The sequence below is a fragment of the Myodes glareolus genome, chromosome 8 (assembly GCF_982192425.1).
Source record: "Myodes glareolus chromosome 8, mMyoGla1.1, whole genome shotgun sequence".
NCBI lineage: Eukaryota > Metazoa > Chordata > Mammalia > Rodentia > Cricetidae > Myodes > Myodes glareolus.
Window position 1 is genome coordinate 86,343,610 of NC_142033.1, and position 72,089 is coordinate 86,415,698.

Consider the following 72,089-nt stretch of genomic DNA (forward strand, 5'->3'; position numbering starts at 1 on the left):
TCCCTATGTAACACAACTCAGAGAGCTCAGAGAGCGTCACAGAAGACGGAGCAGAAAGAATGCAAGAGCTGGAAGACAAGGGGGAGTGAAATGCTATCTTCTGGACACGATGTGGCTGTCGCATCATGAAGTCACAGTAGCTAGAGTTACCTACACAAAATCTGCACAGGATTGGACCCATCACGGATAGGATGCTCTTAAGACTCTACCCCTCCCTGAGGAGTCATGGCAAGTTAATTATTGCTGGTGGAGAAGGAGTAATGCTTTTCGGTGGCACATCCTCTGGTAACTTGCATATGCTCTGGTAAATAATCCCCAACTTGTAGTCATGCAGCACCCCTAGTTAAACCCAGCAGGTCACAGAAAAAGATACAGAAATAGGAGGGGAACCGGGACAGGGGAGTAGGAAGTAGAAGGAAAAGCAATGGATATGCATGATGACAACATAGCCTACAAATGTATGAAGTTCTCAGAGAACAATTTGAAGAAGAAAGAAATAAAAACAAGGTAAAATTGAATGGGAATACATGTTAGCCAGAAATTGAGACCTATTGTAGTTGGATAATGAATACATACATCCTACCTTTTCTTATTTGAAAATTTTCTTAAATCGTGCTTTAGGAATCCTCGTGTTTAACACACGTTAAATTATGGCTATGTCTAGATAGTAAGAATTAATAGCCTAGGCACAGATGTTTGCTGGTAGGAAGGAGCAGAACAGAAGGAAAGACACGGAGTGTAAAAAGAATCCAAAGAGAAAGAAACACCACAGTTGATGGCATGCTTTTGACTTATTACCCACACAACTGTTCCCTGATAAACCTGGAAACCCACAATCTGGCAGCATGCCTGACTAACCATGGTTTTTCTGATTCTGGGTCGCTGCAAGATGGCAAAAATTCTACCCATCCTCCCATTGTCAGTACTGCTGTGACTTTCTAGTCCTTATTTTTAGAGTGTGAGATTTCACAATCCTTAAGACCAATCTGTCCTGTCACTCCTAAAATGAACCTGGATCACCATGGTAACAGCAAAGGCAGTTGGTGAGGTGCTCATGTTTTAACACTGCACAAAAAAAAGAAAGAAAGAAAGAAAAAAGGAAAGAAAAGAACAGGTAAAAAGTAAAAATCAGAGAAAGCTTCCTCTGTGTCCTTCAGGATCCATTCCATAGATGCCAGTAAGGCGCAGATATTGTTTCCCAGTGGCCCCATAAGTGCCCGTTCCGAGTGCTCTGTTTATAGAACTCAGACTGAGCATCCAAGGAAACCACCATCGTCTAGATTTTGCAGAAGGGTAAAGTGAGGCATGACATGACAAGAACCTCTCTAAAGTCTACCCACTGCCAAAACGGGACTGAAGCTTTGATCCACCTAGTGCCAAGGCCCAAAATCTCTCTGATGGTGCTGCATTAGGGTGCTCATTCAAAAAGTAGGCTGTATTCTTTGTGTGTGTGACCCTTTATATCAAAAAGTGAACATAGTGCATGTTCTAACAAAGACAAATGGTGCGGGAGGTCCTTCTGTCTATGTGTTGCTCTTATTGGTTAATGAATAAAGAAACTGCCTTGGTCTGTTGATGGGGCAAAACTTAGGTAGGCGAAGAAAACTGGACTGATGCTTGGAGGAAGAAGGCAGAGTCAGGGATGCCATGGATCTGCCACCAGAGATAGACATGCTGAAATTTTGTTGGTAGGCCGCGACCTTGTGATGATATACAGATTACTAGAAATGGGTTGAACTAAGATGTAAGAGTTAGCCAATAAGAAGTTAGAGCTAATGGGCCACACAGTGATTTAATGAATACAGTTTCTGTGTGATTATTTCAGGGTTAAACTCGCCTGGCAGCTGGGGCAAACAAGTAGTCCCTCCCTCCAACAGGAAAAGATGATCGCAAGTGTGAACTGTAGGCATTTACAGCTCCAGAGTGAATTCACGCTTAATTCCTTTCCTCTATCAACATTCTACCAAAAAGATTATAATATTAATAAACAATAAGGGGGAAATCTTTCATTTACAGAAACCTATGAAGAGATAAACAAAGAACTTCATGAAAGTATGGGTCATACAATCAATACTCTGGGATAAAAATTATACCACTCAGTTTAGACTTTTTCACATAACACCTTAAAGAAGCAGACCAATGCCTATAATAAATATGTTATTGATAATTGTGGGTGTGGACTGGAGAAAGGGATCCAGCTCACTTGGATGCTCTTCCAGAGGACCCAAGTGTACTCCAAGTGCCCAAATTAGGTGCTCACAGTGCCTGTAACTCCATCTTCAGGGGAATCTGATACTCTTTTCTGGTCTCCACAGGCATTCACACACACATACATGTGCACACATGTGCACACATCATATATTTGTGCAAAGGTATACCCCTACATATAAAATAAATTTTAAAAGATGTAGGTGGCACTTTGATAAAAACAGGCCCCTCAGGCTAGCATAATTTCTTAAGCACAGTGTTGGAAGCATAGTCCTGGGTTTCTAACACCTCTCTCTAAATTCTCTGAAGACAAGAACCACAGTCAGCTATAAATGAAAAATATAGGTTGACTCTGTGTCAGAAGAGTCAGATTGGTTGTCCATAAAATAATGGGTAAAACAACCACTTCCCTACAAGAGTTATCACAAATAACCATATAATAATATGATAATAAGGCATATCAAAAGAAAAACATCACATCACAAACCAGCTCAGACACACCACGCTTGTCTGGGGTCAGCTTCTTCCACAGCTTTGGCAAATCCTGTGTTCCTTATGTCTTGTCCCCCCACCTCATCTTCAAGTCCAGTCCACATCAGTCTGACCCACAGCCAACTTCAGCCTGATTGCTGTTCTTGGTGTGTTATTTAAGACGTGATCACTGAAAGTACCCACCGTGTTCCAGTACCAACGAAACACACCAACAGATCTCTATGAGGAAAAAAATACAGTGAATAATAGCAGATAGAAAAGAAATTCACACCCAGTTTACTCATTCCACATTCTTCAGTTGTGCATGCGTGGTCACATACAGAAAATGTATATCTGCATTCTATAAGCTTAAGAGGCTTAAGAGCAGTAAAATTTTATTTATTTTTGCTTAAATATTCTTCTAGAGAGGTAACAGAATTGGGAAAGGTTTTTACTTGCTCTCATTGAATAGTTGGTCATCTGATTTTCAAAAGGTCGTTATTGGGGTCTAAAGATATGCCACGAGAGTCCAGTGCTTCTTTAGGGATGACTGCAAGAGACAATCATGGCTGAGTAACCTCAGCATCCCACTTCCCACTTCTGAATCTCAATTCTATCTCCTGCTAACTGTAATTATGGACTATTGTTAGTCTTTAAACCTCCGGCTCTTCCTCTGTCTCAGCAGATTCCTGCTGAGGGTTTTATGAGGACTAGAGAGAAGATCTGATATTAAAAAAAAAAGAAAGAAAGAAAGAAAGAAAAACCTCTGTGGGAGAGAAATGTGTACTGGACATCATGTCGTAGCTTTGAAGAATGTGTTTCTTCTTTCTGATTTTTGGGGCTTCTGATTATTTAGATTTTTTTAAATTGTGTTACTGAACATAAACAAAGGGTTTTCCTTCAATATAATAAATTGTGATCAGGAAAAAAAAGTTCAATTATACAGTCCAGTTCTGCCCATGAAAACGATGGGGGAGTTGTCTCCTAGAGCAAGTGACAATTCAGTGAATGCCAGCTATCTGATCTCTAATCCAATTCAGTTCTGACAGTCTCTACCTGGCATTTGAGTCAGACCCCACAAGTTACCACCTCAGGCCCACAAAAAATGACTCCCATTTGAAAGTCTGGTTTCCCACAACTTCAGTCCAACTTGGCTACAATTTGAAGGCTCCCACACCTCACTTTGAACTCTATTAATTTTCTAAGGCAGCTTAGAGAGTACAGAGAAAGGGCCAGATGTGGTGGCACACACCTTTAATCCCAGCACTTGGGAGACAGAGGCAGGGGGATCTCTGTGAGTTTGAGGCCAGCCTGGTCTGCATGGTGTGTTCCAGGACAGTCGGAGCTATGTAACAAGACCCTGTCTCAAAAACTCATACAAAAACAGTACCTGGAATTTTTTATATTTATTGACTTATTACTGAATGCATAACAAGGCATATAATAAGGTGTCAAACGGAAGAGACAAACAGGAGAACAAGAAACAAAGCTTCCAGACCCTCTCCAGGCTTAACAATCTCCAAGTCATTCCCTTGTTGAGCAATCCAAAAAAGAATTACAAACTTCCTGGGCAGTGGTGACACATGCCTTTAATCCCAGCACTCGGGAGGCAGATGTAGGTGGATCTCTGTGAGTTCGAGGCTAGCCTGATCTACAAGAGAGAGTTCCAGAACAACCTCTAAAGCTATAGAGAAACCCTGTCTCGAAAAACCAAAAAAAAAAATTACAAACTTTACATTTTGGAGATTTTTATTAGGGCTTCATCATGAAGACATAACCAATGGTTAATGGTTGCTGGTACAATGTATATGGATAAAGGACTGAAATTGAAATTGTAAGCTTTAATCTTAGATGAATCCTTCTGATAGCCAGGAATCATTTAAAAACTCACATCTCTTTAGGTGGAAAAACTTTATCACTGAAGAAATTCTAAGAGAGTTGAGGTTTCTGTGTTAGACACAACTGTCCCTGTACACCTCAGAAAGACCTTAGGAGTCCATTCCTAATAAGGAATGAGAGACAATCAAAGGAAAGACATGGACATGGAGAAGCTTTACGATTCCATATGGCCACGGCCAGAGCAGAACTTCCCTGACACACATTGTGGTCGAAAGGTCCAAAATGCAAAGCAAATACTTCTGAAAACTGCCTGTCTATACTTTAGTATTTTATTTCCCAGCTTAAGAATTTCCAAACTGGTACTATAGTTTCTAGAGATCTGTTCTCAACTCTTCCATTTCAAAGGTACCCAGGACTCATTGGATTTGTTTCGTTTCATTACTTTAGAAAATCCCCCAATGTCCTGTGGCAGATGCAATACGATAAAAATTGTGCTTTGTGTAGGCTTGAGTGTTTTGGACAACATTAAAGGTCTTTTAAAACTATATAATCGAGCATGATTTCCATAGCGGGAGTTCTCAAGGCGTAGTGCCTTAGATTGACGTACTTGGTAGTTTTTGTCTTCTTGACACAAACTAGAGTCAAGAGGGACCTCAACTGAGGAGTTACCTCTATCACATTTCTCTCTCTCTCTCTCTCTCTCTCTCTCTCTGTGTGTGTGTGTGTGTGTGTGTGTGTGTGTGAGAGAGAGAGAGAGAGAGAGAGAGAGAGAGAGAGAGAGAGAGAGAGAGAGAGAGAGAGATCAGTGATTGATGTGGGAAATTCTGGTTCCCTGATGTGGGTGGTACCACTGGAATCCATAGAGGGCAAGCTGAGCAAGCCAATAATCACCATTCCTCTGTAGTTTCTGTTTCAGTTCCTTCCTCCGGGATTCTGTCTTCAGTTCCTGCTTTGGTTCTTAAACCCTTTCTTCTCCAAGATGATTTTGCTCCTGGTGTTTATCATGGCCTCAGAAAAACAACCAAAGACAGAAAGAAAAGCCTGGGGAATGGGAGGGAAATGGGAGGAGGGGAGGAGGTGGAAATTTTTAATAAATAAATAAATTTTAAAAAAGAAAAGAAAAGCATGAAGGTCTTTAAAAGTTGTTTCTTGGCAAGTATGGCACCTCTGAGGGAGTATGCCAAAGCCAGAGTTCTTCAGGAGCAAGCCCAAGCCAGGAACCTCTGCAGGAGTGGGCCCAGACCAGAGACATCTACAGAAACATGTCTGAGCCAGCAACCTCGCCAGGATCAAGCCTGAGGCAGCAAACTCCAAAGGAGCAGGTACAAGGAAGCAACTGCCAAGGGAGCAGGCCCAAGTCAGAGACTTCTGCAGGACAAGTAGTACCTACAAGGGAGCCACCATGAAGGGAGCAGGACCGAACCAGGGACTTCTGCCAGACTGGGCAAATTAATTTGCTACCATTGATATAGCAGGCTTGAGCCAGCAACATCTGCGGGAGCAGGCTTGATCCAGCTACCTCCACTGGAGCAGGCCTTTGCCAGCGACTTCTGTGTAAGCAGACCCAAACAATCCCTGGTATTGCAGAGCGACCCCCTTCCCAGGAGTGCTGAGCAACCTCTGGGAACACAGAGTGACCCAAAGGGTGACTGAAACCATGGCCCTGACTGTACCACAAGGAGCAACCATCTAAGCCTTGGATCCACTGGCACCTGGAAGGTTGATGGTCAGAGACACAGACAGTCCCAACTACCGCAATCAGAGGAAAAAATGGGTAGACAATGTAAGAACACACTCAACACCACAAAGCGCAACACAGCACCAATAAAACCTAGTGGTTTGTCTTTCTGAGTCTGGGTTACTTCGCTCAGAGTGGTTTTTTCTAGTTCTGTCCATTTACTTGCAAATTTCATCAAGTCATTGTTTTTACAGCTGAGTACTACACCATTGTGTAAATGCTGCTATGAACATTGTTGAGCAAGTGTCCTTGTGGCATGATTGAGTATTGTTTCGGTATATGCCCAGAAGTGGTATCTCTAGGTCTTGAGGTAGATTGATTCCCAATTTTCTGAGAAATCATCATATTGATTTCCAAACGGGCAGTATAAGTTTGCACTCCCACCAGCAGTGAAGAAATGATCCCCTGATTCCACATTCTCTCCAACAAAAGTTGTCCACAGTACTTTCAATCATAGGTATTCTAACAGGTATAAGATGGTATCTCAGAGTCGTTTTGATTTGTATTTCCCTGATGATTAAGGAAGGAAGCAGTTTATTAAATGTCTTTTGGCCATTTCAGATTCTTCTGTTGAAAATTCTCTGTTTAGCTCTGTACTCCATTTTTTGATTGAATTCTTTTGTATTTTGATGTCAAGTTTCTGGAGTTTTTTGTATATTTTTGAGATCAGTTTATCATATGTGGGGTTGGTGAAGATCTTTTCACATTCTGTAGGCTGTCTCATTTACTGTGTCCTTTGCCTTAAAGAAGCTTCTCAGTTTCGGGAGGCCCCATTTATTGATTGTTGCTCTCAGTGTCTACGCTACTGGTGTTATACTTAGGAAGTGGTCTTCTGTGCTGATGCATTCAAGGCTACTTCCCACTCTCTCTTCTATCATGCTCAGTGTAACTGGATTTATGTTGAGGTGTTTTTTTTTATCCATTTGGACTTGTGCTTTGTGCATGAAGATAAATATGGCTCTATTTGCACTCTTCTACATGTTGACATCCAGTTATGCCAGCCCCATTTGTTTAAAGATGCTTTCCTTTTCCATTGTACACTTTGGATTCTTTTTCAAAAGCCAGGTGTTCATAGGTCATCTAGTCATTGGTCCAGATGTCTGTTTTTATACCAATACCAAGATGCTTTTCTATTATTATAGCTTTGTAGTAGAGTTTGTAGTCAGGGATGGTGATGCTTGTACAGGATTTTACAGGATTCTTTTAGCTATTCTGTAATTTTTGCTTTTCCATATGAAGTTGAGTAATGTTTTTTCAAGGTCTGTGAATATTTGTGTTGGTATTTTGATGGGGATTGCATTGAATCTGTAGATTGCTTTTGGTGAGATTACCATTTTTATTATGTTGCTCCTACCTATCCAAGAGCATAGGAGATCTTTCCGTTTTCTAATATCTCCTTCAATTTCTTTCTTTAGAAGCTTAAAGTTTTTGTCATACAGGTTTTTTGCTTATTTGGTTAGAGTTACCCTAGAATACATTATATTTGTGGTTATTGTGAAGGGTGATATTTCGCTGATTTCTTTCTCAGCCCTTTTTAGCATTTGTAAATAGGAGGGCTACTGATTTTTTTTAGTTAATCTTGTATCCTGCCACATTACTGAAGAGGTGTTTATGAGCTGTGGTGTAGCATGAAAATGCCGGGCCTGCTTGTTGGGGGTTTTTCTGTCCTCCCACCAGGTCCCCACAATTGTTTAGTTCCAGAGAAAATCACCCACACAGAGGACTCCGTAAGTTATAATGCTGATTGGCCCATTAGGTCAGGCTTCTTACTGACTAATTCTCACATCTTGATTAACCCATTTTTCTGATCTATGTTAGCCATGTGGCTCAGTACCTTTTCCAGCTGGGGCAGATCACATCCTGCTGCTTCGGTGATCTGGACAGGAGTGGGAGGAATCAGCTTCCTCCTCCCCAAAATTCTCCTGCTCCCCTTGCATCATTTCCACTTCCTGTCTGGTTTTCCCGCCTACACCTCCTGCCTGGCCAATCAGCGTTTATTTAAAAACATGATTGACAGAATACAGACAATTCTCCCGCACCACTTCCCCCTCTTTTTTTAAAAAAAAAAAAAACAAAGGAAAATATCCATAGTTCATTTTTTGGAATGTGGGCATAGTATTCCAGGCTACTTCCAGCTGGTTGGGGGTGCTGATAATCTTATGGGGACCTAAAGGAAATTTAGAATTATGATCAAGTCCTGACTGAAGTATCCTGTGAGTCTTGATCATCTCAGGCAGCAGTCTTGAACCTGTTCCAGATGAAGAACTCAGACATCTGGGCCATTTGTTCCTACGGGAGATTTCTCAGGTGGTCTCCCTTGGTCAAAGATGATTTTTCTTAACTCTGAATAAATCCAGAGCCTCTCGTTTTCTGTGGAAACAAAAGCAAAATCTCTTCTCCAAAGTAACATACCTTTTGATTTCAATTTAGAAGTCAAGGTATTTTCAAAATACCTATCTTGGATTAATTCTGCAGTGCGGGGGGCCATCCTGACCGGCAGGAATGAACGCCACCAAAAACGAGAATTCCTTCTCTGGTCACATCTTTATTTGGAGCATTCCCTTGAGGAAAATTGGGGGAAGGGAAGATAGAGCAGGGACGAGAGAAAGCTTAGAGAGAGAGCATTGGGCCCAGAGGCAGCTGCTTTTAAGCGGTGGAGAGGCTTGAACGCTGTCCTGATTGGTTAATGCCATTCTGCTGTTCTGAGCATGTGCAAGCAAGGGTGCAGGCAAGGGTGCTCAGCCCCACATGGCTACCTCCAAACTGCAGGACCACCTGTGCCTCCAGGTGGCTCCCTACACTGCAGCATTTATAAGCAACTATCTTTTAGCAGCTGTTGCTCCTTCCTCAGCATTTAAACAATTCAAAGAGAGCATAATAGCATACAGTATCAAGATTCTCTGTGTATTTTCCATCTTTACGTGGCTTTATTTTAACCTCTATTTCTTTTATTTTTACTTTTAACTTTTGGCTTTTTGAGACAGGTTCTCTGTATATCTTTGTCCTGGAACTCCCTCTGTAGACCAGGCTATCCTTGAACTCCCAGAGATCCATCTGTCTCTGCCTCCCCAGTGCTGGGATTAAAGGTGTATGCTACCACACCTTGAATTTACAGAGGCCTCTGCCTCCCAAGCCTTGGGATTAAAGGTGTGTACCACCACACCCAACTACTCTTTTTCTTTCTTTTTTTATTTCTAAGGCTTTAACCCTTTTTTTTTCAAGCCTGCATATATTTTTAACACGCTATAAACCATTTAGAGGTTTTCTTACTCTTTGAATCTCTCTTTACTGTATATCTCTCTTTTTCTGACCACATGGGTCTTTAATTTGCTAAGGAATATGGAGAAGACAACACTCAAAAGCTCCTATGGCATTTCAAGGCACTTGCCAGGAAGCAAACTGCAACATTGTGTCCATAGCTCCCTAGTCGGGACCTCCTGCTTGAAAGAGTCAGAGATTTTCCCCTGACAGGACAGCCCAGAAAGCTGGCATTTTAAAACAGCGCAGCTTTTTTCCTGCTATGGCTGAAAACCAAAATGTTTTTCTCTAGTCTTTCCCAAGCTTTTTCAGGCTTTCTGTGGATTCAGTTATCCACATGGGCACCATTCTGTAACATGAAGGGCCGGCTTGTTTGTGTTTCTGTCTGGTACCCAGTTCCCCCAGCTATTTAGCCCCAAAGAAAAATCAATCACACAGGAGATCTCTTTAAGTTATAAAGCTAATTGGCCCATTAGGTCAGGCTTCTTACTGACTAATTCTCACATCTTGATTAACCCATTTTTCTGATCTATGTTAGCCATGTGGCTCAGTACCTTTTCCAGCTGGGGCAGATCACATCCTGCTGCTTCGGTGATCTGGACAGGAGTGGGAGGAATCAGCTTCCTCCTCCCCAGAATTCTCCTGTTCCCCTTGCATCATTTCCACTTCCTGTCTGGTTTTCCCGCCTACACCTCCTGCCTGGCCAATCAGCGTTTATTTAAAACATGATTGACAGAATACAGACAATTCTCCCACACCACTGTGGGAATCCCCTGGTAGAATTTTTCGGGTCACTTGTGTATACCATCATATCATCTGTAAATAGTGAAAGTTTGACATCATCCTTTCTAATTTGTATCCACTTGATCTCTTTTTGTTGTCTTATTACTGTAGGTAGAACTTTGAGTACTATATTGAAGAGGTATGGAGATAGTGGACAGCCTTTTCTTGTTCCTGATTTTAATGGAATCGCTTTGAGTTTCTCTCTGTTTAATTTGATGTTGGCTGTCAGCTTGTTGTAAATTGCTTTTGTAATGTTTAGGTGTTTTCCTGTATTTCTGATCTCTCCAAGAACTTTATCATGAAGGGGTGTTGGATTTGGTAGAATGAATTCCCTTTTTAAAAAATAATACTTTGAGGTGAGTGGGAGGATAGGGGGAATTGATTTACATTTGCATGGTGTTTAAAGAATGAAACTTACCTTGATCTCATTCTGATCTCTCATAATACCTTTACTATATTAAGACTTAATGTTAGTCTCTTAGTTTTATATACATTAATATTAACAATGAATGTTGAAAGGCTGTAGAGATGGTCGAGTGGTTAATAACACTGGATGCTCCTCCAGAGGATCCATGTTCCAATCCTATCATCCATATGTCAGCTCATAATCATCTGTAACTCCACTTCCAGAGGATCTGACACCTTCTTCTGACTTTGCAGACACTGCACACACATGTATACATATGGGCAAAACACTCATACACATAAGATAAAGAAATAAATAACATTTAAATGCTTTGAAGAATATTCATCTACAAAATCATATTTCAAGATATCTATTGAATCATTCAGGGTACTTTATTCAAGTACCTCCTTGTGCTTGTTAGTTCTTTGTTATTTTTTCAACTTCACATAGACTAGGTCTTCTGGGAAGAGGAAGCCTCAATTGACAAAGGGCCCTGTGGGCAAAGCTACCAGGTATTTTATTGATTTATGATTGGTGTGGAAGGACCCAGCCCATTGTAGGAAACACCATCTCTTGCCAGAGCAGCACAATAGTGCCAGGCCTGTTAGCGCAAGTGTGGATGAGCCAGCCCCGAAGTTGTGAGCATGAGAGACCTGTCCCCATCACTCATCTGTCTTGTGGTGGCATGGGCAGGGGAGAGATGCCCTCCTCTCCCCAACCACCCATCAACAGCTGAGGCAGCTGGGAGAGCTGGCCCTGTGGTCATAAGAACGGGAGATCTATCTCTGACACTCAACCTGCTACAACAGTCGAGAGAGCAAGCCCTGCAGCTTGCCTGGACAGCACAAGGGAGCCAGCTCCATTGGTACAGGTATGGGTGAGCCAATCCTGAAGTAGTAAGCAAGGGAGAATTGCCCCTGTCGCCCATCTGTCTTTTGATGGCATGGGCAGGGAAGAGTTGTACCCATCACCCACCACCCACACCTATCAGTGCCTGAGGCAGGTGTGAGAACTGGCACCGAGGTCACAAGAGCAAGAGAGCTGTCCCTGCCCCCCACCAGCTGCAACACTTAGGAGAGCAGGCCTTGTACCTTGCCTGGGGAACAACACAACAGTACCAACCTTGCTGGCGGAGGTGTGGGCGAAACAGCCCCGAAGTTGAAAGTGTGGGAGAACCGAGAACCGTCCCAATTACTGGTCTGTAATGTGGTCGTGTGGGAGGTTGAGAGATGCTGTACCTTACCCTTTGCCTCTCTACCCCCCCCCCCCCCCCGCAATAGATGAGAGAGGCGACTCTGCTCCTTACCAGCTGCAGCACTCGGGAAACGGGTCCTGACCCTCGCCTAGGAATCACAGCAGAGCTGCCCAGTGGTCGGAGGTGAGCAGAGGACAAGTGTCCCCATTGCTCATCAGACATGTGGTAGCGTGGGCAGAGGAGAGATGCCCTCCCACCTCCTGCCTGCCAGTGCTGAGACAGGTAGCGGAGCTGGTCCTGTGGTCATAAGAGTGGGAGTGCTGTCCTTACCCCTCACCAGCTGCAGCACTCAGGAGAGTGGCCCCGGTGCCTCACCTGGGCAACACATTAGAGCTGACCATGATGATATAAATGTGAGAGCACTGACCCTGTGAACATGAAAGCCATGAAACCGATCCTACATCGCTACAAGAGATAAATTAGCCCGGGCAATGCTGGAGAGCGCACCCTGGTGGTGAGGACAGGGGAGAACTGGAGGGCAGACCAATCCTACAGCGGCCAGGCCCAGAACTAGGGTTATGACTTGGACTGCCCCAACATTCACCCCAGCTATGACCTGCTGGAATATGTAAAGGGACCTGACTCACATATCCAAAGCTGCGGGATCTCTACAACACAGGATATCAAAAAGAGTCTCAGTGAGGGCCCAGCATCAACAGTGTAGTAGAAACCAGAGACCTTGAACCAAACTAATGGCTTTTTGCAATGCACACTTGTAAGTAAAGATATTGGACAAAAGAGTTCATTGTGTGACTCACTGTACCACACTACAGCTTCCATAATGAGATTTTTAAATCCCCCTTTTTTCTCTTAAATTTTGCTTTATTGGGGGGCATGCAAAGGGTGGAGGGCAGATGTGAAGGAGTGGAAGATGAGTGGGATCAAGATGCATGATGTAAACGATGCGTAGAATAAATAAAGAGAAAGGTCAAAAGCATTTTAAATAGTGATGTGGTAGACAATAGAATGGATTCATACAAAGAATGCATTTTTACTTAACTCTGAATTCTTAAGTAAGCATCCTTGTGAAGAGAAAAAATGAATATACAAGTACTTAACATAGTGAATTGCAGCACCTGTACACTCGGCCTTTTTTTGCCTTATTAGACTCAGGGACTTGAACTCATTCTTTGCCTTCACATTATTCTTACTCTGGTATTGGTTCTACTCATGTCTGAACTACTTTCAAATATCAGTTTAAGACTTGCAAAATTCTTCTATTCTAAATTTTACGTCATACTGTAATACATTTCTTGTTGTTGTTGTTGTTGTTTCAAGATAGGGTTTCTGTGAATAACAGCCCTGGCTGTCCTGGAACCTACTTTGTAGACCAGGCTGGCCTCAAACTCACTGAGATCCACCTGCCTCTGCCTCTTGAGTGCTGGGATTAACAGCATGTGCCACTACTGCCTGGCTGTAATACATCTATTGTATATTGTAATTGGACACCAAAAGAAAGAAAGAAAGTGGTTTGGACAGCTGAAAAACATGGAAAACAGCACCTGCTGCATTTGGTTTTGGCAATGGGAGAGTCATGGTATCAGACTACCAGCTCTGAAACACTCAACGGTTTTGTGAGTGCTGTGTATATATATGCACGAAAATATATCCCAGGATTTTTTTAATTACAATTTGTCCTTAGTCAATCAAGAAAAATTTTCACCCAATAGCCAATCATTATTATGGAACTTGTATCCCACTTAAATACATGAAATAGTACTTTCATATTTTAGAGAAACTTAACATCCACAAAAGTAGCATCATTAAATGTGACTTTTAACTAAAAGGTTGACATAGAACTAAGAATCAAGATTATGAGAAGTTCATGTGCACATTTTTATTGGCTAGTATTCAATACTTTCTCAGAAATAATGCAGACGTCGCATATAAACTGTTAACACCATACACAAGTTTTTAGCCTCCACAAGTCATTTCCTTCCTCTTTCTTGCCCAGCCCAGACCATTCTGCCCCTTCAGCTACAATGCATGGTAAGCATTAGATGATCCTTTATAAATTCATGCTCATTGAATAATTCAAAAGGTAAAAAAGATCATCTTTTGCCCCATACTAATTTTAACACTTAAAAAGAAGAATAATCAGTATTATGACAATGCCAAGATGTGTCAAAGGTGTTACAGTGTTTATGGTGGAGTAGTTTGACGTGAAAGAGCTCTTGAAACAACTCATCTAAACCTCAAAGGGCAGGAAATATCTTCAATTGTCCTTTACTCTGGCTTCTCCTGGTTCTCTGCCTCTTGCTTGCAATGCTAATAACTCTTGGCTTTATTCTCCCTCTCATGGTTCTTTCCAGACACTAGTCAAGGACTTGTCTTCCTCACAACACTTGACTGCTATACAAATGGAACTATCTAAATACTTTTCTTGTCCCTTAGAAAGTCCCATGGAAGGAAGATCTCAGCTGCCACAGCCAATGACCCCACTCAGCTGATGGAGGAGGGAGGACCTTGGACTTCCCACAGGACAGGGTACCCTGACTTCTCTTAGAACTGGAGACAGAGAGAGGAGGGGAAGTGGGGGGGGGAGGAGGGAAATGGGAGGAGGGGAGGAGGTGGAAACTTTTAATAAATAAAAAAAAGAAAAGAAAAAGAAAGCTCAATAAACTCATTGGTTTCCTAGTGAAAGAAGAAGGAGGAGGAGGAGAAGGAGGAGGAGGAGAGGAGGAAGAGGAAGAAGAAGAAGAAGAAGAAGAAGAAGAAGAAGAAGAAGAAGAAGAAGAAGAAGAAGAAGAAAGAAAGAAAGAAAGAAAGAAAGAAAGAAAGGAAGGAAGAAAGAAAGAAAGAAAGAAAGAAGCTAAAGAAAGATTGATGTCTCAATTTCCTAGATAGCAGTTAGGGTTACCTCTTGGTGGGGGGGGGGCGGTGTATAAGAATGGGAGGTAGAAAATAATTTAACCTTACTTGGAAAAAGACGCTCCAAAATCAGTAGTTCCAAAAGTGTCCTTGTTTCTCTGGCCAAGAACATCAGATCTCGGGTTTCTTATCTCTTCCTAAATGAACAGCCCCCAGCTATAGGCTAAATTCAGTGGTGAGGACAAGGATTGCCATCCAAACTTAGAACCCTTCTGGCAAACAGTTTTGGGACAGAATCTCTACATTTTTTGATGAATATGGGTTGTACCCCAATTCCAGTATATTGCCTGAGTTTAGAGTTACTGCTTCAGAGGGAATATGTGGCAGTAAAGAATGGACTCTAGACTACAGCTCCCAGAATTCCAGTGGGCGGAGACTGCCAGAGTAGAGCACCCACCAGTGCAAAGAAAGGTTGGGAAAGCTGATGAAGAGCTTTTCTGAGTCTTTCATTGGTGAGATCTCCCATCTACGTAGCTGCTTGTCCACCATGTGGCCGACCTCCACAGCAGCTTAACTGGAACAACATAGCTTTTTTTTTTTTCTCTTCCCCACCTTCCTCATCCAGACAACTGCCAGGATTAGGGTGTTTCTTTTGAATGAATAAAGTGGTTCCTGAGCTTCAGGATAAATAATAAAATTATATGCATAATGTTTACAGTTGAACTTGTATGTCTTTGCCCTCATCCTAGGTAAATAACTATGAATCTAATTACTTTTAGGTGTGGAAGAATTTACATATGACCGTGGTTACAGCACAACAATAATTCAAATCACACAACATTTGGGGGACTTGTAAAATGTGCCAGGTATTGTTTTGTGCATGCTGAGTATTCACTAATAAGTAAAACAGAGAAAAATTGTATCCTTGTGTTTCAAATCCCACCCTCACACTTCCACGGCGTATCACCCATCCATTCTTGTAATTAAGTTTTAGCAAGTACGTGTTAACCAATGTAACCTATGACACATCTTTTAAATAGTTTATAGAAATATGTAGTCTATATACATATATATGTGAAAACTTATTCAACCATTCGTTAATGTCGTTGGGTCTTTTTCCAGCCACCCTTTATGGACTGACCGTCCATTTAGGTTTTGTTTTGATTTTTGCAATCATAGTACAATAAACACCAACACGTCAAAATCATAACTCTATCACTTATATACATAGATATAGCTTGTTATTTATAACACGCCCATCTTTCCCAATTGGATGCGCTGATTGGATCCTGCGTTTCTCAGGTAGGCGGCTATGGTACTATCCACCTGTGTGGTGCTGAAGAAGGAACTCCTTTTCAGATTCCAAACACCTGGTCTCCTTTCGCTGCTCGGAATCTCCAGCGGTCCAACCAATGTCTACGAGAAAGCAGTTCAGAATAACATCTAGCCTGCAAGTGCAAACTCTTCAGTGTCGTATGGAGTGCTCTGCGGTAGTCTTGTGGCTCGTCCTTCCTCTAGGACGGGGTCGCGACCTACACCTTAAGTGCCCTACTAGCTTACCTTTTACAGAACTGATTAGCTCGCCCCTACAGATATAAATACGTGTTAACTGATTACGGTGTCTTTTTGAGACAAGATCCGTATAATGGAAATAAACATATAGGACTCGTTCAGCCCCTCCCCCACCCTTTTCTCCCTAACCCGCATCTGTCTTTCTACCCGCACCGAATCTAGTGTAGCTTCCAGGCCACATGATAAGGAACGCTGCCTTCCCGGGTCATTTGCCCTAAGCTCTCGACAGGATACACTCATTTCCTGAAATTTAAATCACTAGCTGGCAGATTTCGACTCCGTTTCCCGTCACTTGCCTCCATTTCCCCTCTCAGCGTCTTCTCACCAAACCGCAGCTCAGACTCTCTAGAAAGGGAATCCACCCCTTGGTGCCTAGACTCTGGGGTCTCCGCTCCTTGGTGTAACAATTAATCTTCTCCCAGTGCCTGCCCGTCCCATCCTCCTAGCATCCGGTGCTGTTCTAGGAGGAGCCTAAACGTCCGCCCTGCTGAAGGGGATTGTGGTGCGTAAACAGGATTAACTCTCTAGCCCCCAGCTGTGCTGATTTGCGGGGCAGCCTGCCAGTCCAGTCCCCGCGAGCCCTCGCGTGCGTACAGGGCCCAGCGCGTGGAGCGGGGGATGGGGCAGCCAGCTGCCTCCCTGCTGTCTCTGGGGCTGGCTCTGAGGCTGAGTGCGGTGGAGGGCCACAGTCTCACCAACAGCTGCTCAAAATCTGGGGTGGACAGAGGCAACCGCTCCTAGCTGTGGCCTGCATCCATCAGCTCCTTCTTCCTCCCTGTGTGTCCCCTCCGCCCATCGCACAGCAATAGCTCCCTCCAGCCCGCACTATCCATCACCACGGCCACGACTGCCAGCCCCTCTGCCAGCTATGGGGGATCTACCCGGGCTCGTGCGCCTTTCCATCGCGCTGCGCATCCAGCCCAATGACGGCCCTGTTTTCTTCAAGGTAGACGGCCAGCGCTTCGGCCAGAACCGCACAATCAAGCTGCTCACCGGCTCCTCCTACAAGGTGGAAGTGAAGATTAAGCCCACAACACTGCAGGTCGAGTGAGTGTGGGGCGCGCCGGGCGGCAGGGCGTTAATACCCCGGGTATGGGAGGAGCACAGAGGCCCCAGGACATCCCTAGCCTCCCCTTGGTCCCCCTTAGTCTCTTCCGTGCTCAGCGGGATCTGGAGTGAAGGCAAGAGTGAACGCCCTGTCCCCAAGCTACTCTCCCGCCCTGAGGTTGTAGTCCTGCACCCCAGCTTCCTTCCATCCTTTTCTGCGAGTGCCTTTAAATCTGCGACAAGAAGCCAGGATTTGGGGCTTTTGTTGGGTTTTGGGGCTTGCTTTGTTTCATTTTCTTGTAAATTTCTCTTCCGTTCAGCTACAACGGGGAACCACAGGTAGACAGGGTGGGGCAGATGGTAGATGTGGGGGGGTTCAGCAACTGCAATCCCATCCCTCTCCTGGATCCTAGGCTCTTCCTCTGCTTTTGCTGAGGAGACTGAAACGGTGGGGGAGGGCTGAGGAATGAGAACCTCAGTGGACAGATGGTCACTGGGTTCCCTGAGGGACGCTCCCCACTACTCCTCTTCAGAGTTAGTGGCACAAATTCGAGGGTACCGCCAGTGCTGGGGCCTACCTTTATGGTTTTCCATGCGCTCTACCTTTTCTTTGCTTCCTGGCTGAATTTTGGGGTCAGCCCAGTGATGTTACCTGTGGTCTAACAACACCTTCACAAGACGGGTGTAAAACAGGGGAGTGGTGTATGGGGAATAATTCACACGTGGGTCTTAGATTCCTTTTCTGTTGCTGGGATAAAATTCCCTGGCAAAATCAACTTCAGGAAGGTTTTGTGTGGCTCACGATTCGAGGTTGCTGTCTGTCACGTGACAAAATGAAGGCAGCTGGAACTTGAAGAAGCTAGTCAAAATTACATCCAGAGTCAAGAACAGGGATCAGCGGACTGATGCATACATTCCCGTGCCCAGTGGCTCCCTCTTTTTCCTTAGTCCAGAGCCCAACCCATGAGATGGTCCCCTCCACTTTTAGGGTGGCTCTTCCCACCAGGATTAAACTAAATAAGAAAATCCTGCACAGACATAACTTGAGGCCAAGCCATCAAGACACTCCCTCACTGAGACTCTTCCCAGGTGGTTCTAGATTGTGTTGTCAAGGCGACAACTGAGACAAGCCATCACAGGGTCCTGTATCTTTCACCTAAACACTGCGGGGTGAGGTCTAGTTTATGAGCAAGAACAAAACAAAACTCACGTATGCTGAGGAAGGAGGGGCCTGTGAATCCATCACATATATACTTTTAGTTTGATTGAACTCAGTAAACTAATTTTATTTAGGCTTCACGACACAAAGATCTGTAGCCACACTTGGATGGTTTCTGATATTCCATTTAGTCCATCAGCATCCCCCAAATCTCCACCTCACAGGTGCCCGCACCCGTTGTCCTCACATCGCCCAGTTGTCTCTGCACTTGTAGCCAGGTTTCTCCTTTCTCACCTGCCCTGACATTTACCCTCATGTATAAGCGTTATTCTCCCTTAAGTCCGTCCAGAGAGCAGAAGTAGTTGATCTGTGATCATAATACTGCTTAGTTGGACAACTCTAACCTCCTGAGCTTTCAGAGGTTGCTACCGTATGTCTTCCTTAACCAGACCCTACGCGTTTCCTCTCTATGATTTTGGTTCAGACTAGAACAGGATACCTGAGCCAATTCCGACCGTCTGTGCTCAACTCAAGTCCATTGCAGGAACATTTCCATTGGTGGCGTGCTTGTCCCACTGGAGCTGAAGTGCAAAGAGCCTGAGGGTGACAGAGTTGTCTACACGGGCATATACGACACAGAAGGCGTAGCTCCTACCAAAAGTGGAGAGCGGCAACCTATCCAGATCACCATGCCGGTAAGTCCAAGGTTGGAGGTGTGGGTGTGTGGTTTCAGATCAAATGGAAACTGCAGGGGAAAGAAAATCACTACCTCCTTAAGAATAAGAAAAGATGCTTTGGAGCCAGTTACTATGGCAATTGGCTTCAGTTTCCCTCATGGATCTATGAGAGAGTAATGCAACCGATGCTGTTTTGCACGACAGACTGAAGTTTCAGACATTAAAGATGCCAGGTAATTGGTTCTGGGAGGGATAATGACTATGTTGCCGTGTTCTGTGTTGTGCTCTACATAAGGATTTGTTTAAATCATTCACTCTGGAAAGATTGTGGTTTTACATACCTCACAGACCCTTGAATGTGAAAAAAAATCTCTAAATAAATAACATATTGCTCTTTAAATGCACTCTAGCTGAAGAACCTTAAAAAAGTGACTGCTATACTAAGCAATAAGATCCTAGTCCTTTTATGCCATGTGCAATCATCCCTCTGTACTCATGGGAGATTCATTCCAAGACCATTCAAAGATGCCAGATCCACAGATGATTATCCCTGACACATAATGGCTCAGTATTTGCATATAACCTATCCATGCCATTGCATACACTTTAAATCATCTTTAGAGCATGACTGTTATGTAAATACTTCTTGTGTGACATTCTTTAGGAAATGATGATGCATGCTCAATACACACACCGTTTTCTTCTGAGTGTTTTCTGGTCCAGGTTAATTAATCCATGGACATGGAGTCTAGTAACATAAAAGGCATGTGTATATTACAAGAAAATATTTACCACCAAGGAATATTGACATCAAATAGATGAAAGAATAGAGCTGACAAGTAAAGCTAGTTAATTGTATGTGCACACACAGTAGACGACGCAGTAAGCTTGCTAAAACACAGGAGCAGACTACTGTAAAAACTGGTCAGTCTTTTCCCTCAGAAAGAGCAGCTTTGCATTGTGTGCCCTCTGCTCCTATAGAGGAAGGAGATCACAGCGTTTCCCAAATACCCGTATAAGAAAAAGTTTCCTCTGAAGGTTACTCAAAAGTTCAGTCCTAGTTCCAGAACCAGTGTTTTTGGTCTTGTTTTCGTTTTTAATTTAACGGTAGGTAAGTTAGGATCAAACAAACAGACACACCTACAGAGAACCAACCCTGATGAGAATGATCTGTGGAATCCCCTTCAAGAGACTTGATCTAAGATCTTATCCATCCCATCTGATAAAACCTCAAGGTCTCACCGTGTCCAATATCCTTGAAACAACTGCAATGCTTGCCTAAGGAAAGAATCTAGGGGCCCGTCCTTTTGAGGGATATATTTGAACCCCTCTTGTAAGGAATTCTATTTTCCACCAGAGATTCAACAGAGAAAAATATAAAACTGTGGAAAACACTAATTTCTCTTAGAGACAATATTTTAGTCCCTGTTCTTAGAAAGTTGCTTCTGCTATGTCTTTCCATATATGCATAGGGTTTTTTCTTAAGTACATAGACATCAGAAGACGTTAAGTATGAAGCATGGAATTTGAAGTCTGTTATGTGAGTGTGTCAAAATCTCCAATACCTACCGGTGGTTTCCATTTCTCACTACTATAAAGAAACCCACTTTTAAGTTTTACTCACTTCTGCAACGTTATTGTTTACTTGGGGTAGATTTGCAGAAGGAATGTGCATGCTAGGGGGGTTTTATGAACATTGACCTCTAGGAATGCAAGCAGAGTCTGGATCAATGGCTGAGTAGCCCGCCACTAGCCTGGCAGACCCAGAGTCCTCCTGGTGGAAAGAAAGAACCCCAATTTAGGCTGCACTTGGCACATATACCCACACAAGAAATGACAGAATAGTTAATAATAATAAATAAATGTGATCAAAAAACACTTTTAAATGTTTTAACCCTGAAAGAATATTTTAACATTTATGTTTCTAATTACTGTTGACTTGAGATACTTGCCATTTGTACTCTCTGCCTAGATTAACTTTTATCCCTATCTCAACCTGTGCATATTACTAACTCCAATAAATCTTAAAGTGATCTTTTACTGTATTTTAAATGTCCTTATTATTTACCATCTATTTACTTTGGTCATAATATAAGTTTAATTTTTCTAATGTAGCCCAAAATATTAGTCTTTTCTTTTATGACTTTTGCAGTTAGCACCAACCCAGAATAGAAAATCTTTTCTAATTCTGAGATTTATTATGCATACATATAAACACAACTACATTTGTATATTTTCATTTATATTTTCATGGTTTCATTTGTTAAAGTTTGGATGAACTGGAATTAAATATTATTTCAGTTCATATCATTCTATTGGAAGGTAAGGTTGGAATTAACTCCTAAAATAAGATGAACTTAAATATTTTATTTAACATATTGGTAGATTCAATGGGATAAGAATTTTCATATTATTAATTTTTATTTATTTTATCAGCAAGGACTTGAGAATTTCCTATATCGGGGCCCTACAGACAGAACCGTGAGAAAAAAATAAATAATCCTGATTTCACTGAGCTTCTAATCTTAGAAGACAGAAACATATTTTATATGATTATCAATAATGATGTAAACAGTAGCGAGTATAAGCCAAGCATGATGGTGCATGCCTACATGCACTGATAAGGTCGGAGCAGCATTGTGAGTTCAAAGCCACCCTGTGCTGCATAGTCAAACCCTGGCAAAAGACATAAACAGCTGCTATTATAAAGCGATAATGAATCTGTATAGGACCTTGGGAGGGTATGCCAGCAGTGGTATGTTAGTTCAAGATTAGGAAAAAAAAATAAAGGATGAGAGGCTGGAGGGCAGATTTACAGTGAAGAACAATTGCTACTCCTGAAGAAGTTTGGTTCCTAGCACCTACATCAACTAGCTTGACCACTTGTAGCTCAAATTCCAGGGATCTGATGCCCTCTGCCAGCCTCTACAGGCACCTGTGCATAAACTCAGGCAGGCATATAGACATACACATAAATAAAAACCAATGAGTCTTGAGAGGAAAGAAGGAGTCCTCCATTGAATACAATATTCTTGAGACTCTATCATGCCACATGTGTCAACTCTGCTGTGTGTGTTGGCTCAGGTTATCAGTGGATAGTACATTTTATTTCAAACTTCCTTTTTCTCCTTATATGCAGGTGCATAGTGTTGTTGGGGTTTCTGTCCTGCCTGGTTCTCGCAATCCTTAAGTCCCAAAGAAATCACACAGAGTTCTACATTAGTTATAAACTGATTGACCCATTAGCTCAGGCTTCTTATTAACTCATAACTTATATTAGCCTATTATTCTTGTCTATGTTAGCCATGTGGCTTGGTACTTTTTTGGCGAGGCAGTCACATCTTGCTTGCTCTGGTCTGGATCAGGACTGCAGACTAAGACTTCCTTCTTCCCAGAATTCTCCTGTTCTCATTGATCCACCTCTACTTCCTGTCTGGTTGTCCCGCCTATACTTTCTGCCTGGCTACTGACCAATCAGTGTTTATTTAAAATATAATAGACAGAATACAGACCATTGTCCCACACCAGCATAGCTTAATTATTTTCAGCTTTTGGCATTATATATAAGTATACAATGAGCATCAAAATATAGTTCTCAACTAGAAAACATTTTAATTTCCTTTGAGTTGATAACCAAGAAGAGAATAATTTCTAAATCACAGGATCAGTGTACATTTAACTATATAAGAGATATCCATGTTGGAGAGATGGCCTGACACCTGCTGATCTTCCAGAGGTCCTGAGTTCAATTCCCAACAGCAATATCAGGCAACTCACACCTGCCTGTAACTCCAGCTCTAAGTCTGATGCTTCCGTGCCCTTGAAGGTACCTACACTCATATCACAAACACACACACACACACACACACACACACACACACAAACACACATCTAAAAATAAAATAATTCTTATTTTAAATATCCAGATTGTTGCAACTTTTTTTTTTCTACCAGAAATGTTGTGTAAATCCTAGTTGCTTTAAATCTTTAATGGATGCCCATCTTTAAATTTGGAAATGAACGAGACCTAGAATATCCAACAAATTTTGATTTGCAATCTATATTGATTTCCTACTTTAGAACTACAAGTTTATATTTAAAACTTTCGGTTTTCCTTTCAGGCCATTATATTTTTATAGAGATTTTAAAATTAGCTTGTATATTTATTCAATAATTGGGCTGTTGTATTCGCATCAAATCTACAGGCCAGCCAGGTGTGATAGCATACTCCTGTTAGTCAGAGCTACTAACTCAGGAGACTAGACAAGAGGATGGTTTGTGCCCAAGAGTTCACAGTGGGGCTGTGAGACATGAGACACCGTGTGGAGGAGGAGGAGGAGAAGAGGAAGAAAGGGGTAGTCTATACATATAATCACATCAGTTGGAAAGCCCAGGGAGAAGGAACACTACTAGACAACATTCAAAGGCTGTGTGAGGGGGAAAAAAGCAATGAGTATTTACAAATCAATTTTTAAAAATTTAATATCTTTGTACTGAGTCTTTTAATCCATTAATATGTCTATTTAAAATTCTCAGTTTTCTCTCATCTTCTATATAATAGGTTACAATATTCCCTATGCGGTTTCATGAATTTTTTAAAAATTTACTATTGTTTCATAGTTTTCTATGCTACCATAATGGAATTCTTTTCATTGTTGGTATGGATGTAAACTTAGTTTCTACATTAATCTTCAGTCCTAAAGTGTGGAAAATCTTGTTGACTTGCTCTGTATCTCTTCTTGTAGAATCCTTATTAATTTCTACATATGCTGTCATTGAAAGATATTTTTCTTCTTTCCTTCCCATCTCTATTCCTTTTATTTATGGCTTGGTTATAATAGCTAGGAACTTCAGTATGATGCTAAGTGAAAATGGTGAGAGTTTTTCTTGTCTCTTCATCTTCAGAAGACTTCAGTTTTTAACAGTATGATGTTAGTTATATAGTTTTTAATATAAACTTTGATATTAAAGAGATTCCCTTCTGCATTCCTAAGCATTTTCATTCCGATGCTACAGAATGTTTTCAAGATTTTTATGTATTGCCAGAGTTTATAATTAAGTATCTTCTTCTTTGTTTTGTTTATAATATATTAACTTTTTTTCAATGCTGAAGTAAACTTCAATTCCAAGATAAGTAGAAATTAATTATGTTTTCTGGATGAGTAGCTGAACTTTTCTTATTAATATCGTACTGATGATCTTTCTATCTATGCTCTGCAAGTGATTGGTCTGGACTTCTCTTACTATGTATTTGTCTGATCTCACTATCAGGCTAGGGCTACCTGCATGACATGGTTTGGAAATCTCACACCTTAGAGATCTCAAAATATATTGGATAGAATTCACCAAAAGCCTTCCATTAAAATTCAGTTTTATCAGGCTAAGTCACATTTACAGACTTTGCCTTTAAAGTAATTAATTTTATTGTTGTTTTATTTGCTTCATTAAAACTGTTCATAGTAATTCTTCTTTTAATATTTTATTTCAATTTAAGTGTGTGTGTCTGTATGTGTGTGTCTGTATGTGTGTGTTTGTATATGTGTGTCTGTGTGTGTGTGTGTATGTGTCTGTGTGTCTGTGTGTATCTTTATGTGTGTGTGTGTGTGTGCTCAAGTACCCGAGGGGGCCAAAGGACGCTAGCTGACATGGGTGCTAAGAACCAACCTCAGGTCCTCTGGGAAAACAGTATTTCTCATAACTGCTCAGGCATCTTCCCAGTCCCTCATGCTAATTCTTAATTATCCACAGGATTTTCAACAAAATCCACTCTTTCATTCTTGATATTCAAAATGTCTGGGTTTTTTTCTGGTCAGTGTAGCTAGGCGTTTATTGCTTTTAACAGCCTTTCCAAATTCCCACCTTTGCTTTTACATAATTCTAGACCTAAATTTTATTACTCTGTTTGCTTTGAAATATTAGTTGAGGTATATATTGTACAGTATGGTTTTAAGTAGTTTGGCTGTAGTACACCTAAGTGTGTTTTTCTTTGTATTGGTTTTTACTGTGAATCGTTGAATTTATTAAATCTATAAGCTTTCTAGCAAAATTAGGAGTATTATGAACCTTTATTTTGCCAAATACTTCTTATCCTAGAGCCATATATTTTATTTTTATTGAAGACTTTTAATTACAAATTGAAACTGGTGTTGAGTTATCTAATTTTATTTCTTAGGGCTATATTGCTTTTTGTATTTTACATTTGAGGTAATTCATTTCCGATAAGATGTCAGCTTCACTGACAACTTTATTGGCAACAAATTTTCATAGCAATACTTTGTCCTTCCTTTTCTTATAGGATTCCAAATACACATATGTAAGGAAGCTTGGTGTCATCTCCTAAGCCTTTGAGATTATGTTCAACTTTCTTTAATTAAAACAAAAGTTTTGATTGAAATAGAAATGTATCCCTTTCTCCCCTCTTTTTCCTCCCTGCATCCCCCCAAACTACCTTCTCTCAAACTCCTTATTTGTCCCCACTCTCAACTAGGTAGCCTCCTTTTCTTTTGTTATTATTTTTATATGTGTGTGTATGTTTGTAAGTATATATATTTACAAATACACACACACACACAACTTCTTGAGTTTGTTTTTGTTGGTAATGTGTATAAGATATTAGAGATGACACCCCTGCACTAGACAACCAATTAGTAAGTAGGTCCTTCCCTGGAAGAGGTTAATTCTCCTTCTCCCAGCTCTGTGTACTTAATCTTCTGTGTTTCTGTGGATTCTCAGAGAATTTTGAATGCAGTGTCTTTACGTGCACCGATTTTCCTGAAATTTTCAGGTGTATATTCTGTTCTAAGCCTTTGCGATCATGTTTTCAACTCTAGAGTTTGAATTGCCTACTTGCTCAAATTATGTTTTTCTTTATTTTTGAACATTTATAATTTCTGAAGAAGTGTTTGTTTGTTTTATTGATTTGTTGTCCTTTGTCGTACTGGAGATTAAACTCAGAGCCCTTCAAATACTAGATAAATTCTGGACCACTGTATGCCCAGCCCTCTTTCCAATTTTTATTTTGTGACGGGGTCTTATTAAGTTGCCTAGACTGCCCTGAGACATTTTCATAGTCTGGGCCCACAAAGAGGCCTCGAACCTGTGATCTTCCTGCCTCAGCTCCCCAAGGAGATAGGCTTGCAGCAAAGGAGCACCTGACTGTCATCAGTGGCCTGAAATCTTTCATAAATCCAACATCCACCTCCATTTATAAGCTTCTCAAGGCTGATTTTTCTCCTGGGTGTGCACGTCTCTGCGTCATTACATACTTGGTAATTTGGGCTAGAAATCAGACACTGTGGGTAACATTGACTGTTGTGGTTTCTCCTTTATTCTCCTGTGTATAAATTGTGTCCCTTATCCAAAAGTAGGCACTTTTCCTAGCGCCTAGTTTAGTAGGCTTTGAGAATTGGAAATTATGTTCATGGACTTAACTTGATGAGCGAACTTAATCCAAAATGCTTTCAGACCAGAAATAATTGTTTTGCCTCTTGAGATAAGGTGACCTTGAAGTCACGGTTCTCTCTCTTCAGTTTCTTGAGTGCCGAGGTTACAGGCAAGCATCGCCACATTCAGCTAAAACTCCAAACTTGCTAGGGGTTATGCTGGGACATAATTTCAGATTTTGTATCTTCAGGTTAGAGACGTTCAACATGTCCTAGCAAACACTTGTCAGCTTAACCCAAACTTCAAGTTCTGTGAGTCTCAGCGACGGCTCCATCAGTCTTCCTATGCTTCTGGTTGCTGACTTTCTACCTTGACATCCCATTATGCCCATGGGATGCAACAGTCAGACAATAATAGAGATTTGTATCTCTGCATGTTATTTATTTATTTTGTGTGTGTGCAGACATGACGCAGTACACAGGGGGACGTCGGAGAGCAATAATGGGATTTGGTTCTCAACTTCCACCACATGAGGCCCCAGGAATCAAACTCAGGTTCCCAGGTTTGGAAGTGGGTACTTTTCCTCTCTGAGCATCCCCCTAGTCCCGAATGAGATTTTTATACTGAAATTTTAGACAGTCTGCCCTGAGTTGCCCCAAAATACCCAGCTTCACTCTCATTTCTAAATTCTTAGCTTTGCACTGAAAAATCAGTAAAACTTTGATTTCTCAAGTTTAGGCTGTAGTTTATTTATTTTCATATACACCTATACTTTTAAATTTAGCTCTTGCCTATGAGAAAGGATGTAATATTTTTCTGAGATTGTCTTAATTCACTTAATATGATGATATGCAATTGTATGCATCTTTCTGCAAATGACATTATTTAAGTTTTCTTTGTGGCTGCATAAAATTTCATTCTATGGGCATACTATATTTTATTAATCCATTCATCTGCTAATGGACATCTAAGTGTGTTCTTTTGCCTGCCTCTGTAGCTATAAATGAGCATATACAAGTATTTCTACAGTATGCCCAAAAATGTTATATCTAGGTCATATAATAGTGCTATTTGCAGTGTTTAGAAAAATCTTCTTACTATTTCCTCAGTGGCTATGTAAGCTCACACTTCCATCAACAGTGGTTCAGGGTTCCTCTTTTCCCCCATCCTGGCCTGTATATATAGTCATTTGCTTTCTGAGATAGCTATTCTGACTGTGGTGAACCAGCATCTCAATGCACTTTTAACTGGCTTCCCTGGTAACTAAGGATATTGAACAACTTGTCAGGTAATTATTTGCCATCTGAATGTCTTCTTTTGAAGAAGGCCTATTCAGTTCATTGGCTCGTTTTTTGGGGGGTTGGAGTGTTTCATTTTTGCAGGTTTGTGTATTCTGTGTTTTAATAGCCTTTGCTATGCAGAAACGTCATAATCTCGTAGACTATACCATCTGTCTGCCCTTGGGCTCACTCTATGTGCTGCTATATACCCCTGCTTAGAGACCCTCTGCCTGTGTCTACACCCTAAAGTGTTTTACCTGTGTTTTCCTCTATCAGTGTCAAAGTCTCTGGCTTACCAAGCGTGGTGGTTTGAATGACAATGGCCCCATAGGGAGTGTCACTATTAGGAGTAGGAGTGATGTGATTAGAAGAGGCATGTCCCCAGGATAGAATTTGGGGTTTCAAATGCTCAAACCAGGCCCGGTGTCACTCTTTCTTCCTGCTGATTGCTGAGCCAAATGTAGAACTCTCAGCTACCTCTTCAGTTACCAGAGCAACCTGCCTGATGCCATGTTTCCCACCCTGATGTTAATGGACTAAACGTCTGAACTATAAGCCAGCCCCAGTTAGAGGTTTTCCTTTATAAGAGTTGCCATGGTCATGGTGACTCCTCACAGTGATAGAAGCCTATGGCACAAACTTCTAAATTTTTTGTTTTGTTTTGTTTTGTGTTTTTGCTGTTGTTTTGTTTTATCCATCTTGAGTTTATTTTTATATCCAATGAGAGATCTGTTTCCAGTTTAATCCTTGCGCTGTGAAATAACATTTGTTCTTCCCAGCATCATTTTTAGGTTAAGTTTCTGCTGCTATGATAAACACTATTATCAAGAAAAAAGGTTTATTTTATCTTACAATTGTAGTCCCTCATGAAAGGAAGTCAGGCGGGAACTCAAGGTAGAAGTCGAAGTTAGAACTGAAATGGAAGAATGGTGCAGGAGAATTGTCTGTATTCTGTCAATCATGTTTTAAATAAACACTGATTGGCCAGGTAGGAAGTATAGGCAGATCAGCCAGACTGGAAGTAGAGGTGGGGTGATGAGAACAGGAGTATTCTGGGAAGCTCCTTCCTGCAATTTGACGGAGGCAATTCCTCAGACGGAGGCAATTCCTCAGTTGAGATATTGCGGGGGGCGGGGGTGTCCTGCAAACACCTCAGCCAGCAGAATGTTAATCCATGAGATGCAAGAATAGAGCATAATTCAGTAGCCGTTGTTGATTCAAATGCCAAGAGTCTGACACCAGGTAGTTTATTTCATACATATTTAAGTGCAGCACAATTTGATTGCGGGGCGGGGGGAGCTTCCTGGTGATAATTAACCTCCATGTGCACAGCAAATCTTAAGACATGGCTACATCGAAACTCCTATAAAGTACAAGTGACATCGTCCATAAAGGTGGGTTCTATAGATGAACTGAGAAAACAGGCTCAGGGTACATAAGCTCCTGATAAAGGGCTAGGGAAGCCAGACTATGAACCACATCCATCCCCAACCTTGTGAGCAGAAAGCGGGTTAGACATCGCTCCCTTTGAAGAGACAACCCCATGTGTTTAACACTCCTGGTTCCCCTAGCACTGGTCTGTAAGCCCAAGGACATTCCTCCCACAGGTTCTCTCTTCCCATACATGTCTGAGGTTGTGTCAGGTTGACAAAAACCAGCCAGCACAATTTGCTAAAGAGGCTGTCTATCTGTATAAATTCAGTCTTCCCAACATCATTTTGAAGAGGCTGTCCTTTCCCCAAAAAATGTTTTGGACCTGGATTAGTTAACTTTTCTTGTTACTCTGACAAAATTCCTGATTAAAGCAAATCAAGGAAGCAAGGGTTTGTTTTGGCTTAGAGATAGAGGACATAGCTCCTCCTGGCAGGGAAGGCACGGCAGGAGCAGGAGCCAGCGGGTCGTAAAGCATCCCAAGTCGAGAAACAGAAAAAGATGAACGCTGGTGCTCAGCTCGTTTTCTCATTTCTACTTCGTCTAGGACCCCCCAGTTCAGTTCATGTAATGGTGCCACCCACATTTAGGGTGAGGCTTCCAATCTCACAGTCCAGATATTTGTTTCCATGATTATTTTAAATCCCATAAGTTAAAAAAAAGTTAATCATCCCAAGCACCTTTATTACAATTTAGGAGACTGTAACATGAGAGTATATTTTTGAATCTTCTAATCCGTTCCATTATTCTGTGTGTCTACGTCTCTGCCAGTACCATACACTATCTACATCACTGTGACTCTATAGCAGTGGTTCTCAACCTTCCTAATGCTATGATCCTTTAGTCCAGTTCCTCATGTTGCAGTGACCCCCCAACCATAAAATCATTTCATTGCTACTTTATAACTGTAATTTTGCTACTGTTATGAATCGTGATGTACATATCTGATATATAAGATATTTGATATGCAACCCCAAAAGGGTCACAACACAGAGGTTGAAAAACACTGCTCTATAGTGTTATACATGGGCAGGTATTGCTATGGATCCAACATTGTTCTTTCTGTTCAGGATTGCTTTGGCTATTCCTGATCTTCTGTCTTTCCTTGTGGATTTGGGGTTTGTTTTCTTCAGTAGAAAAAAATGTCATGAGAATTTTTTATAGGGGTTGTATTAAATCTGTAAATTACTTTTTGGCGATGTTGCCGTTAAAATATAATATTAATAATATTAATATTAATTCAACCTATCCATTGATATAAAAGAATTTTCTCTCTTCTCGTATCTACAAGTCCTTATTTTGGTGCCTTAAAGTTTTTATTTTAGAAGTCTTTAATGTCCTTGGTTACGTTTATTTCTAGATGTGTGTGTGTGTGTGTGTCTGTCTGTCTGTCTGCCTATTTGTATGTATGTGTAATGTATGTGCATGCATGTTTGCATATGTGTGTGAAGGCACCGAGGCCAGAAGTTAAGGTCAGGTGTCTTGCGCCATCATTCTCCATCTTAATTTTAAGCAGAGCCTCTCACTGAATTCAGTACAATTTTCCTGACTGGGCCAGCTGGCCTGAGAGCTCCAAGGATCTACCTGTCTCTCTCACCCCGACCCCCAAGCACTGCGGTTGCAGATGTGTGTGATCATGTCCAGCTTTTGCAGAGGGTGCTTGCAAGCTCACGCCCTCGTGTTTGTCCAGTGGGCATTTCCCTCATGGGGCCATCTTTCCAGCCCATAGGTAATATTTCTGAAATTTTATTTATTCATGTATTTGCATGCCGGGGCATGCCATAGCACACATGTGGAGATCAGAGGACAGATCTGTGGGAGTTGCTGCTCTCCTTCCACCACATGGGTCCCAGGAACTGAACTCAGGGTGTCAAGGTTGAGGTCAAGCGCCTATAGCCCCTGAGCATCCTCAGTCACCTGATTTGAGGAATTTTTAAATTTCATCCCTGATTTATTCAACAAATTGCTCAGTCTCAATGAATTTATGTACTTCCTGTAATTTTTTTCTACTGGTTTCTAATTTATTGTACTACAACCTAGTAAAATGTAAGGGATTATTTTTTTTTACGTTTTTTTTTTATTTTATTAAATTATAAAAGTTTCCATTTCAGCCCCTCCTCCCAACACCCTCCCACTCCCCCCACTCCCTCTCCTCCTCCCTCTCCATCCCCTAGAGCAGTCAGGGTTTCCTGCCCTGTGGGAAGTTCAAGTTCCTCCCTCCTCCCTCCAGGTCCAGGAAAGGTGAGAGTCCAAACAGACTGGAGCGCCAAAATCCAGTATATGCAGAGGAAGCAAGTCCCAGTGTCATTGTCAATGGCTTTTCAAAAAGGCTCCGGGCCAGTCACATTCAGAGAATCTGGTTGGATCACGTCCTCGTTCAGTCCCAGTCCAACAGGCCTTGGTGAACTCTCATTATATCAGTTCCCTTGTATCAGTGGGTGCTCGCATCCCTCGCAGTCCTGATTACTTTTTTAATTTTCTTCATCTTTCTGTTCCTCATTTGGACCGTGGAGTGCTCAGTTCGGTGTTCCAATATGGGTCTCCATCTGTATCGCCATCCAACGTCGGATGAAGGTTTCCTCTGCCCTTGCCTTCTTTGCTCACGTTCTCTTTCCTTCTGCCTCTTATTTGGACCTAGGGAGCTAGGTCCAGTGTTCCAACGTGGTTCTCCGCCTCCATCTCCATCCATCGCCAGATGAGGGTTCTATGGTGACATGCAAAATATTCATCAGTATGGTTGTGGGCCAAGGCCTGTTCAGGCACCCTCTCCTCTGTCCAGAGAACCATCTGGGGATCTCTCCTTGGACCGGGGATCCCCTTTATAATCAAGTCTCTTGTAAACCCTAAAATGATTCCCTTAGTTGAGGTATATACTTGCCTGATCCCATATCCATCCTTCCTCCCTCCCCCCCATCCCAGTACCCCGATCTTTCCCCAATCCTCCCCTACTCCCTTCTCTCTAACCCTCTCCCTTTCCGACAACCCTCCCACCCCCCCATGCACCTGAGGTTACCTGGGACTCTTGTCTATTTCCTACCTCCTGGCGGATAGCTAAATAATCTTCATCAGGTTCATCTTCTTATTTAGCTTCTCTAGGATCACGAATAATAGGCTCAAAGACCTTTAATTATGGTTAGAATCCACTTATGAGTGAATACATACCGTGTTCCTCTTTTTGGGTCTGGCTTACCTCACTCAGTAAAGCGTTTTCTATTTCCATCCATTTGCATGCAAAATTCAAGATGTCATTGTTTTTAACCGCCGAGTAAAACTCTAATGTATATATGTTCCACACCTTTTTTAACCATTCTTCTATTGAGGGGCACCTAGGTTGTTTCCAGGTTCTGGCTATTACAAATAGTGCAGCTATGAACATAGTTGAACAAATGCTTTTGTAGTATGTTAAGGAATCTCTAGGGTATATTCCCAAGAGTGGAATTGCTGGGTCCTGAGGGAGGTTGACTCCCAGTTTCCTGAGAAACCGCCACACTGATTTCCACAGTGGCTGCACAAGTTTGCATTCCCACCAACAATGGATGAGTGTTCCCCTCATTCCACATCCTCTCCAGCATAGGCTCTCATTGGTGTTTTTGAGTTTGGCTATTCTGACAGGTGTAAGATGATATCTCAAAGTGGTTTTGATTTGCATTTCCCTGATTGCTAAGGAGGTTGAGCATGACCTTAAGTGCTTTTTAGCCCTTCGAAGTTCATCTGTAGTGAATTCTCTGTTCAGTTCAGTACCCCATTTTTTAATTGGGTTAATTAGAGTTTTAGTGTCTAGTTTCTTGAGTTCTTTGTATATTTTGGAGATCAGACCTTTATCTGTTTCAGGGTTTGTGAAGATCTTTTCCCAGTCAGAAGGTAGCCTTTTTGTCTTACTGACAGTGTCCTTTGCTTTACAGAAGCTTCTCAGTTTCAGTAGGTCCCATTTATTTATTGTTTCTCTTATTGTCTGCGCTCCTGGGGTTCTGCTTAGGAAGTGGTCTCCTGTGCCTACATCTTGTAGACTACTTCCCACTTTCTCTTCTATCAGGTTCAAAGTGGTCAGATTAATGTTGATGTCTTTTATCCATTTGGACCTGAGTTTTGTGCATGGTGATAGATATGGATCTATTTTCATTCTTCTACAGGTTGACATCCAGTTATGCCAGCACCATTTGTTAAAGATGCTATCTTTCTTCCATTGTATAGCTTTAGCTCCCTTGTCAAAAATTAGGTGTTCATAAGTTTGTGGGTTAATACCCAGGTCTTCTATTCGATTCCATAGGTCGACTTCTCTGTTGTTATGCCAATACCAAGCTGTTTTCAATACTGTTGCTCTGTAATACAGTTTGAAGTCAGGGATGGTAATGCCTCCAGAGGTTCCTTTATTGTATAAGATTGTTTTGGCTATCCTGGGTTTTTTGTTTTGCCATATAAACTTGATTATTGTTCTCTCAAGGTCTGTAAAGAAGTTTGATGGGATTTTGATGGGAATTGCATTGAATCTATAGATTGCTTTTGGTAGAATTGCCATTTTTACTATGTTGATTCTCCCTATCCAAGAGCAGGGAAGGTCTTTCCATTTTCTGGTATCCTCCTCAATGTCTTTCTTCAAAGACTTAAAGTTTTTGTCAAATAGGTCTTTCACTTCCTTGGTTAGAGTTACCCCAAGATATTTTATGCTATTTGTGGCTATCATGAAAGGTGATGTTTCTCTGATTTCCCTCTCTGCTTCTTTATCCTTTGTATATAGGAGGGCAACCGATTTTTTGGAGTTGATCTTGTATCCTGCCACATTACTAAAGGTGTTTATCAACTGTAGGAGTTCTTTGGAAGAGTTTATGGGGTCGCTGATGTACACTATCATATCGTCTGCAAATAACGAAAGTTTAACTTCATCTTTTCCAATTTGAATCCCCTTGATCCCCTTATGTTGTCTTATTGCTATTGCTAGAACTTCAAGCACTATATTGAAGAGGAATGGTGAGAGTGGACAGCCTTGTCGTGTTCCTGATTTTAGTGGAAAGGCTTTGAGTTTCTCTCCGTTCAATTTGATGTTAGCTGACGGTTTGCTGTATATTGCTTTTATTATATTTAGGTATGATCCTTGTATCCCCAGTCTCTCCAACACCTTTATCATAAATGGGTGTTGAATTTTGTCAAATGCTTTTTCCGAATCCAATGTAATGATTATATGGTTTTTTTCTTTCAGTTTATTTATATGATGGATTACATTGATAGATTTGCGTATGTTGAACCAGCCCTGCATCTCTGGGATGAAGCCCACTTGATCATAATGGATAATTTTTCTAATGTATTCTTGGATTCGGTTTGCCAGTATTTTATTGAGTATTTTGCGTCAATGTTCATGAGTGATATTGGTCTGTAATTCTCTTTCCTGGTTGTGTCTTTGTGTGGTTTTGGTATCAGGGTTACTGTAGCTTCATAAAAAGAGTTTGGCAGTGATTCTTCTGTTTCAATATTGTGAAATACATTAAGGAGTATAGGTATTAGCTCTTCCTGGAAGTTCCGGTAGAATTCTGCATTGAAACCACCTGGTCCTGGGCATTTTTTGGTAGGGAGATTTTTAATAACAGCTTCTAATTCTTCACGACTGACAGGTCTATTTAGATTGTTCACCTGTTCTTGGTTCAACTTTGGTATATGGTACTTATCTAAAAAAATGTCCATTTCTTTTACATTTTCCAACTTTGTGGCATATAAATTTTCATAGTAAGATCTAATGATTCTCTGAATTTCCTCTGTGTCTGTGGTTATGTCCCCCTTTTCATTTCTGATCTTATTAATTTGCATGTTCTCTCTCTGCCGTTTGATTAATTTGGATAGGGGTTTGTCGATCTTGTTGATTTTCTCCAAGAACCAGCTTTTTGATTCATTGATTCTTTGGATTGTTTTCTCTGTTTCTATTTTGTTGATTTCAGCCCTCAGTTTGATTATTTCCAGTCTTCTACTCCTCCTGGGTAAATCAGCTTCTTTTTTTTCTAGAGCTTTCAAGTGTGCTGTTAAGTCTCCAATGTGTGCTTTCTCCGTTTTCTTTAATTGGGCACTTAGTGCTATGAACTTTCCTCTTAGCACTGCTTTCATAGTGTCCCATAGGTTTGAGTATGTTGTGTCTTTATTTTCATTAAATTCAAGGAAGACTTTAATTTCTTTCTTTATTTCTTCCTTGACCCAGGGGTGATTCAGTAGTTGACTGTTCAACTTCCATGAATTTGTTGGCTTCCTGGGGGTAGCACTGTTCTTGAATTCTAACTTTAATCCATGGTGGTCTGACAAGACACAAGTGGTTACTAATATTTTTTTGTATCTGTGGAAGTTTGCTTTGTTACCCAGTATGTGGTCAATTTTCGAGAACGTTCCATGAGCTGCAGAAAAGAAGGTATATTCTTTCCTATTTGGGTGGAATGTTCTATAGATGTCTGTTAAGTCCATTTGATTCAATACCTCCAGTAATTCTCTTAATTCTCTGTTAGGTTTCTGTCTGATTGACCTATCCATTGGAGAGAGAGGAGTGTTGAAGTCTCCTACTATCAGTGTGTGTGGTTTGATGACTGCCTTGAGTTCTAGAAGTGTTTCTTTTACATAAGTAGGAGGCTTTATATTAGGGGCATATATATTCAGGATTGCGACTTCCTCCTGATGAATTGTTCCTGTTATGAGTATAAAATGTCCATCTCCATCTCTTCTGATTGATTTTAGTTTGAAGTCAATTTTGTTGGAGATTAGAATGGCCACGCCTGCTTATTTCTTAGGTCCGTTTGCTTGAAAAACCTTTTCCCAACCCTTTACTCTGAGTAAATGTCTGTCTTTGTGGTTGAGGTGTGTTTCTTGTAAACAGCAGAATGTTGGATCCTGTTTTCGTATCCAGTCTCTTAGTCTGTGCCTTTTTATAGGTGAATTGAGTCCATTAATATTAAGTGATATTAATGACCAGTGGTTGTTGACTCCGGTTATTATTATTTTTTGTTTGATTAATAGAGTTTGTATGTGTCCCTTCTTTGAGTCAAGCTCTTGAAGGGTCGCTAGATGTCTGAGTTATTGTAAGCAGTGCTGGCAATGTTGGACTCCTTTGGTTGCAATTTTCCTTCTATTACTTTCTGTAAGGCTGGGTTTGTGGCTGCAAATTGTTTAAATTTGTTCTTATCCTGGAATATTTTGTTTTCTCCATCGATAGTGAATGATAGCTTGGCTGGGTATATTAGTCTGGGCTTGCATCCATGGACTCTTAGTTTCTGCAGTACCTCTATCCAGGACCTTCTGGCTTTCATGGTTTCCATAGAGAAGTCCGGTGTGAGTCTGATAGGTTTACCTTTATAAGTTACTTGCCCTTTTTCCTTTGCAGCTCTTAATATTCTTTCTTTAATCTGTATGTTTTGTGTTTTGATTATTATATGGCGAGGGGATTTTTTTTTTGATCAAGCCTATTCGGTGTTCTGTATGCTTCTTGAACCTTCATAGGAATATCATTCTTTAGATTGGGAAAGTTTTCTTCTATAATTTTGTTGAATATATTTTCTGGTCCTTTGATCTGCAGTTCTTCTCCTTCTTCAATTCCTATTATTCTTAGATTTGGTTTTTTTATTGTGTCCCAGATTTCTTGAATGTTTTGTGATGAGAATTTATTGGATTTGCTGTTTTCTTTGATCAGAGCATTTATTTTCTCTATGGTATCTTCAGACTCTGAGATTCGTTCTTCCATCTCTTGTATCCTATTGGTTATGCTTGATTCTGTATTCTCTGTTCGTTTACCTAGATTTTCCATATCCAGCCGGCCCTCGTTTTGTGTTTTCTTCATTGCCTCCATTTCAGTTTTCAATTCTTGAACTGTTTCCATTACCTGTTTGATTGTTTTTTCTTGGTTTCCCAATATATCATTCATGAATTTACTCATTTCTTCAATGTTTTTTTTATATTTTTCATCCATTTCTTTACTCATTTCTTCAATCTTTTTGTTATACTTCTCATCCAGTTCTTTAAGGGAGTTATTCATATCCTGTTTAAGGGACTCTATTGCTTTCATAATGGCATTTTTTCCCGCTTCTTCTGAATTAAGAGGTTCAAGTCCTTCTATTGTAGGGTCATTGGGTTCTGGTGTTTTCATGTTGTTTTTTAGATTGTTGGAGGAGTTCTTGCCTTGGCGTCTGCCCATCTCTTCCTTAAAATGCTCTCTACTGGATCTTCTAGTACCAGGTCAGGTTCCCTTGTTGGGCAGGGAATTCACTGACAGAAGGCCTACCTTTCCTCAGGCAGTCTATTGACACACAGGCACTCCCTACTACCGGGTTGTACTCACAACCCAGGTCCAGCGAGCAAGGGAGTTGCTCTGGGGAGATTTTGTGGCCCCAGAGGGAAGGGGGGAAGAGAGGAAGGTGTACCTGGATAAAGGCTGGGACGGGATTCGGGAGAACTCCGCAGGGAGGAGTCGCCTCTGCCTGGTGACCAGATTGTCGAGGGGGGCGGGGAAAGGCTGAATTCCTCCTAGAGGAAGCCCTCTGGCCAGGGGAAAACTCACCCCTCCTCCAATGGAAGTCTGCTAGCAGTTCACTCTTTCTTGCTGGCCAGGAATGTGATTGAGCTGAGACAGGGCTTGCCTGTCCTCAGACAGGCTCTCAAAGCACCTGAGCTGCCCCTGGATAAAGGCTGGGAGGGGATTCAGGAGAGCTCCGCAGGGAGGAGTCGCCTCTGCCTGGTGACCAGATTGTCGAGGGGGGCGGGGAAAGGCTGAATTCCTCCTAGAGGGAGCCCTCTGGCCAGGGGAAAACTCACCCCTCCTCCAATGGAAGTCTGCTAGAAGTTCACTCTCTCTTGCTGGCCAGGAATGTGATTGAGCTGAGACAGGGCTTGCCTGTCCTCAGACAGGCTCTCAAAGCACCTGAGCTGCCCCTGCTGGACCGAGCCCACAGTCCAGGCCCAGCGTGCAAGGGAGCAGCTCTGGGGAGATCTTGTGTCTCCAGAGGGGAGGGGGGGAAGAGAGAAAGGTGTACCTGGATAAAGGCTGGGAGGGGATTCGGGAGAGCTCCGCAGGGAGGAGTCGCCTCTGCCTGGTGACCAGATTGTCGAGGGGGGCGGGGAAAGGCTGAATTCCTCCTAGAGGGAGCCCTCTGGCCAGGGGAAAACTCACCCCTCCTCCAATGGAAGTCTGCTAGAAGTTCACTCTCTCTTGCTGGCCAGGAATGTGATTGAGCTGAGACAGGGCTTGCCTGTCCTCAGACAGGCTCTCAAAGCACCTGAGCTGCCCCTGCAGGACCGAGCCCACAGTCCAGGCCCAGCGTGCAAGGGAGCAGCTCTGGGGAGATCTTGTGTCTCCAGAGGGAAGGGGGGAAGAGAGGAAGGTGTACCTGGATAAAGGCTGGGACGGGATTCGGGAGAACTCCCGTAAGGGATTATTTTGATTCTTCTTTGTTTGGTAAATCTTGATTTGTGACCTAGAATGTTATTATCTGTTTTAAGGAAGGTTTCATGTGCTGCGAGAAATCTCTGTTTCTGATAAATGAACTATTCTGTAGATAGTCAGTTTGCTCAGTAGTACACTTTAAAGTTTCTTTGTTGGTTTTTAGTTTAGAGGACCCATCTAGCGATGAGACTGGTAGATCAAAGTCATCCACCATTGTTGTATAAGGGCCAAGCAAATCTTTTAAGTCCATTGATATTTATTTTGTGAAATAATCTCCTGCTTTAAGTGTAGGAGCCTACAATCCCCTGCATGTGTCCACCTACAATATCTGAAAACCTCCTAAATCAAATGAGAGACCTCCAGCTTCCCCTGCTTAGGTCTTCCTAAGCCAAATGGAAACCTCCCTCTTTGTGCCCAGACTGTTGCACCAGCCCCATCTATACTACTTAGGAATTTTTCTCCAGGAGCCCAACCCACACAGCTCCCTATGCCAATTGAGGGAGCATGGCTTTCCCTCCTTAGGACCACCTACTCACCAAGTTTTCCCTCTAAGCAGTGGTTCTCAACCTTCCTCATTGTGATACGCATCCCTTGTCCAGCAAGCAGAAGCAACCACGAAATCGAGATTCCTTCCCAAATCACGCCTTTATTTGGAGCACTCGGTTGAGGAAAATTGGGGAAAAGGAAAAAGAGAAAAAAGACAGAGAGAGGGAGAGCAGGTGAGGGAGAGAAAGCGAAAGAGGAAGTGAGAGAGAGAGAGAACAAGGGAGAGAGGAAGTGAGAGAGAGAGAGAGAGAGAGAGAGAGAGAGAGAGAGAGAGAGAGAGAGAGAAGCCCAAGCGGCAGCTGCTTTTCTAGGGTGGAGAGGCTCGGATGCTGATTGGTTAATACCATTTGCTGGAGCCCGGGAATTTCGAGATAGGCCAGGGAACCAAGGCTCTGTAATGCAAAAAATACAAGCCCCAGGCGCTCTGGCCCATGCGGTAGCAACAAAGGATCTGTTTACCTCCAAGCTGTAGGAGGCCAGCACCATTTAACAATGGCGACTTTCTGAAGGCTCCTTACACCTCATACTGCTTTCTAGTATTCTGATGACCACCCTGACTGTAAAATTATTTTAGTTGCCACTTCATAATGAGAATTTTACCACATTATGAACCGTATGGTAAAATCTGTGTTTTCCAATGATTTTAGGCAATCCCTGTGGTCGTTAGACCAACAAGGGGCTGCAACCCACAGGTTGAGAATCACTTCTCACGGGAGAAAAAGGGAGATAGAGCCTACAGCTCTCAATACTAGCCACACAATGGAAAATTGCCTCAAACATACCAAGACTTAACCAACTTCTGAATATTGTACACACTTCCACTGAAAGAAGAAAGGAGATTTGAACAAAAAAAGAGTTTAAGGGATAGCTCAGTGATTAAGGTAGCTCTTGCTACCCTTCCAGAGGACCCAAGTTTGTATCCTAGCACCCACCTGGAGAAGCTGGCAACTGCCTGGATCTCCAGCTCAAGGGGATTAAATGTTTTCTTCCAGCTTTCACACATCCATGCTCACAAACACACACATATGCACATCAATTAAAATAAAGACCAACCTATTTTAAAGGAAAGAATGATACAATCAATTAACTTCAGTGTACATATCCCAACACAAAAACAAAATTAAAGACCAAGAAAATATGTCTACTCCAAAATTTATTAATCCCATAGTAGTGAACCCCAATGAGAACAACATAAAGAGCTTCCAGAAAAAGAATTTTAAATGGTAGTTGTAGTTATATTCAAACAACTCAAAGGAAGCACGGATATACTGCAAGAGAACAGAAACAAGCTGAGTGGAATAAGGAAACTAACACAAGCCACAAAAGAAGAATTTAGAAAAGAAAATTACTAAACAAAAGGAAGCTGAAATGATGCTGGAAATAAAATAAAAAAAAAACACTCAATAAACCCATTTAAAAAAAAAAAAAAAGCTCCACGATCATTGTTGACTGAGGTTTGTCTTCCCACCAGGTCCTACAGTCGTTTAGCCCCAAAGAAATCACACAAGGGTCTATATTAATGATAAACTGATTGGCCCATTAGTTCAAGCTTTTTATTAACTCTTATAATTTATGTTAGCCCATTATTCTTATCTGTGTTAGCCACATGGTTCAGTACCTTTTTCAGTGGGGCAGGTCACATCTTCCTTCTTCTATGTCTGGACAGGACTGGGGAGGAATGGGCTTCCTCCTTCCCAGAATTCTGCTGTTCTCATCGACCCCCTCTACTTCCTGCCTGGCTACTGGCCAATCAGCATTTATTTAAAACACAATTGACAGAATATAGACAATTGTCCTGCACCAGATCATGTGGAGAACAAAGTGTTGGGACTGTAAGACAAGGTAGAAGAACTGTATCGTGTGTTGAAGTCAACAACAAATTGTTAAAAACAGATTTATAGAACATAGGAGAGATTTAGTATACCACGAAAAGATCTAGCCTTAGGTTTATGTGCATAGAAGAATAAAAAGAATATGATACCAAAGGTATAGACAATATTTTCAATAAAAGCATAAAAGAAAAATTTCCAAACCTAAAGAAAGAAATTCCCAACCAGGTATAAGAGGCCAGCAGAATATCAATTAGATAGAACCAGAAATGAAATCCCCATAGCATTATAGTTAAGAAGTTAAAAACACCAAATAAAGCAAGAGTATGGAAAGCTGAAAGACAGAATGATCAAGTTACTTATAAAGTCAAGCTCATCAAAATAACAGATGATGGATTATTCAAGGAATCTTTTAACGTGAGAAGTACCTGCAAAGATCTCTTCCCAGTTCTGAAGGATAACAGCTGCCAACTCAGGCTATTACACCTAGAAAAAAATTATCTATTAAAGTTGAAGGAGAAATTAAAGAAAAAAAACATTTCATAATAAAAAGTGCTTAAAGGAATTCGTGATTGCTGAAACAGCTCTACAAAGGACACTAAAAGAAACACTGAGAAGAAGGGTAAACACACTAAAGAGGACACAGGGAATAAATAAATAAATAAATAATACCAGGACAGTTAACCAAAGAAATCTCGGACAGGAATTACTACAGAATTACTACATATCTTTTAGCAATGACTGAATATTATCAGTTTCAACTTCCCAGTAAAAAGACACACATCAGCAAATTGAATTGGAGATCAGGAGTCATCATTTTACTGCCTCCAGAAACAATGCACCTCACTGTCAATGATAGATAGCACCTTAAGGTAAAATATGTAAGGTATTCCAGACACACAGAACCAGAGAAGCAAATAATCATACCTATGTTAATATCTGACAAATAGACTGTATACCACAGCAAGTCAAAAAAGATAACAAAGGTCACTTTATACTCATTAAAAGAATAATATACTAAAAAAAGTATTATAGTTATGAACATATACATGCTAAATACAGGTGCACCCAATTTAATAAACAACTAGATGTAGAATCCCAGACTGACCTCAACACAGTGACAGTGAGTGACTTCAATACCTCACTCTCACCAGTAGACATATCATCTGGATGTGTGGGAGCATACATTGGAGTTAAATGACATCATAAATCAAGTGTGCCTAACAGACATTTACAGAACATTCCACCTCAACAAAAAAGACTGCACATACTTTTCAGAAGCCTCCTATGGAGTTTGTAAGTTGACTGGCCACATGTTAGGAGAATTGAAATGACATTCTCTGTCCTATTTGACCATAATGGAATAAAGCTATATATCAAAAGTAATAAAAATTACAGAAAGTGCATAAACTCATAGAAATGCAACTACATGCTATTTGATGATAATTTTGACAAAGAAGAGCTAAAGAAGTAACTTTTAAAATCCCTAGGTGTAAATGAAAATGAAAACACAGGAAGCCAAAGTCTTTGGGATACAATGAAGGCAATCCTAAAATAAATATTATAGTACTGAATGCCTATGTCAAAACAAGTCTGTCCCCAGTTGATAGACCATTTTTGGAAAGGGTTAGGAGGTGTGGCCTTGCTGAAGGAAGTATGTCATAGAAAAATGCCAAGACAGTATGTGCTCATACTTTGTTGAGATGACTGTGATGTCACAATGCAATATATATTAGGTCCATTATGGTCTAAAATGGCTATCTAACACACATCTACATAGACTTTTCACTCTTTATTCTATTTTTTTTAAAAAAAACTTTCTTGGTCTTAACATTCTTCTTATATATTTCTGACTTTAATATTTTAAAAAATAGAAACAATACACAAATTTACTTATAAGGCCATGACATTTTCTGTATAAATATCCTTGATTTAAAATTTATTTATCAGTTTGGATTGTTAGAGTAATGTACTGGCTGGTTTTGTGTAACAACTTGACATAAGCTAGAGTCATCAGAGTAAAGAGCCTCAGTTGAGAAAATGCCTCAATAAGATCCAGATAGAAGGTATTTTCTCATTTAGTGATCAGTGGGGGAGAGCCCAGCCCATGGTTGAGTGGTGCCATCCCTGGGTTGCTGGGATGGGCCAGGAAGGAGGAGCAAGCTTGCATGGTTGGCATCTGTTCTCAGATCAATGAGTAAAAGGACCAGGAAGTGGAACTCCAGAGAACTGGTGGGAAGTATAAAAATCTAAGGCCCGGAAGAGAGGAAGCTGTGCAGACTTAACAGAGATGTACTTCAGCATGACTCTGGAGTCAGGAGATGCCAAACCAAATGAGAACTGGAAACTAACATCTCACGTATTTGCTAAGTATGTCAGTATACTTCTATTTGGGCCGCTTGTGTTACTGAATACTACTGAATATTCTTAGATTAAGACTTCCAGGGACCGGAGAGGTGTTTCAGTGGTTAAGAACACTCGCTGCTCCTCCAGAGGACCCCAGGTTCTATCCCACACCTCGGTGGAAGTTCACAACCACCTCTAACTCCAGTTCCAGGGCATTCAAAGCAGCCTTCTGGCCACTGTGGGCACTGACCACACGTGCTACACAAACATATATGCAGGCAAAACACCCTGACACATAAACTAAAAATAAATCTTTAAAAATAACTTTCCTAGTTTAATTTTTTTCAGGTAAGTTAATAATACTGAAGTTTCCTCTTGTGGGTGGTTATATTATTCATTTTTAATGTTTTTGTTTTGTTAGTTTATATCTAGCTCTTTCTTATTTAAAAAAGTTCTCAGTGTTTTCTCTCATTTAGGAAGCACATGGCTTCAGGCTGCTTCTTCTCTCGGGTGGTTAGCTTTATTGAAAACTATTTGGGGGCTAGAGAGATGGCTCAGAGATTAAGAGCATTGACTGCTCTTCCAGAGGTCCTGAGTTCAATTCCCAGTAACCACATGGCAGCTTACAACCATCCATAGTGAAATCTGGCATAGAAGCATACATGCAGGCAGAATACTGTATACATAATACACGATAAAATCTTTTAAAAAACAAAAAAAGAAAACTGTTTTCATAATAAAAAATGTTTTACTACTAAAACATGTACTTTATAAAATACCTTTATTAGCCAGAGATGCAGGTCAGCTCTGTGATTTCAAGGCTAGACGGATTTACATAGCAAGCTTCAGAGAGACAGGGTCACATAGTGAGACCTTACCTCAAAATAAGTTAGCCATTAAAATTTAGAATTCAAATTCAAGTTAAATTTTATAATTCGGTTGTTCCTAGCACTGGAAATGCCTCTATTGGTTAAAACTAAGAAAACTACATCTTTCAAAGTGAGTTATTAAATGAGGTTGCAATTCGTACATACCACTACTGTAACACAGATAACAGAAACCCAATACTATCTTATTTTGAACAAAGCTGTGATATTTTCATTAGAGTGTACATATTCTTAATATAATTTATAACATACCAGTCTTAACTTTAGAGGAAGGAGAAGCCATTTCTTTTTGAAAATAGCTCTTTTTTTTACAGAAATCATTCAGAAATCTGAATGAAGAAACAGAAAATTTTGATTACTTAGAAGTTAAAACTCTGCTTTTATATACTTTAGATTTTACATACTTGAGCTCATGTGTATGAACTGGTCTGATCTCTTTCTGGCTAAGATTGTTCCATGCCTGTTCTCACATCATATTACTCTGCAAATCCCCATCCCAACACACCACTATTTTCACAGTATTTTCTTAATAACAGATGTTTACAAGAGTGCTTCTGGGACTTGAAAATTTAAACTAATTGAACAGATAACTGATATCTCTGTAAAAGTTTGTGTTTGCTTAACTGCTAATACTGTGTTTGAATTTTTCAAGTGTTAATCATAGTTTTCTGCTTTATTTTTTAAAAATGTTTACTAATTTTACGTTAATTGTATGTGTGTGTGCCTTAATGTAGGAGCCCAAAGAGGTCAGAAGAGGCCCCTGACCCCCTGGAACTGGAATTTACAGATGTGAGCCAACATATGGGTGATGGGATCTAGACCCAGGTCCTCTGCAAGAGCAACAAGAGCCTTTAACCACCAAGCCATCTTTCCTGCCCATATAGTTTTCTTTTAATGAACTATGGTTCAGGCTTTTATCCTAACAGTCTTAGTAACTCATACATTTCATGTAATATTTTATTTCTTTATTAAATATTTTATATTACCATTTGGCCAAAACTGTCAATACTTAGCTTGGTTTGGGTTTTTTTATTTTTCTAATTAAATTTAAAAATACAAATAAGCACATAGAAAAATAAATATAGCCCATCAGTTTCCAGCATTAAGTTGGAATTAAGTAAGTAGGATTAAATTGGACGTTAGACTATTACTGTCCTAGATTTTATCTTTTCCTGAGGATCGACCCAGAGTCTTTCTTATTTTCTGAGCAGGCACTCCACCACTGAACTATATCCCTGTCACAATACCATGCATTCAATATTGTACTGTACTTGATTTATATAGGAATAAAAATAATAGAAAATATTTTACATTAAAATTTCTTTATAATAGTCTGTTCTATACGTAAATGTTTCCATGCTCAGTTTTCACTGCTCTGAAATGTACGATATTCTTACAGGCAGGATGATTTCTGGATCCGCCTTCATTCACACCTTTACCCTGACTGTCAGAGGGCTCCGTAGTGAAGGACTCGGTAGCCTACCTTCCTGTGGCTTACTGAAAATGGATACTGATTTAGAAAGCAACCAGCTGTGTGACATGATTTACAAACAATAAATCAGCCAGCACACAGCTCAGTGTGGTTTGGCCCACGTCAACCAAGATATAGAACACTTTTGTCATTGTCCTCCAAGAATTCTGTCTTACACATTTTCAACAACCTCCCCCTCTTAGGCCCTAGATAACCACAGAAACGTTCTGCTAGTATAGTTTATATTTATCACATAATTTTAAAGTAATTGGAAGCGTATGGTATATATTCTCTGGAATCTAGATTCTTTTGCTTCTAGTGTCTAGATCCATCCCTGATCTTACCTTAAGCTACATGGCCTATTGATAGATCAGTCACATGTCATTTTACACATATACCAAAACTTGACTCCCATCGGGTGAATAGTGAGGTGTTTTGAGTTTATTCCAGCCTGGGATTATTATAAACAAGCTGCTGTAAGCTCATAGATCTTTAGGCCATGGCTCTCCAAAAAGAGATACTTCCTCTTCATACCTAGGAAGTGTGTAAACTCTAATGGTTTCGTCCCCGTGTTTCATGTCAGGCACACTTCCCAAAGGAAAGCCCAGATCCTGATGCGGGACCCAGTCAGTGGGAAAGCCCAGATCGATGATGCAGGGACTAGGTCCTGAACACCTTGACCAGCTCCCTGAGAAGCACCTGATCACCCTCCTCTTGTATCCACTGCTCAGCGTAGAAGCTCACCTTGCTCGCTGCCCTTCTCTCTATGTCTCCTGGCTCCAAGAGAGTCTCAGAATCCTGCCAAGTCAGTCTCTGACCCTTCTCATCAAGGGAGGATCCGCAGAGAAAATAACTGCAGGCATAATGCTGTTTAATGCCAGCTCCTCTAAATAGCTGCAGAAGGTAATAGTCAGGCAATCCCCGGGCCACTTGAGCATCTGCCCAGTGGCCTCTAGGGCATTCTGTGCCCTCTTTGTGGCTACAAAAACACTCATTCTAATGACTCAAAATTCTGTACAGTGATTTTTTTTTTATTGAGCCTACCTTCCAACTTGCTACTAGAACAATTTTTATTTTCAAAGTGGTTCGAGCTGGCCTTGAACTCATGGCAGTCTTCTCTCAGCCTTCCATATGCTTGCATTTCAGTTTAAACCAACATACCAGGCTGTAGTTCAAACATAATAAGAATAATAATCACACCTTACACAACTTTCATATGTACATGGTGCATAATAGGCATTCATAGTTTGAATACATAGCACAGTACCTAAACTTGAGAGCTGGGCCTCTACCTTGGATATTTGACAATTAAAGTCAATCTTTATGAAACCAATACTTCAAAGCAAAGCATTTGTGGTTGTCACCTTCAGTCAAATATCCTCCCTGAATTGAAACTCATAATAAAAGAACAATTATTTATACCTTACATTTAGATGAATAATAGAGACGTTTTCTTGTACTACTGTCTCAAAACAGAGCACAAAAGATGGCCAGTCAGCACTATTCCCTTTCTTCTCTCTCCAGTTCCCTTCTGTGAAAAGGGGGATTTTTTAAAAAGCAGAAAAATTGTGAGAGTCTAAGGTTGGCTTTTTGGAAAACAAGATATATTCATGAAATAGTCCAATGCCTAGGAGATTTGGGGAAAAGATCTCCAATATCTTAGGAATGTAGTTACTAAAAGAAAATGTGTGAATTTTGCAGACTAAGAGAGATGTGGCTACTGAGATCTGATTATTGGGAGATATGTCACTGACTTTAGCGGGCATCCACTGCTTGTGTGCGTCACTGACTTTAGTGAGCATCCATCCCCTGCTTGTGTGTGTCACTGACTTTAGTGAGCATCCATCCCCTGCTTGTGTGCGTCACTGACTTTAGTGAGCATCCATCCCCTGCTTGTGTGTGTCACTGACTTTAGTGAGCATCCATCCACTGCTTGTGTGTGTCACTGACTTTAGTGAGCATCCATCCACTGCTTGTGTGTGTCACTGACTTTAGTGAGCATCCATCCACTGCTTGTGTGTGTCACTGACTTTAGCGGGCATCCACTGCTTGTGGCAAGATGGGATTTTGATGGGTGTCTCTCTCCCTTCAGTTCACAGACATTGGGACCTTCGAGACAGTGTGGCAAGTCAAGTTCTACAATTACCACAAGCGAGACCACTGCCAGTGGGGAAGCCCGTTCTCTGTCATTGAGTATGAATGCAAGCCCAATGAGACACGCAGCCTCATGTGGGTGAACAAGGAGTCCTTCCTCTGAACACAGCTCCTTCCGATGTGGCTAGACAATCTCCAGAAATCTACGTTTAAACAAACCAGCACAAGCCTTACACAAGGCACACCACACCCTGGTTGTTTCCCAATGACATCCTAACCCCAGTTACTGTGAAAGTGTGATTCCTCTCTGATACAGTAGCGGTGACATAAACGATGATGTCACATTCCTGAGAATTCTCCTTCCAGTCTTCAATGCTGCATCCAGCCGCGCTCCATCATACTGCCTGCCGGTGTGACTGGCGCTCAGAGGGACGAGCAGCTTTGTCCTATCCAGGAAGGTTCCACAGAAGGACCATGGTGTTTTGTTTCCAAGACAACCAATTCCTCCCTTTTGTGTTCATTGTCAAATAAAGTAACAATGTGCTCGAGCCCCCCTTGTGTGTGATATTGTAACATGTAGCATGCAGTGTTTGTGAACCTCCGAAGCAGACTTTGTGAAAATGTAACACAGTCAGCCGTAAATGGGACTCGAATGCCATGCTTCCTGTCAACCCCTCCACTTCCTCAGAGAAAGAAAATGACAGAATAAATTGACGAATCTATAAAGAAACATTTATAATGTATTAGTAGTCTTTCCAGTAGCAAGGCATTACGCTGTGGCCTAGTTGAAATCAGGAAAAGACATTATTGTGGCATTGGAAGTTTGGGTCACCCTTTTGGCAAGCTACCACAGACCAAACACACATAGAGATGGCACACCTCCATACCATTTCTCTTGGGCTCTGTACAACCATGTATGGAATGGTAATCAACTTTTGCTATTTCTTAATAAAGACATTGAAAAATCATGGCCCAGCTTGAACTCTGAATTGTGCAACAGTTGCCTCGCAGGCCAATCTCTTTTCTAGGACAATGCACTCAAATCTCTCTGCTGAAGGGTAAGGAGTGTATACTGAGAGTCAACCTTCTATACCTGTTTAACAGGTGGCCTCCAGCAAGGTCTAACATAGCAACAGGAGTCTAAGCGCCTCCTAAACCATCAGAATAGGATCGTTATTGTCTCTATTCCTTCCTCGGCAGCAACTACTTCGGTAGTTAGCTGCTTAACTCAATAGCAAGAGGGCTTTGTGCTGCAACAGAGCATTACAGCAGCATTGAGACATCATTGCCTGCTCACAGGTTGCTTCAAAGTCTATGCTCCATACGGTTCCATGGGAGGGAATCTCCTCTTAAAATACAATATCCTGCCTTCCATGTTATCACTCACTTGCCCAGCAAAAATCCTATCATGCTGGGGGAAGTCAGCTGGGGATTCCGGTTTTCTGTTTTGTTTTGTTTTATTTTTCTACTTATAAACCTTTCACATGAGAATATAATGGTCCACACCTGCAATCCCAGCCTGTGAGAGGGTAAGGCAAGAGGATGGTAAGTTCAACCAAGCCTATACTGTATAACCAGACCCTGTTTCAACCCATCAGTAGCATACCATGAATGCTACTAGTAGCATGTTAATGGAAGCATTTTAAAGAGTTGATTTATTACAGAACTAAGTTTGGAAGCCTTTCTTCCAACAGTAAGTAGTTGGGCTGCAATGAGTCCTTGCTGCCGCCAGGGAACAGCAATTCCTTGGCTTTCAGCTAATAAATTTTTTAAAGAGCTCTCGATGTGTTTCTCAGCGAGCTTGTTCAAAAACAATAGCATCTATTGCATTTGCCAAGGGAAAGCATGAGCCTGTTTTAAATTACCATATATTAAAGTCTAACTTGAATTATTGGCTACACATTGAACTAGTTTTTAAAGTGAGTTTGTTGTAGGGGCTTCGGTTTTCCTCCAGAATGTGGGGCAATTTGAGCGCAACAAAAGTTGGGGAGGGGGCAACTGCACAATTCTGTCTTTATAAATACTTGATTCCTAAGTTTTGTGTCTGTGAAATGTAAGTTTCAACTCAGTAAGCGACCTCACAGCTTCAGTATTTGTTTGGAGATTGTAAGTGGGTTATGATGTTTGCAAAGAATCTGTGGAGGCTTCATTGCAAGTCGGAATCCAGTCAACACGAGACTGGAGGAAATGCGGCTTGTCTAACTGCATAAGCCTCGCACAGAGGTGTTGAAAGCCCAGCGTGGATGAAGGGCAGGGGTGTGAGTCCCGATAAGGCTCTATCTGAGCCCATGGTCACCTCAGCTCATTCTATTCTAGAGTTTTTCCAAAATCCTTTCAAATCTTTGGCTTGCATGGCTATTCAGTACTTTTTTAAAAAGAGTGTGTGTGTGCGTGTGTGTGTGTGATATTCCTGCAGGTGCAGAGGCAAGGTACACTCAAAGAGGTGGACCGGAGGTGGAAATGAAGCAACAAAAAAATCCTAACAGCTAATCTGCATGTCAAATGATGGCTCCTGGCATCTTCGGTTCTATTTGGGAGTGGACTCCAGCCCAGTCTCTCTGGCTCCTTTTCTCTGGTTCTCCTCCCGCTCCAAAATGTGAGTGCTCAGCTATATCGAGCCGCTGAGTTGTAACCCTGCCACTCAACCACCTTGGAGAGCTATTTTTACACAGGTTGTAGCCTCTCTCTTTACTTCCAGCATCAGATGGCTCCCTGGAAGCCTGAGGAATGAGGCCATCCTTTTAATTGGGGTGATGATGAAAACACTTTGCAGCAAGCAGAAGGGTAGAAACGCCTTGGGTTTATGCTGCGTGACACTTCAATCCTTGAGAAGCCATCACTCTCGCCATGTAAAGTATACAGACCTCAGATGAGAACATAAAACATGACGAAAATAGAGAGCCTGCCACAGATGTCACAAAATCTGTTCACTGCAGACTGCATTTTCTGAAACGGACTGTGACTCCCAGGTTAGACACAGTTCTACCATGTGCGGTGATGCGGTCTCTGGACCCAGGTTAGACACAGTTCTATCATGCAGTGATGCGGTCTCTGGACCCAGGTTAGACACAGTTCTATCATGCAGTGATGCAGTCTCTGGACCCAGGTTAGACACAGTTCTATCATGCAGTGATGCGGTCTCTGGCTCCAGGTTAGATCCAGTTCTACCCTATGCAGTGATGTAGTCTCTGGCTCTTAGGAAATTAAAAACAGAACAATTAGAGGAAAGAGGACAATTTATAGAGCTTTGGTATATGGAGAATGACTTTTCACAGCAAAAAAAAAGAGGGGGCAAATATCATAATAAGTCAAATTGTATACTAGTAACCTCCACCTATAATAGAGATATAACTCTATCCCATATCAAGGAGTGGTTGCAGATACCAAATGAAAACTGATATGCATAATCATGACTTGGATTCATGTAAGAAACCTGGTCCACTGTTTCTATCCGAGTGTCATGCTAGAGGTCAAGAGTTATTCAAACTTTCTATTTACTGTTTCTTTCAATCATCTTGTTCTTGGGAGGGAGGCGGTGTACATCCTGTTTCTATTTCGTACAGAAATACAGTCTCAGAGGCTAAAAAATAAGACTCAATTTTGTTTTGTTTGACTTAGTAAAATAATACCTACCTCCAAAACTGGTTCTGAGAAAGCCTTTCTTCTCCCCATCACTCTCCCCTTGACAAACACATTCTGTTTAAAATATATTCTTCTATACCCTCATTCCTGCACTGTTTTTTAAAAACCTTTTGGTTTGCTTTAGTTTGGTTTACTCACCTGCCATTCCCAGAGAAACGTGTGTGTGTGTGTGTGTGTGTGTGTGTACGCTACACCTATAAACTAACAAATTTTGCCCCGAACAGAAGTGTTCTTTTCCTGGGAGTTCATTTAATATAATACAACTGTCCTCTCTCATCCAAATAGGATATTTTCTAAGATATCAAAAAAAAAAAACTTGGATATCAGCAAAATCTATATATTCTGTTTGCTTGCTACACTTATTCACGTGGTAAAGTTTAATTAGGCGCAATAAGAGACTAACAACATCAATAATAAAATAACATAATAGTAAAAGCGCAACCAAATGTCCCAAAAGAGATTACATCTTACATCATGCTCAGAACTGCATGCAGTTTAAAACGCATGCGCTGTTTATTTCTGGAATCGCCTATTTGATCTTTTTGGACCGCCATTGGCCATGAGTAACCAACACTGTGGAGAACAAAAGTTAGAATAAACAAACACCATTACACTTCCTACAGTAAATTACATGACAGTAATCTTTATTAGTGATGGCTATGATGAATTAAATATTTTATTTAATCAAATAAATAGACGGGCTCTTTAGCCCGTCTTCTAAGATGTTTGGTCCTACACTAGGATTTTTGGTCCTACGCTAGAATTTCAGTGTATTCGGGATGGGCACAGTAACCCCAGCTCCTTTAGATACTGTAAGCCCAGCAGTTTCTGATCATCATTCTGCCTGCCAGCTGCATGGAATGCCCCAGCTAGCAGACACCTTTATCTGACAGTTTAAATGTCACTTCTGCTCTGAAGTCCTTCCTAACTCGACTGCAAACGGTCGAGTCAAGAAATGTTCAAATTTTAGTTTATCCAGATGTTTGGTTTTATCGTTTCATTTCTTAAACGTTTCGGCAGCTTCCCTCCACCTAACTTTTATGTTTCCCCGCTTTCAGGACAGCTCCCACATCTCCTTCCCGACTCACTGAAAACTAGCTGACTCAATAAAAAGGTGTTGAGATTCTAGGAAGAGCTGGCTGGCCGGTTGGCGGCCTCACTGGCTAAAGCACCTGCCAGTGTTTGGAGGAGATTCGCCCTCAGCTGCCTAAAACTGGTCCATTTGAAAGAGACTTTTGAAAGAAAGGAAGTGGCTGGGGATGGAGGAGGGGGTCTGAATTCTTTTACTGAAATCACTTCCGGAGAGTCTCTTTTTGCATGACAATTAGTTCTTTGACGAAATTTGTGTATTTACTCTTGTCAGGATGATGTCGCTGAACAAATGCTTCCAACTCTCCCCTGCTAAGCACCAGACAGGATTCGTGAAGGAATATGGGCCAGTATTTCAGGCCAATGCGTTAGGACCAGAGCCCAGGGGAGATCCAGATAGCCTCTTCATGACAACCGTGGATAACTGTCATCCTGGGCCCTGGAATGGAAGAAGTGGCTCCCCAGCCAACCTTTCTTGGACCTATAGCATAAATGAAGAATAAACTTCTCTCACTATGGCCCCAGGAGTGTGGGAGAGTTGGCCAGGATGGCACCAGCCTAGGGGAGCCTGAGGGGGTGGATCCCACGGACTGATCAGCTCCACCGGACCCACAGCCTAGGCCTTGGATTGGTGCATTGTAACATCTACCCCATCCATGACCTGCTGGAGTGTGTGAAGGGACTGGACCTGCTGAATGGTAGATGCAGGCTATCCGAGAGGAGTTTCGGTGAGGGCCAGTGATGACGGCGTGCCAGAGGCCTTGAGCCAAACCCATGACTCATTGCAATGAACATTTGTGGCATTCGTGGATGGGGCTGAATGGACAAAGTGACATGGCTTTTGTTTGTTTGTTTTGTTCTTAATTAACTTGGATAGGGGGGTTCTGTTATGATTTATGATGCAGGTGACCTGAGGCTGGTCCCACGAGGGCGCCATAGCCAAAGTGACCCAAGGCCGCAGTGGGTGGGACACAGACAGAGAGTTATGCCATGCAGAGAAAGAGCTTGGGTAACAGTTTATTTAGTGGGTAATGGGAAAGGTGCAAGGGTAAGGGGCTATGGAGGGGGCGGGAGAGAGGCAGGGAGGGAAGAGAGACAGAAATAGAGGAAAGAGAAAGGGGGAAGGGAGATGCAGAAGCTGCCTGTTCAAAATATTCAAAACAAGGACAGGCAAAGAGAGTAAGAGGAAGAGAGGAGGAGAAAAATCAGCCTGCCTAGGCAGGAAGTGAGGGAGGAGTGGGCGGGGCTTGTCTCTTAAAGGGACAGGGTACCCAGCTGACAGGACAGGCCTGCAGAATTATAATTACGCTGCAGGGTGAAGGGTATGTATGGAGGAACAGAGAGGTGCACAGGATTCGGGTGAAATGAATGATGTGAAATTCCAAAAGAATCTATAAAGAATTATGTTATAAAAAACTAAATTGCATTAAACTAAAAAAATAAAAATAGAAGCTTATTTAACAAAACTTCTTGCCCAACATATTTAATGTAATAAATGTTAAATTGTGCAGAAAAAGTGAAAGGCTTGCACAAACATCCCATGGGTTTCCCAAGTGACACGTTACCATCTTGACTCTATCCCATGCCTGCTCCTCTGCGAAGTTTTTCTTTCCTTCTGTTCCAGGAGTTTTAGAGGTCTTTGAGTGGATTCACCCCACATCTCTAATGGAATAACTCTGCTCCTGGGTGGAGATGTGACCTTCTGATCTGCTGCAAAGATTTGAACATTACATACTATTTTCTTCTCACTTAAAGGGCCCAGCAGCCCAGGGATGCAGCTGGAAGGCACACAAGTGCCGGCCTTAATGAGAAACTATGTAATGGAGAGACAGGAAAGATGGCATACTCGGTGGAGAGATGAGAAGAAAGTGAAATAGAGCAGCTCCTGCACTATAGAGAGAGGTAGAACTTGAGACACGACGGCAGGGACAAACAGGCAGGTATGAGGAGCCTGCTTAGCCTGCTTAGCCATCTGAGGTCGTGGAGACGTCCTGGGCAAAGCTGCCCAGGTTCATGTCTGGGGCCGTGGTCCTGCTGCAGCCAGAGTCTGAGCTGTTGCCAATGGCCCAAGTTAACACCAAAGGTCATGTGAATGTCTGTGGTCTGAGCTGCTTCCTGAGACCATGTGGATGTCTGAAGGTCCTGCTGCCGTGGGGGTGGGGGAAATCATATGACAGGTGCTGACATCTGAGTCCATGGTGACATCATGGCTGGGCTGCTGTCAAGGGCCATGTCTGGGTCCATGGTCCTATCACAGCTGGGGTCTGTGTTGATGTCCAAGGCCCGTGTTTCCACCAAAAGCTATGTGGATATCCATGCTCTGGACTGCCACCGGAAGCCATGTTGGTGTCAATGGCAGCAGCACAGGAAGAAGGGAGGCTTGGCAGAGACCCAGGCTTACAAACTCAACTGTCGTCCAGGCCCTCACTTGACCCACCCCAACATCTACTTCAGTATGAGCTGCTGGCACACGTGAAGAAGTTGGTAGGGTGGAATGATAGCCAAAGACTCTCCATAACTCTGGGCAGCAGCGGAATATCCAAGAGAATTCTCAGTGAGGATCCAGTATCAATAGTGGAGCACGAGTCAGGGGCCCTGAACCAGACTGCAATGAAAGCTGTTTGAGAAAAAGTGTACGTTGTGTGATGCACTACAGTACCCAGAGCCACTACAACAAACAAGTGTGTGATGGAGAGGCAGGAAAGATGGAGAGGCACCATGGTACAAGGACAGTGATGGGTCTGAGAGAAGACTGCAGTCGATAGAGGAGCAGGTCGTTGCCCCCGGGGGTCACGAGATGTGAAGTTTGTGTGTAATTTTTGTTTCTGTTTTAATTTTTGTTTTGTTTTGTCTTATTCTGTGTTTTAGTTGAGACAAGGTTTCTCTGTAGCTTTGGAGCCTGTCCTGGAATCCACTCTGTAGACCAGGCTGGCCTCGAACTCACAGAGATCTGCCTGTCTCTGCCTCCCCAGTACTGGGACCACTGCCCGGCACAATTTTTATTTATCTATCTATCTATTTATTTACTTCTTTTCTTTGAGGAGGAATGCTACAGGGGGGAACGTTAGAAGGACTAGGAAATGAGTCGGACTGGGGTGCAGGATGTGAAGAATGGATTTTAAAAAGTATGTGAAAATAAATAGATCCTTAAGACTAATAAACAAACAAACAAAAAAAAGAATGAATCCACTGGGCCCAGGTAAGAGACCACCCCTTAGGAAAGCTGGCTCACCTAAAGCCATGCACAAGAGGCTAACGGAGTAGTTATCCTCTTAACGAGATATCAGACTTTTCCTTCCCAGACCCGCAGTCCGGTTGCTTGAGGAGCTGTAGCCATGTACGTCTGGCAAGTCTGAGTCCTAACCTAGAAAGTGTGACCTCTCCTTTTCTCCTTTTCTGTTTATTCTAGTCTTTTCTATCTCTCAGCCGCAGCCGAAGCATGTTTTCTCTGTCACCTTGGGCCTTCTCTTCCTCTGGAGCAGCCCCACTTCTACCATGCAGCCCACAGCTGCGTGCTGCTGGCCCACTTCCATTGAATGCTCCTGCCTAACTCCAGAGACAGCGCTTTCTCTCTTCCTTTTCTCCATATTCCGCCTCCTGCTGGCTGAGATTTACAGCGCGCTCTCCCTGTGTTTTCTCATCAATTCTAAGAAAGTTGTCCTACTGACTCCATTTTTTAAAAAATTGTTTTTATTGAGCTATCCATTTTTCTCCACTCTCCTCCTTTCCTTTCCCCTCCTTTTCTATCCTCTCCATGGTCCCCATGCTCCCAATTTACTCAGGAGATCTTGTCTTTTTCTACTTCCCATGTGGATTAGATCCATATATGTCTCTCTCATTGTTGTCTAGGTTCTCTAGGATTATGAACTGTAGGCTGATTTTTTTTTTGCTTTATGTCTAAAAGCCACTTATGAGTGAGTACATATGATATTTGTCTTTCTGGGTCTGGGTTACCTCACTCAATATGATATTTTCTAGATCCATCCATTTGCCTGCAAATTTCAAGATATCATTATTTTTTTCTGCTGTGTAGTACTCCATTGTGTAAATGTACCCCATTTTCCTTATCCATTCTTCAATCAAGGGACATTTAGGTTGTTTCCAGATTCTGGCTATGACAAACAATGCTTTTATGAACATAACTGAGTACATATCCTTGTGGTACGATTAAGCATCCTTTGGGTATATACTCAAAAGTAGTATTGCTGGAGCTTAAAGAAGGTTGATTCCTAATTTTCTATGATATCGTCATATTGATATCCAAAGGGGCTGGATCAGCTTGTACTCCTATCAGCAATGGAGGAGTGTTCCCCTTACCCCACATCCTTTCCAGCATAAGTTGTCATCAGTGTTTTTGATCTAAGTAATTCTTACAGGTGTCAGATAGAATCTCAGAGTTGTTTTGATTTGCATTTCTCTGATGACTAAGGATGTTGAGCATTTCCTTAAGTGTTTTTCAGCCATTTTAGATTCCTCTGTTGAGAGTTCTCTGTTTATGTCTGTACCCCATTTTTTACTGGATTATTTGTTCTTTTAAAGATCAGTTGCTTGAGTTCTTTGTATATTTTAGAGATCAGCCCTCTGTCCAATGTGGGTTTGGTGAAGATCTTTTCCCATTCTGTAGGCTGCCATTTTGTTTTGTTGCCCATGCCCTTTGCTTTACAGAAGCTTCTCAGTTTCCGGAGGTCCCATTCATGAATTGTTTCTCTCAGTATCTGTGCTACTGGGGTTATATTTAGGAGGTGCTGACTCCATTTTTAAATTGTTTTATTAATAACAGTGAGAATTTGCTTGACCAAGGTGCTATGCACCTTTAATCCCAGCACTCGGAAGGCAGAGGCAGGTGGATCTCTGAGTTCAAGGCCAGCCTGGACTACAGAGTGAGTTCCAGGAGAGCCAGAGTTACATGGAAAAACCCTGTCTTGGAAAAAAAATTAATAATTAAAAGAGGGAAACCCAACTTCCCCAGTCACATAGGGTCACCCAACGTGAACCCTGAACAATTATGGTAACCTTCTTTATTTTTTTCTCTGTCCTTCATTCTTTCTTTCTCCGTAATTTATATCTTTATGTCATTTTATATCATTACCACAGGATAGTCTTGCTTTTCTCACATAGAATATCTGAATCAGATAAATTCAGTCTGGCTGCTCTTCTCTTCTACAAAAAGGGGACTAATTCAAAAAAGAAGAAAAAAAGAAATGAATGGGGAAAATAATTTTTAAGTCAGTGCTAAATCATTTCTTGCCATAGTTAAGTCAGGGGATAAACTGGATATAGTGACTGTGGCTCCAATCCTGACCCTTAGGAACCAGAGGCAGGAGAATCTCAGTGTAGAGGGCCGCCTAAGCTGTATAGCCAAACCCTGTCTCCAAAAGCAAGTCCTAAGAGAGTAATTGCTCATTTTTCCCTTTCACAATCTTATAGAATAAAATAAGCTCTAACTAGTTTGGTGTTAGGAGAACGGATTAAACTGTGGAAGAAAAGGGAAAATTAAGATGCATTGGGTGGCTAAAATTTTGTATATACAGTCAGTCTCTTTAGAACCTGTAAACTGCTCTTTGCACAATGTGTACGTGATGTGCATTCCAAAGCTTGAGATATTGGGCTGGAGAGCTGACTCAATGGTTGAGAGCTCCTATTGCTCTCCCAAAGGACCCCAGTTCATTTCCCAGCACCTTCTCTGGGTGACTCAGAACCATCTGTAACTCCAGCTCCAGGGCATCTGATGCCTCCAGCCTCTGTGGGTGTCTGCGCTCATTGTGCACATCCGCAGACACAGACACAGACACATAAGTAAAACTAAAAAGAACAAATCTCTGGAACAAGGGAGCTATTAAGCTTAGCGTGGTGAATGTGCCTGCCCACAAAGCTAATATGCATGGAGGAGGCAGAGGGAGGACTCAAATCCGTGCAGCCCAGACACTCGCCCTTCTTTCTCTAGAACTTGCTAACCCCTTTGTCTCTGGGAAACCTAGCAGCTGATGATTCTTTACCCTAAGATGGCCATTCCCATGAAGTCACGGCCTGAGAGGTACCGGTGGTTTAGAAGCACCCTCTCTCCTGCTTGAAGCCAAATTTAAAATGTCAAAATTACCAAATAAGAAGATTCTCTGTCTGCTGGGGAAAGCACCACAGCCGACTAAATATAGAAGCATGTGCATTCTCCAAGGCTCACACAGCTGCCTTGCCCTTCGCCTTCATCATGGTCACTAACATGATGCATAACAGAGCAGATGTTTTAAAATACTTATGGGTGCATACGTGTTCACGTCTATACAAACATGTACATGTACATGTGTGGAGGCCAGAGGCTATGGTTTGGTGTCCTTCTCGGTCACTCTCAACCTCCTGCTGTTGTTTTGAGACAGGGTCAAACTACGTAGTCAGTCCTGGTTGTCTTGGAATGCACTATGCAGTCCACGTTGGCCTCAGACTCACATAGATCCTCCTGCCTCCAGCTCCTAAGTGCAGATATGAAAGGCATACATCTCCGTTCCCGGAGATCTGCCTTATTATTTTTGAGACAAAGTCTCCCATTGAACCTTGCAGTTACCAAGCTCCAAGGATGTACCTTTCTCTGCCTTTCCCGTGCACACTGCTGCACCTGGCTTTTTCATGTGCCTGTGTTGGGGATCAAGCTTCAGTCTTCATGGCTGTGTGGCCAGTTTACCAGCAGGCCCTTCTACCAGCATCCATTGTTTCCATTGAGACAAATTATCCCTACATGGTCCATGTGGGCTTGAAATTCACCATGTAGCCTAGGCTGACCTCAAATCCACAATCCTTCTGCCTCCACTTTCAAGAGCTACCAGTAAATCTGACTTCAAGTACTAATTAAATCTGGTTTAAAGTACTAATTAATCCATTTTCATTTTTAGATGTTTTTAAATTTAATGGAAAGATCCCACATATAAATATTTGATTCTATTGCCCAGGATTTCTAATTAACCATCAAGAAAATAAAACTAACAATTTAGAGATAGTAAATATCCCCCCCAATGAGGAAATGGTAAAGCCAAGTTATTTTCAAGTAAAAATTTCCCCCATTTTTTTCTAATACTTAGAAGACAAATTAAGAGATTTATCAAACATAAAACCCACTGGAGGAACAAGCATTTATTTCCTCTGTTTTGGAACTAGATAATGTAGAAGTGGCCAGAGAAAGAAATGAAATGCTAACAAATCAACAAGCTGAATGGTCAGGAACCAAAATGCTGTCAGCTGTCAGGGTGTAAACAAAACAAAACAAAAAAACATGAATTTCTGAAGACCAAAATACTTTCAAACCAAATAAGTAAGCCAAATTCTCTGAAAGGAAATTAAAAAAAGAAAGATATCACATAAACAGAATCATAAACAACCAGCAACCAGATCAAAAATAAACCAATGAACTAACTATCCACAGAAGGAAGTCCCAGGCCAACATCTACTCTAGGAGTCAATAACAGGTAGCTGGGCACAAGGAAGTCTCTGCAGCTAACTGCTTCTGATCCTGCTGACTCCTCCAGTAGAAAGTAGATTGCCTCCAAGACATGCACACCTGACCATGTGAAAAATGAAGCTCCCACCCCAAAGGGGACCTGATATAGTTAGGTAACTTTGGAACCAAGAATAAGTGATTAGGGCTGGGAACACAGAGTTGGGTTATACCAAATTCCATGCTATCTGATGACATTTTTAGCTTTGGGGTTAGTAGAAGCCAATAATCAATGATCTGTTAATACGTTCCAGAAGGTTTCTCTCAATAATCACAAGGATGTTAGGTCCAACACAGATGTGAGTAATGACTGATTGTTAAGGAACCCAAAAACCATAAAAACAAACAAACAAAAACAAACAAGCAAAAAACTACTGACTCTGGAGCTGCATCATTCCAGTCTCTCTTTAATACCTGAAGTTATAATCAGACAATGAATGTTCAGTGCAGGGGCAGCTTCTTCACAGAACCTTTAGTTCATAGATGTATTTAGTATGGAAATAAAAACATCATAAATCAAGACATTTCTGAAAGCCAACACTCAAGTGTAGTCATAGTAATTAAATTTTAAGAACTGATTATCCTTTATGCATCTGTGGATATTCTCTCTCTCTTTCTCTCTTATACATGCACACACACACACACACACACACACACACACACACACCTCCTACATTAAAGCAGAAGCTTAAATAATAAGCCATTAAAGACAAAGATTCTAGCTGAGCTCACTACATGTAAGTTAAAAAGGACATGTTAAAAATAAAGAAGAAAATAAAAGTTTAGGGTTTATATAAAACCCAAAGAAAAAGTCTGAGAATCTAACAGTTCTCACCACCGCCCCCCCCCATTCTCATCTTTCCTCCCATGACTTTGCCTTTCCCTTCTTCATCACCCAGCAGATTCTGTATCAAAGCGAATGCAGTGAGAACATGTGAATTGCCTTGGTCCTCTGTCCTCTTCAATCTAGACTTAAGAAACTGAAGAATGAGGGTGCCGTGGAGATCACAGCTAAGCAGAACATTTGGTATCAGAGAAACACTAACCCGACACTAGGTTAACCCAACTGGGCTAACCTCACTGGAGCTGAGGACAGATATGTTTGTGATACTGTAGGCAGTGGTAGAAATTCACAGTTGGTCAAAGAGCAAAGAGAAAAAGGTAAAGAGAGAGCTCAGCCACAGTTGACCACCCCTCCCCCGGGGATGGGGGAGTCTTCCTCCAGCAGGTAGGAAGACTCTGAGGTCCAGAGGTCAAGGACAAGAGTGGCGCAGTGTCCTCAACCTGACAGGACCACTGCACTCATAGATTTGTAGCAACTGTGGTTGGCTGCACAAAATCAAGGCATTCGCCATTCTAGCAAAGAGGTGGGGAAGGGGACTCATGAAGCCTCATCCCTAACTGAAGAGCTCTGGACAGTATATAACTTCTGCGGGAGGAGGAAGAGTTAATTTTCTTTAAGGGTGTGGCCCCTGGGGGGGTTGGCCATGCTCCAGTTCATAACCTCACACCAGACAGCACAAATTAGACTTATGTGGGTTGTATGAACACACACACACACACCAATGAAGGACATAAAGTTGCGGGTAAGGAAGAGGGGTGGATCTAGGAGGGATTAAAGAGGAGTAGAAGGTGGATATGACCAAACTACCTGTATGAAATGTTTAGAAAGGTTTTTTAAAGGCCAAAAGAGGAGTCGGGAAAATGCAACATTCAGAATTGAATGAGGTGTGGGAAACGTTAAATCACAGGAATGAGGACCCAAGATAAGTCCAAGCATATCCAAATAGCTACAATTGGAGTTCCTGGGTCTCTAGGGTGGAGGAGAGCAGGGATTGGATCTCTGCACCAGGTAGTCATGGTAGTTTGAATGAAAATGGCCCCAATAGGCCCATAGAGAGAGGCACTATTAGGAGGTGTGGGTTTGTTGGAATAGGTGACTCTAAGGTTTCAGAAGCTCAAGCCAGGCCCAGTGTCATTCTCTCTTCCTGTTGCCTGCCATTTCAGATGGAGAACTCTTGGCTTCTTCCCCAGCACCATGTCTGCTTATGTGCCATGCTTCCTGCCATGATGACAATGGACGAAATGTCTAACCTGTAAGCCAGCCCCAGTTAAATGACTTCTTTATTAGGAATTGCTGTGGTTGTGGTGTCTGTTCACAGCAATAGAAACCTTAACTAAGACAAACGTGCTACCTGAAGCTTCCACCTTCGGAACCACAGCATGGTCTCTGATTACCACATTCTGAAAACCTTTTTAGACTATAACTGTCAAAGGCTCTTCCTTGTCCAGTGTGGTTCCTTTGCTCTGAGGAGAAGCCAGATTCTTCTTTGGGATTTATCGCTCTTGTAAGGGAAATTATCTAAACAGCCTGGAAAGCACCTGCTAAAGATAACACGAGCATTTGGCAAGGTGGGTGGTGAAAATGAGACAGAGCAGAGGGGAGGGGAGGGGCTGGAAATTATCCCACGTTCTCACTCCTTGGATCTGGTTCCCCAGGAGCTGCTCTTGAGCAATGCCTCTCTGATGAGTTGGCGGGAACTTGTACTTGTTCCTCCTTCAGGGAACAAGGGAAGACAGGCTTAAATCTGCTAAAAAATACTTGGGGAACATCCAAAGAGAAATTTGACAAATGCATCATTTTAATGGAGGCAGGGGTAGCAGGCTTGGCCAAACAGTGACTATTTTGGTAAAACAATGATGCAATTGACCTGAAGAAGAAACGAGGAAGCCCTTGAACGAGAGCACGAAGCTTCATTTCACTGGGGTTTCCTCCAATGAGGCTGGTATCTATTTATTCTCAAGACTGCAGAGAACAACGGCTTCCAGGGATCCCTTGAGGGAACAAGCACTTTCCTCAGTGTGCGCCACTCAGGAACAAATGTTCTTTTGCTTTTTTCTTCCCCCCAAATTACTTACTTTGTATTCTAAAGGAAGCTTTCCCCTAAGTCATCAGAATTATCTGGAATGCTTCTTAAAATGTAGATCCATGGACTTCACTTTGCTGACTTTCAGAGTGTAAAGTTGAAGCACCTGCACTTTAATAAGCACATTAGGTGATTTTTTTTTTTACCACATTATAGCTTAGAAAGCGTTACCCTGGGATTATTCGCTACAGTCCTTCTATATGTGTATTCATTCATTCAAAAAAAAATTTACATTCAAAAAATGTAAAATGTGCTAGAATTCTGAGGTTAAAAAAATGGCCATTGGAATGTAATGATAAACAACAGAAAATCAGTAACGATACAGTGTGCAATAATGATACAACGTGCTTCAAGTGTTTATAGTTGAAAATTCCCCCGAGAGAAGACACACCTACCTTACAACAGGCTGATGAAAAGTCTGGTAACTGAGGAGAGATTTGAATGTTATAAGCTAAGGGCCTAAATGCAAATTACCTTTGGGCCATGTTGGCCCCGTGAATATTCATTGTTCTCCTCTGTGTGTGACTTTTTTTGGTTTTTAGAGACAGGGTTTCTCTGTGTAACTTTGGCTGTCCTTCCTGGAGTTCACCCTGTAGACCATTCTGGCCCCGAACTCACAGAGATTTGCCTGCTTCTGTCTCCTGAGTGCTGGGACTACAGGCGTGTGCCACCACTGCCCAGCTGTGTGTGACTTCTTGATGTCCTCACGACTATCACATGAAACATTTGGGACACATTAATAGATGACTGTCTAGCACCAACCCAAAAGCTAAAAATGTCCCAGGAGAGCATCAAGGCTTACAACAGAGGTTTCCCTGCTTTTGTATAATGTGCCAATCTGCTGTGTGCATCAATATATTTGAAAGACATCATAATTTTTTAATTTTCTTTGTTCATAAAACACCATGAAACTGCTAACATGTTAGAACATGGAATTGGGGCAGCCTGAAATTGTTCCTGGGCCATGATCACACGTACTTGTCTCCAGAATAAACTATGTCTTGTCCCTTGGATTTGTGCCATGTTTCTTGCATCATCAGCTACAGTGCCCCAAACTAGAATCTCAAGAATGATTCATTTAAACCAGGTGGTGGCACACGCCTTTAATCCCAGCACTCGGGAGGCAGAGGCAGGTGGATATCTGCGAGTTCGAGGCCAGCCTGGTCTACAAGAGCTAGTTCTAGGACAGGCTCCAAAGCTACAGAGAAACACTGTCTCAAAAAAACAAAAAAAAAACAAAAAAAAAAAAAGAAAAGAAAAGAAAAAGAAAAAGAAAAAAATTAATTCACTTATTACCTGGGATGGAGACAGATACTGGCATGGACCCATCGTGTCCAAAACATTTATCTCCTCACGTAGATGTTTGTGAGTTCTTGCTTAACGCTAGCCCTCCCTTGGTTTGGTTGAAGGTGCATTTATCTTATTCTCAGCTGATTGATTAAGATCCTATTTGTTGTGGGGCTGGCGAGACTGCTCAGCGGTTCAGAGTACTTCCTGCTCTTTCAGGGGTCCCAGCACCCACATGGCGATGCACAAACACCTCTAATTCCAGTTCCAAGGATCAAACACTCTCATCTGGCTTCTGTGGATATTGTGATGTGTGAGACACAGATATATAGGCAGACATACATATATATATATATATATATATATATATATATATATATATATATATTTTCAAGATTCTCTTTGTTGGGTACCTCTATTTGGTTCACTTTCAAGTGTTTGATTTAAGGTAGCCTTTTGTTTGCTTGCTTGCTTTGCGGTTATTTTGCTTCCTGGCCATTTGGTTCATTAATTTGCTAGCACTCTGTTTTCCCTCTGGTGACTCCTCCCACACATGATTCACAGAAAGTGTTTCCCTTTTCAGAGAAAAACAAATTGTTTGGGACTTTGGCTGGCTTTGTGCTTAATGAGCTTGTACTTTACTTGTGTGTGTTTAAAAAGTGGGGGAAATCTAAACAAAGACAATTTAGAGTTACATTTCCTTGGAGGCAGAACATTTATTAACTATCAGTTGGTTTAACCAGAAGTTCTAAGCAATAATGATAAGGTCATAAGTGACCAACCTGCTTTCATAGCAATTCAAAAACATCTAAATATGATACAAATTATAATTTTCAAATTAGTAAGAATTCGAGGAATTCTATTTATAGTAAAAGGATATGTTAAAAATAATTAGAATATCAATAACTCCCAGGGAAATTTCATACCTTGCAGGGGCTTCAGGGGTTGCTAAAGATCCGGGGTGTAGGCTTGATTTGGCTCTGTATTGGACTCATTGACTCTGTGGCAACTCTGTCTCTCCCAGGGACCTCAGAGGAAGCTGTGGACCCTGGGTATGGTTCAGCCCTGACATACCATAAGTCCTATTGGTGCTTGGGTTGTTCCACATCCTACAGCAGCATCAACAGAAAAAAAAATTAAAATTCATAGGAAAACACAAATGACCCAGGACAGACAAAACAAATCACAACATAAAAAACACTGTGGAAGTTATCACCATCCCCGATTTCAAGTTATACTACAGAGCCACAGTGCCAAAAACAGCATGGTACCAGGGTAAACACACAAAGATCATTGACGTTGATTTGAGGGCCCATATATAAGCCTATGCTCTCACGGACACCTGCTTATTGACAAAGGGACCCAAAAGACACAATAAAGAAAAGATAGCCTCTTCAACTAATGGTGTTGGTCTATCTGTATATAAGTTCATGAAATTGTATAGGCTTTGGGTTCATTTCCTTTTGGTGTTGATGGCTTTATTTGCAAGGGTTTTTTAATAATAAGTTTATTGTAAAAAAATTAGAAAACACAAAATTGGATGGGTAGGGAGATAGGGTGAATGTGGGAGGAGTGGAGGAGAGAAGGGCTCAAAGAATTATTAAAAATATTATTATTTTAAGACCCCATTATTGAAAGCCCCTAAAGGTAGTGGCAGATTTTGGACAGTTCCTCTTCAACCTGCTCTCCCCCTCTCTGCCCCACCTCACCCCACCCCACCTTTAAACTCTGTTTCACCCGTTGCCATCCTCCAGCTATTGCTGTAGCTGCCTGGCTGCACTTCGACAAACACAAACCATTGTTCCCAGACTGGTGATCTGTGTATATAGTGCATCTTCTTAGGGCTCTAAGGCAATTAAGAAGAAACAGCAAGATATACTTGGCTTCTGAGAAGTCGATAAAATAGGGGTTGAAGAAAAATATACTGCAGCTAACAAAGAGAAAACCAGACATGTGTGAGAGAAAACGTACCCCAAAACAGTCTTCCGGCTACAGAGTTCCCTCTGCCGTGGTAGAATTTCAATGGAAGCCAGTCCTTGATGCTTTGAGGCCTGATAAAGTGTGCACTGTTTGCTTTTTTGGACTTCAGGAACCATCTGATTCAAAGGGAGCAGAAGCCTAAGCAAAGCTGCCAGTGTGGGGTTGTGGATCCCTCCTTCAACAGCTTAAAAATAGAGTATCTGTTGCTTTATAAACTAGAAGAATTATCTTGATTTTGAAAGAAGTGGGTTTCATGCTCAACTAAGAAATTAGCTGGTGTTTCAAATGGAAACCATCACAGTCGCTGTGTAATGGAATGCGTGACTGTGATGTGGGTCGATGGGAAATGAAGTTCAAACTTCAGGTAGACTTTAGGATAGCACTGTTACCTGCCAAACCATTTTATTTGATTTAAGGACTTCACCAAAAACCATACTCCTATTTCTTGATATGACTGTGTATCTTAAGGATATGTGAAATTCAGCACCGAGGAATTAAAAGAGGAAAGAGAGGGCAGAGAGAGAGATTCTTATTCCAAAATGACCTGATGAATTTTAGAAACTATGAGTACACACACCTTGTTGGTGTGAAGTCCCTGTTGTTAAAATATGTCTGCCGGTCATGTTTACGATGCGTTGGACATTGTCATTTCCTACAGGGATTTTGACGATACCACTCTCTTGTAGAAGAAACTTATATATCTTGGGCCACAAGTTTTCTAGGCTTCTAAATATACTCTCTCATTATACATCCAGTGATCAAAATAGTTGACTTCCCACAAGAACCGCGTTAAATGCATTCCCCCTGACAGATTCCTCATCTCACTAGGCAATTATGACATAGCTATGTTTATAAGTCACTTGCTGCCGTGAAATGTAGATATACAAGTCCTGGAAATAAGACGGCAACGGAGTTTAAATTCGCCCCTTCTTGCAAAGAGCACAGACTTCTAATTAGCCATCTAGAGGACCCCGCAGGGCTCGAAATGTGTTTTCCTGGCTATTGGCTAAAGAAGTCTTAGTGGGTCCTCCTCTAAGGACCCTTTAACACTGTCGGCAATCATGGTTTGGTTCAAAGCAGCCTCCACCCCTACCCCCAAATGCCAGTGCTGGTAACAATTCCCGGAACAGAAGGACTCTGGCTGGCTGAGCAGAAGGGTGGTTACTGACAAATGGAAGAATAGAGCCAGCATTCCTGAGGCAGATTTCTGTTTATCAGAAAAGCCACTACCTCCATTATCCACCCCCATTGTCAGTTACCGCAGGCAAGGGCATCTAGATCCTGATTCATCCGAACATCCCACATCCACTCAAAGACTCCCACCCTCCTGACTGTCACATCAAATCCACTTCCAGTCTCCCACCAAGGGCTGCCCTCTGTTCTTGGAGGCAGACCTGTAACTGGCTCCCCCAATACATTTGTCTTTCTTACGCATGGAGTGGTCCTGGCTTTTAACTTGGTGGGCTCGCTGTGCCCTCCCGTACAATCGCTAAGGCTACTCCCTCTTGATAATCTGGCCTTTCGTTTGCAGTCAGGCAGCCTGTGTGAGCACAATGTGAGATGAGTCATCGTTGTGCCACGATTTCATCAGAAGGCGCAGTTGTCAACCAAAAGCAACAACTTTTGAAATATTTTGAAGACAAAGAACATAGCCAACAACATCCAGTTAGAAGGAATTCATGTTGTGTTCTCGTTCCCTATGACTTTGTCCCTTAAAACAAAACACCTTTTACTCTCAACTTCATCGTGTCTGCTGTTGACAAGTCTGTAGTCTGAAAATTCAACATGCTATGAAGCCATGGCTTTATTGATTGAGAGTCAAGCTTGATGTGATCATTTAAAATATGTTCTTTTAGAAACATGTAAGAGTATCCTCCAAATTCTTTATCACTTTGAAAGATCATATTATGCCGGTGAGTTCTAAAGTCATTTTTCAGCACCAAAGCCACAAATCCAGGTTAGCTTGAGTTGAAGTCCCTGGAAGTTTAGGGGAATTCCTCAGGCTATTAAAGATGGAGGTATAAAACTATGTTTCCATCCCCTCACCACTAACACTGTGGGCCGGTGGGGTAGTGCTAAAAACCACCTTAAAACCTCAGTTGTGAGCTTGCCTGTCATTTGGTCAATCTGTCCTGCTAAGCATACTTTGCCCGCTGCATTGGATTCCTTTGCATCTGTTCTCTCCAGAGACCCAGTGATTAATACGTGTCACTAACACTGAATAAAAATATAATCTCCTATATTCTGTCATAAAGGCTTCCTCGGTCAGATGGAACTTTATTGGCCCACTGGGAAGACCACCCAGTATTTGACACCCTCTCAAATTTCTCATAAAATGTGTGAGACAAACCCAAAGACACAGTGGGAGGGCTACTCCCAGAAACGGTGAATTCTGGATCCAAAAACATTTTAGCAATGGCTGCTTCCACCCTAATATCCTATAGGTGCTCTCTACTCCTTCCCAGCCCCTCCTGTCTCCTCTGCTTTCTCTAGAGCTGAGAAACTAGACAGAAAGCTCCTGCGGCCTTTCGTCCTCCAAGTTCACAGGCTTGAATAAAGGGACCTCTAATGACCTTTCCAAAGGCACTATAATGCCAGCTAGCCTTTGACTTGTGAGATGCCAATCTCTTGTCTTTGATTCTAGATTTTTTTTTCACTCTGTGTCCAAGTGTTTTGAATACATGCCTGGTGCCCATGGAGGCCAGAAGAAGGTGTCAGATCTCCTGGAACTGGCGGTACAGATGGTTGTCAGCTACCCCATGTAGGTGCTGCGAACCCAGGTCCTCTGCAAGAGCAACAAGTGTTCTAAACCACTAAGCGATCTTTCTAGTCTTGCGGAAAATATGTTTAAGACCCAACAGTATGTAGTATTTTTCCATCTGTGTTTTTACCAGCTAAGTAGAGGAGTGAGAGACTGAGGATTGAGAGACGGAAGCGGAAAAGCAGAGTAACCGGCCATAAGTCAGAGCAGCGGGGCTGAGAGGGAAAGAGAACTGAGGAACATTTTACAGTGGACTCTAATCTCTTACATACGTTTAGCAGTAAATTTTCATGCAACTTGTAATTTTTTAAAAATATTTTTAAAGCAATCTTTCAAAAAGATGCTCACACATCCGGGCCACCACTAGGTGGTACTAGTGGTAGAACAGAATGGATGGCTTCTAAGCGTCCCTTGTTCATCCATAGCACCTGGGTATATGAGTCTAATTTCAAATGCTTACATATGGGTCCAAGTTTCTAACATTGCAGACTGAAGCAAATGCCTCTGCCAGTTACTACTGGTCTGTGTCTTCAGAGCTTCCAGTGGAAAGCCCCGGGACTCCTCTTTCTTCTCTTGTAGATATGAGTGGCCGGATTTTAACATACTTCCTGCATTCATCTAATCGACACAGCTCACTTGCATATGTCATGATGAAGTTTTCTGCCTATATGAATTCCCAAGACAATCTAAATATACAGACAAGGACAGCTGATAGCACCCTTCGCTTCACTCTCCAGCTACAGGCCTAGGCCTCCCCTGATCACTCACCTTCACTATTCCAGGCTAGTGTGTCTTCCATCACCTCAGCTGACATGGGCACAGGAAAAGTGTTCCATCTCTTGCTTTTTGCATGTACCTATTATGAGGCTGCATGGATGATTTCATTTTGGAGAGCATTTTTTTTCTCTAAGCGGGATCTATTTTCTCATTTCATTTGAATGGTGTGAACTAGCTAGGATGTTGTCCTTTGCTCCAAAATGATGCTTCATAGTAAAACCAAGAGCCTTAGCATCCCAGTCTTCAAGTTAGTTTACCATAGGAAGGATGCCATGAAAGCTTTCCTGTGTTCTATTTGAACACCACTGAGACCTGCCTAGCACACATAGAGCTGCTCCTCTGCAGGGAACACAAAACCAAGTGTGACGCCTGCACTGGCATGCTGGTCTGATGACCCATTCTTCACCCTCTCACCCTGTACACACACACACACACACACACACACACACACCCCTCAATCAGGGCAGTTTGTTGAGTCAGTTTCTTAGATTAAACCAAAAGAAGAGATCGACTAGTCTCTTACAGAGTAGTAATTGCCCATCTGCACGCCCAGTTAAGTCATCAATGATCTCAGAGGGAAATCAGGAGCATTCCGTTCAATGGATATTAAATTTTAAATGGACAACCACTATCCATAATTGATAGCAATGAAGCTACTGTTTATTCAAATTCCTGGTCGTTGATGTGTCCGGGGCTAAGTGCTTTGTTTCTTTGATGCTTTGGATCATACTGCAGAGCAGGATTATTGCTCTCGTTTTGCAGATGAGAAAGCACAGAGTTAAAAAGATCAAGATGCCCAGCTCAGATTTATCTGCTTCGAAATTTGTCTTCTTAGTCTAAAGATAGTTAAAGGTTCTGTGTGTTCAAAGACCTTTTGATACGTCACTTAATGGCCTATTGGGGACCTTTACCCCCTCTCCTCCTTACTCCTCACTTACCCTTTCCAAAGGAAGGAGACAAGGTCAAGGTTAAAAAAAAAAAAGGAGAGAGGTTAACCTATGCACATATTTTGCTTTTAAAAGTTATTTTTAACTTTAAAAAATATTTTACGTGTATGGGTGTTTGGCCTTAACAGATGTTTTGCTATATGCACGTCAAGTGCCTACAGAGGGCAGAAGAAGGCTTCAGATCCATTGGATATGAAGTTACAGAACTGTGGACAGTCTTGAAGTTGTTGGAAATTGAACGAGGGTCTGTGGAAGAGCAACTGTGCTCTTTAAGGAGTGGGCCATCGCCCCAGCCCCTCTTCATGTTTTCTACAGGAAGTGAGTATAAATAAGCCAGTTTTGTTTTCCTCACTTCTCAAATTTTCCTCAAAATTAATATTTTCCTCATTAATTTTCCCTGGAAATTAAATGTAAACAAATTGAAATATTAATGTATCAACTAAGGCTAATTTTCTTAGATGAGTTAAATTTTATTGTTTCAAAAAAAGCAAAGGGGCTGGAGAGATGACTTAGCAGTTAGGAGCACCGGCTGCTCTTCCAGAGGACCCACATGGCTGATCTTGGCTCACAATTGCCTGTTAACTCCAATCCAACACCCTCTTCTGACCTTCGTGGACTTCTGCTGGCATGTGGTGAAGAGACACACACTCAAGTACACACTTACACATAAAAATAAAACAAATACTTTTAAAACATAAAGAAAAGTTGATCAACGGTGACTGGCTGAAAAGAGTAAGCAAGAATAAATACATCACAAGCTTTCTTTGCCAGAAACATTGCACTAAGACTCACTTCCTCATATAACTAGGCACAGAGTTCAGTGACCATTTGAACTGTGACTAAACTCACACACACACACACACACACACACATATACACACACACACACTTTTATTTTTTTCAAAACATATTTTCCCACTACTACCTCTAGATGAACCTGGCTCTGCTACTCCAAATTCAATGATGTCAGATCAGCAGGGACCAAACACAAGATTATAATTTTCATCATCTATTAGCAAGGGACATACTTTAATCCCCAAGGCCCAAGTCCAGTTCTAAAGGCCCATGTTTTCTTTTCTACATATGTGATTATCTCTTATTAATGGGCATTACCCATGAATACGCAGAAAACTTTATACCACTAAGATTAGCCCAAGAATAAATTGAACTGGAAACTGAATCCAAGGGTCTCAGGCAGACTTAGCATACACTTACAAATGGACCGTAGCTTCGGTCCCAGTGAGGCCAAATGAAACATATTTTTGCCACATGGTACCACCTTCCTCCGTGTTAGGACAAATGCTGCTACCA

At 41.7% G+C, this 72,089-nt stretch overlaps 1 protein-coding gene and 1 long non-coding RNA gene across 2 annotated transcripts; one reads left to right on the forward strand and one right to left on the reverse strand.

The window, feature by feature from the left end:
* Positions 1-13,770: 13,770 nt before the first annotated feature.
* LOC146893927 (uncharacterized) lies at positions 13,771-16,818 on the reverse strand. Its single transcript, XR_015002804.2, has 2 exons — positions 16,638-16,818; positions 13,771-16,185 (listed from the first exon to the last, which is right to left on the reverse strand). It is a non-coding gene; the product is annotated as an uncharacterized LOC146893927 (long non-coding RNA).
* A 159-nt stretch (positions 16,819-16,977) lies between these two features.
* Cnrip1 (cannabinoid receptor interacting protein 1) lies at positions 16,978-48,618 on the forward strand. Its single transcript, XM_048435471.3, has 3 exons — positions 16,978-17,388; positions 19,092-19,242; positions 47,887-48,618. Exons 1-3 carry the CDS (start codon positions 17,210-17,212, stop codon positions 48,049-48,051), a joined length of 495 nt encoding a protein of 164 aa, XP_048291428.1. The 5' UTR covers positions 16,978-17,209; the 3' UTR covers positions 48,052-48,618.
* The last annotated feature ends 23,471 nt before the right edge of the window (positions 48,619-72,089 follow it).

What these genes read in the sequence shown, in the direction of transcription:
- Cnrip1 (XM_048435471.3), top strand. Translation starts at nt 17,210, where the DNA reads ATGGGGGATCTACCCGGGCTCGTGCGCCTTTCCATCGCGCTGCGCATC. An exon ending in CCCACAACACTGCAGGTCGA is followed by an intron (nt 17,389 to 19,091) that starts GTGAGTGTGGGG and finishes AGTCCATTGCAG; the next exon opens with GAACATTTCCATTGGTGGCG. An exon ending in CTATCCAGATCACCATGCCG is followed by an intron (nt 19,243 to 47,886) that starts GTAAGTCCAAGG and finishes CTCTCCCTTCAG; the next exon opens with TTCACAGACATTGGGACCTT.